We start from the raw sequence: 72,089 nt of genomic DNA, 5'->3' as shown, positions 1-72,089 counted from the left end.
GGATGCTATAAAGATGAAGAACTTTGCTTATAGAGAGGTGGCGTGATAACGAGGACGCCGCGCCGCCTCAGTGGCTGCCGCGAGACAGGAGGCGAAACACCACGCTGCACACACGTACACAGCCGACGTGGACCAGCCACGCCCGGTGCATCAGTGGGTAGTGGATAACATGCCGGGGCCAGCAGCTCCAACGTTACGACCAACTTAGGAAGCCGAGGGCAGGCTGACAGACAGACAGACATATAATTCATGCAAAACTGAGCATCACATAAGTAAATTCTCAAGGCCTGGCACAAGAATAGAAAATGCAAACCCCTGCTCAGGCACTGTGTAAGAGGTCCATGACTAAGGAATTTATTGCTAGCGCACTCAAAAAGATGTAACTTCGATGGATTGCTCGTGCGCTGCCTGCTATATGTAAGCTACAATAGGATCGCAGACCAGAGAGCAGTGTCGGGAGAAGCAGTAGTAGTAGTAGTAGTAGTAGTAGTAGTAGCTCGCGGTCGGGCGGCTGGATATGGAATTACCAAGGCTGGTAGTGGAGAACGATGGCGGTGCCTGAGCGTAGTATAAGGTAAAAGCAAAAATTATTGTTCTTCATTGCCGCGCGCATATATTAATTGCTACAATTGATTTTTGTACTATTGCTATATCAAAGTCCCATATAAATGTTTTCAAAAATCTTTCAATAATAATCTTTCTTAAAAAGATAACTTTTTACAGTCATTCATCTGAATTTAAAGTTTTTACTATTTTCTCCTACCGATAGTCATGCCGATTATCGTAAAGAAAATCAGTTGTTTTTCATACATAACAAAATCGGGTGGTCAGCAATGCACTGGGCTGTGCCAGAAAAATTTCTTATAGAAGCAGACATGTACGCGATATCCGGCGACATCATTGAGGTAAGAATTTTCAGTTTATTCAGAATGATTTTTCAGGGCCATGACGTAGCCCTGCTGACGTCCAGATTTACCGCTTTAGATTCACATTCAGTTATTATTGAAAGGTTACATTACGAGATTTCTTTCCGAAGGTCGTATATGAGTCACACTTTTATTGGGAGGTTAGTCTCTTTTTTATTGGGAGGTTACAACTAACCAAAACCTGTTAACAAAGACTGCATACGTAAAACAAAGGTTAACCTGTTAATCATTTACCAATAATAACCAAACAGAAGAGCTGATTCGATTAAACAGGCAATTTTCAACAGGACCCCCGAAAAAACAAATTCACCTGAGTAAGCTTAATAATAAGAATACATGCTTAACCGCTAATACCCAAGCGTGAGATCACGAGAGTGATAAAATATGCAATAGTGAAACAATAAATTCCTTCTTTTAAGAGAACTGCTGGATCTCACCAAGACCTTCCAAAGTGAGTAAAGAAAACGAGCCAACATCCGTCGGGCCACTGACGTTTGCTTTTCACAGCCATGCCCGATGTTATAATTCATGCACACATCGGGCGGGCAATAACTTGCCACCTTAAAGGCCAGGCTCGATATGCGTCCCCAGTGATCACTAATATATGCCGTAGAACATATTACAAATTAATTTTTGCCCGCATCTCGTGGTCGTGCGGTAGCGTTCACGCTTCCTACGCCCGGGTTCCCGGGTTCGATTCCCGGCGGGGTCAGGGATTTTCTCTGTCTCGTGATGGCTGGGTGTTGTGTGCTGTCCTTAGGTTAGTTAGGTTTAAGTAGTTCTAAGTTCTAGGGGACTTATGACCACAGCAGTTGAGTCCCATAGTGCTCAGAGCCATTTTTGAACAAATTAATTTTACACCCAAGCAATAATAACAAGATCACCGAAATGCTGAACAAATTCTAGTAAAAGGAAAACACACTTCAAATACACTAAATATATCAGGCATAAAGGGATTTCACACAGAGTGGATGAGGGTGAAATTAGTAGCTTGAGTACGGAGTGGCGGAGAATAGTGGTTAAGCCATACTAGCGGGAACAAGTCCAGCACCGGAGCATACGTGCGAAAATCCACAAACAGGAAGGGTAGGAAGGGCAGCTACCAGGGAAAATCAACGCTATCACGACGCCCACATCAGCAGACTGCTTCTCGCAAACCCAGACAATCGATGTGACGTAATAGTGCAGAGCCTAACACTCCACACCAATATGGCTCCGTACGAGAAGCCGCCCACTTGGACGAGCGACCGCCAAAACGGCCCCGTAAATGCACTGCCCAACCGTCCCTTAACAACTTGCCTCCAACTTCCTCTAACCAAACGGCCCACTGCAAGAAGACCGAAGCGGGACAGGGAAACGGATCAAAATGGTTCAAATGTTTCAAATGGCTCTGAGCACTATGGGACTTAATGTCTGAGGTCACCCGTCCCCTAGAACTTAGAACTAAGGACATCACACACATCCATGCCCAAGTCAGGATTCGAACCTGCGACCGTAGCAGTCGCGCGGTTCCGGACTGAAGTGCCTAGAACCGTTCAGCCACCGCGGCCGGCGGGGAAACGGGTCGAGCCAGTGAGAACGATATAGCAGCTCGGAAAACGATCCGACACATTTCAGAGAAATTATGGCATAATTCGACGAAAAGATAGGAAACATTGTGAGGCATCAAGGAATAGTCAGTTTGATTATGCAGGGAAGGTAGGGGGGTAAAAATTTTGAGCGAAGCCAATGCTTCTCAGAAAGCAGGTTCAGGATGTCGTAGGTAGCAATACGCATGAATGAAGAACTTCCTGTGGGTCAGACTAGCTTGGACATTTGCTTCATATCAATCACTGGACTGAAGAACGCAACAACATCTTGCATCTCATTTATTGACATTTACAGTATACTCTACTTACAGTTTCTTTCAGAGCTATTAGTTTCCTTTCTGATATGAACCACTGATTGCAACATGAAAGCATAACGTTTTCGAGCTTCTACTCCCCAGGATAGTATCCCTGGCAGACACTAAAAATTCGTCCGAGTTCTAACTTGGCAGTTTCAGGAAGCCGAATCACTTGTAATGATCACCAGTAGACTGCTAGCTGGAAGGAAATGCTGAACGACTTGCGGCACACATTGGCATTATCACCGGTCGGGGGAACGACGGAGCGCCTAAGTCTTCAAGTGATACACAATGGCATCGTGGAAGTCGAGAGACAAACATCATACTAAACAAAGCGGAGTGTTGTAAGGAAGACTAGGTACAACGCAACAATAAACATTCAGGTGCTGCCGGCCGGAGTGGCCGAGCGGTTCTAGGCACTTCAGTCTGGAGCCGCGATAGAGCTACGGTTCCAGGTTCGAATTCTGCCTCGGGCATGGATGTGTGTGATGTCCTTCGGTTAGGTTTAAGTAGTTCTAAGTCCTAGGAGGCTGATGACCTCAGATGTCAAGTTCCATAGTGCTCAGAGCCATTTGAACCATTTGATTCAGGTGTTGAGCTAGCATAAAATAGCCCCTGAAAGGTGAAGTTGCGAAAGTCTCAGTAGGAGGGCTGACAGGTAGGGAAAGCTAAGACACATGTCATTGCCACATCCACCGCCGCAGAGGGTACGGGAAGCACCAAACGCCCTTGTTAACAAATGCCTGATTGCTGAGTGCCGATTGCCGACTGCCCAGTGCTTAGTGCCAGTTGCAGCTATCCAGTGAGTGGCGAGGCTATGGAGGTCAGCCCTCGGCGTGCCTAGCTGTATACCTGTTCGTCTACGGAACCTCGAGGACGCTGCTGCAAACTGCACTGCCAACTTCAGAGACAATGCTGTTGGGGCTTGGTAGTCGCCACCGCTCTGCAGGTCTGATGGAGGTTTGACCTGAGTGAATTTGGCGCTATCCATCTTCCACCTTAGAGGGGGGAGGGGGGAGGGAGGGACTGCTGCTGCTCATCCCGTTACTGTGGCACACATCAATGCTGCCTCCTCCTGTTTCCTAAATGGTAACCGAGAGCCGACTCCTGTGAGCCAGAGCGAGTACTTCAGGTGGACCATGTTTGTAAGGTTGTAGTACCTGAAACAAATGTTCGACGTCAATGAGTGCGCTTTGGAGATCAATTCATAGAGCTGGAGGCCACTGGGGTCCTCCTGGCCGACGGCCGCCACCCGGCGCTTTGCTGTGCTGGTGGTACTGCAAGTTGAGCGCACTCCAGCATTTCACTGCTGACAAGGCAGTCCGCTGACCCGACTGTGGAGCGGTGCTCTGGAAGACTATTTTATACTACAGCCAATATTGCCTAATGAATGTGTTTTATTGTCAATGTTATTTTCTTGGCGCTCTTGAGCGTAGCTACGTTCTCACCACCACATCCCCCCCACCCCCAGCTCTCTCCTAACGACTGTAGGAGTCTGGGACTGGATACCTATATCTATGAACTTCAAGCTTGGATCAGCAACTTCTGTTAATCAGTTTCAATTTTTTTTTCATTCACTCTATGACTACTGTTGAGCAAAGACCCATTTTCAGATCATCCTAACATAGTCGAAAATGCCATTTCCGAAAGTGTCAAAAATATGCAACGAACAGTTACAGCGCATACAGATAACTGGTACCAGAAAGTGGTTGCATGTCTACACCTGGTGTAACACCACACATCTAGGACAGCAACATCCGACCATCCACCCAGCTCTGACGTCAGGTCAACCGCTACGAGCTGAGGCTCGTAACGGTGTTGTGTGGTGTAGTGAGTGACTGATATTTGTTTGCTTTCTTGTCCTGTATTTTCTTAGTGCCATCTTAGGGTATCTTCACAATACGTTTTCTAGACCGCAGGAACCTACAGACTGGTTTCAGTTCTGTGGAAATGATATAGAAACTTAGTTACAGCCACTGAGGTGTCCCCACTGTAATTTGTCTGGACATGACTTTCCATGTGTTCAGGCTGTGTCAACTGCCTGTAGTACATGTAGAAGCGTTTGTCACGAAGCATGCCAGGGCAAAGAATCCCGTTGTAGCACAGGCTACCTCAGGAAACAAAGTCGTCAGACCGAATGTTATGAATGTGGGGAACTGAGCCATAAAGCGCATGAGTGTTGAAGAAACCACGGGACAAGCAACGTCCTAATAATCATCAGACGTTGAACGGGGACGGGGCTGCCTCCTAGGTCCGACGGCGTTCCCAGTAGAGCACGAGACTACAGAAATTTACACAGGGATGGAGAGTTGTTTGTTAGTCAAAGTAAATGGAAGCGAACGTAATTTTCTGGTGCTCATATGGGCTAACATCTTAGCAGTTAGTCTGCACCTCTTATGTAGAGAGGGACTGCGGTCATCAGGGAAAACGCTGTTCAGCATGTAGAAGTATGTCACGTCTTGTTGAGTATTGTGGTATCCTGCGACTCGACTTTCTTGTAAACATCACCCATCATACAACTGAACGTGGTGCAACATTATTTCCGCTAAGGGCAACAGCTACAAGTGTTACACTATCGTTAGGTTCATGGAACATGGTTGTACCTAATAAACTACGAACAGAGACACTAACGATCAGTTCGTGGAATACGATACCGCAAAGTACAGGAAAGCTGATCTGGTTGAGCATAGATTCGGTCCTAGCTAAGGATTTATTATACGTTGTAGAGCCATTGGAAACTAACGAAAAACTGGAAAAGTCACACGGTTTTGTACGCAGAAGTATAGTACTCGTCAGTGACTTAGATGGAGACTTCATGATTCTGGTCAGTCTCGATAATTTTGGCTGGGACGAATTGAGTCTGCGAAAGGGTTTACTAATTAATAATTTGGATATTTTGGAGGAAGATGACCTGGATAGACCTAGTGAGGACTTCTGCTTCAAGCAAACCGTCATTGCACCTGCATTACGTAAGAAGTGAAACATTTACAGGGAAATGATAGAGAAGTAATGAAAGCTTTGTTACATCAGTTGTAAGTAGGCTGTTTATGTTTTCTTATTGGCAGCGCTACGTAGCGCTCTGTGTGAGAATCACTGGCTGTGCTGTGTGCAGTCTGTGGCTAGTTTGCATTGTTGTCTGCCATTGTAGTGTTGGGCAGCGGCAGCTGGATGTGAACAGCGCGTAGCGTTGCGCAGTTGGAGGTGAGCCGCCAGCAGTGGTGGATGGGGGAGAGAGATGGCGGAGTTTTGAAATTTGTCATGAACTGCTATATATATTATGACTATTGAGGTAAATACATTGGTTGTGCTCTATCAAAATCTTTCATTTGCTAACTATGCTTATCAGTAGTTAGTGCCTTCAGTAGTTTGAATCTTTTATTTAGCTGTCAGTAGTGGCGCTCGCTTTATTGCAGTAGCTCGAGTAACCAAGATTTTTGTGAGGTAAGTGATTTGTGAAACGTATAGGTTAATGTTAGTCAGGGCCATTCTTTTGTAGGGATTTTTGAAAGTCAGATTGCGTTGCGCTAAAAAATATTGTATCAGTTTAAGCACAGTCTTGTAAAATTGTTCAAAAGGGGACGTTTCATATGTCGACCCTTAGCCGAGGATACCTCACTGGAATCTTCTGATTTTTTCTTGTAGTTTGTGTAATTAGTGTAGCTTTTGTTTATTGCTAGCGCGTAATTATAGAGAGAATTTCCATTGTAGGTGTAGTTTTTCATTGTTGTGCAGTAAAACAGTTTTGGCATGCATGTAGATTTGCACCAAGTATTTCGCAGCTGCAATTAACTAGATATTATTTTCAGTGTTATGTTAAAGTCTTCTCTTATTTTTGCTCTTCAAATTGTGTTTTTCTGTGTTGTCGTGTGAAATACTGTGACAATAATGGCGTGTGAAAAACGTAATACCAGGCTCCAAAGTAAACTGAGAAATGACAGTGAAAACGAAAGCAGTGTGTTAGCGCCACCGAGTAATGAATTAACTGATGTTCAAAGTAGTAATTTGGTAATTGTGCATAGGGAAATGGAGCGGGCGGATAACAATGGCGTGGACAGTGAAACAATTAGTGAAGAGGGAAGCGTTATCGATCGATCGGTCGGCAACAGCTCGCCTCAGGAATCGGGATGACAGGACACAATTTTGCAAATATTGTAGACTCAGGTTTTGGGTTCTCACCATTTTCTCAAATGAGTCAAGACACATTTTCCACTTGTCAAAATGTGAATGTTGTCGGTGCAAATTCACTGCCGAAAAGCACTAAGGAACATGTTTCAGACACCAGTGCATTGATATTACAATTAATGCAACAAATGAGACAAAAGCTTGAAAAATTAGACACAATGGAACAAAATCAGAGACAAACACAGCAAAAGCTTCAAAAATTAGACACAATGGAACAACACCAGAGACAAACACAGCAACAGTTAGACACAATGGAACAAAATCTTCAAAAGTTAGACACAATGGAACAAAATCAGAGACAAACACAGCAAAAGCTTCAAAAGTTAGACACCACACTTGAACAAACACGTGAAGATTTAACTACTGAGTTACATAAAATCGAATCAAAATGTCAAAAAGTCTGTAATGACGTAAAAACACAAATTTGTGAGCGTTTCCTACCTATTTTTTCGCGTTATGAAAATGCATTACAGAATCATGAAGCAGTCATAAAAGAACTGCAAACTATTGTTCATGAAAATCACGACACCCTGCAAGCTAAAATTGACTCAGTTGCATCTACCGATTCGGTTATGCAACTTGCAAAAACTCAGGAAAACTTAAAAGACACAGTAGATACGATTTCAACACAAATGGACACTCTGAAACTTGGTTCAGAAAAACACACTGAGGAAATAATTTCACTATCGGATAAAGTAGCCGAACTTTCGGATCAGGTCACTAACTGATCTACTAAGGTAGATGATGATCTGAATGACACAAGACCTGTAGCCTTTACTGACACAGAAGAGTATGAAGAAATTAGAAAATTCAAACAAAATCAAAATCAAATCAATACACAGTACAAAAGAGAAATCCGGGAAGTACAAGATCAGTTGACGCAGGTAATACAAGAATTACATATTTCAGAGGACACTCGCGCTCCAGTACGGGAAGAGGGACATAGAAATACGGAACAACCACAAAATAGTAACACAGGACATTTCGGAAATTATGAAAGAAATTGGCAAGGCGCATTGGATTTTGAGATGGAACCGCCGACACGACGTAACAATGACCGATATGCTACTCGCCGACATGATGATTTTGACTATAAGCTGTTCATTACTACACGTAAATTCAAAACGTTTAAGAATTCTGCCAACGACATTCATCCACAAGCGTGTCTCCATCAATTCTCTCATTGTTGTCCTCCCAACTGGTCATTGGAGCACAGGTTAGAATTTATGTGTGGCTACTTAGAGAATGAACCAGCTGTAAGAATGTGATCGGTCATTCACGATTGCCACAGTGAAGGAGAATTTTACCATGCCTTCCTCTCAGCATATTGGTCTCAAGCCACACAAGACCGAGTAAAACATGGCATCATAATGATGAAACATTTCGAACAATCTGAATTTTCCAGTCTTGTCAAATATTTTGAAGACATGTTGCATAAGAATCAGTACCTGTCAAACCCATACAGCCCCTCAGAACTCATCCGCATTTGCTTAATCAAATTACCTGAACATTTACGACATATTATTTTAGCAGGACGTTGCAAAGACGACATTGAAGCTTTTCAGGGACTCCTACAAGAATCAGAAATTGACACAGACAGTCGCCGGTTGCGAAAACAGGAAAACAATCACTACAGGTCATATACGTCACAATTCCGTGATGACAGAAACAATAACTGGACACGACAAGGCTATTCTTACAACGCAAATCGTGACCAAAACAGACACCACCCTCATGACAACCGCTGGCAGTATAATAGTTACAGAGAAAGATCGCATTTCCGTAGTAATGAATATGACAGAGACAATCAGAGAAACAGACAATATGGGAACCAAAACAATTATTATCAAGGGAGGCAGAATATCTTCAGACGCAACAGTTCAGCGCGCAGTTACGATTCAGGAAGAAATTCTCCACCACATGACCGACAAGAAAGAAATTATGAAATCTACCGACATGACGACAGACGAGATAATCATAACGACAGACCTGAATTTCATCAGAACTGGCGGGATTAGAATAGAGCAGGGCACTTTCGACAACGTGAATTTATAGAAGCTAGGTCTCCTAATACCAATAACAACGCGCGCCTATAAAGGAACAGACAATGACTCGCACCGCACGCAGCCACCTGCGCCGGCTGGCTCAGAGAAAAATAACACAGATGTTAACCTTGAGAAAAGATTTAGCATTTCTTACCGACATATAAAACATGACAATTGCTTTTCAGTTGAAAGTCTGCGTACTAGGAAGAGTAAAGGTTTACACCACATTTCACATGTAAAACCGTTTATTGAATGATAATCTGTTGTTTAACTTAGTCTTTGCCATAAAACTTTTCACTTCACATTTCTAGTATGCTTTGTCAGACTTAGAAACTGTTAACATGCAACATTTTGGTTTACTTGAAAATACATTCTGGATTTAAAGTACTTTCTGTGAGATACCAGTCGACACAGTGGTTAGTTTATGTGACAACTACACGGTTTTATCACGACGCTACTAATGAGTGACAATTTGCAATGTTGCTTTTGCGGTGTTTCTGTTTTATATCTGCACAGTTTTTCTGTATTAATTTGGAAAATAAAACATGTTTTAATAGTATCTTTTGTGGTACAGCAACAATGAGACAGCCTTTTTCGTGACACAACGATACGTTACTGTACAGTACTTTCGTCATCACACCAATAAGCGTAATAACTAAGATATCTATACGCAAAGCATTTCACTTTTGTTTATCATGAGGTAAGTACATTGACTTCTGCAGAACTTAGCTTTCGGAGGATGATAACTACGACACTTCCACAGAGATTATGTTGCAACAAGACGCACATTTAGCGCTACAGGACACGTATTTAAGTGATTAATTTTGCACTTAAATCATTTATTTTTAAAGATATTTGAAGTACAATGATACAAAGGTTTTCCGTGATACATTTCATTCCACTGCTGTAATCTGTAACACCTGAGGGTATAATTACGTTTATCCTCAGGGGGGTACACGCTTACTTTGTGTACCATGTGTTTGGCAAGCACAAGGAGACCTAGCTAATATGGTATTTGCTTATACAATTTTACACATCGGTACCATATTTCTCTAACACACAAATTACACAGCTATCTGATCATTTAACTGAGAGATAAACTTTTTTTTTACTACATCAGTGACAGATGTTTACGTAATTACACCGTTGGATAACGTCACACTTACTAAATTGTATTTTGTCTGTACTTTGTGAACTGTTCATATTTTTTCGGAACCATTGTGATACTATGAGAGCTTTGAATGATGTATTTGGTATGGGATCATGATTTTTAAAGTACATTTGAGGTAGATGACACTTTTGACATGAGCAGAGAATTTTTTTAGGTTTTGAAATTATTGAAGGAAGCTACGACGATTTTGAGATTTGGCTGAGGTTTTATGATGTTATGATAATGATGTGTATTATGCTGTTGCGGTATGTTTATGATCAATAAGCTGATGCTATATGAGTTATTTGAGTATGCTACGTATCTGTTATTATAAAATATTGAAGAAGTGTCGACGAATAATGTAAGGAATAATGTGTAGTGGTTAGGGACTCACTCTGGTTTGTGAAAAAGGATATTGGAAACCAAGAATCATACTTTAAGAGTTATGAAATGTGTGTAAATGCATGAATGTATCACAATGCCGGCGAAAATTTTTTGGACACTGTTATATTCATAAGATTTTGTATCTACACATTTGCAACGCAAATTCTCGACCTCTGCAATTTTTTATATGAGACTGCCACTGTAGCGGAAACTGCTGTCGTAAAAATTAAGAAATTTAAGTGACCACCTGCACGTAATGCGTCGTGCGCACCCAGATGGGCGACAGTCGCCTGGAAAGAAGTCATTAGTGTGTGCCAGAGGCGCAGGTGGAGAAAAAAAAAAGGGAGGCCATTATCCTCGCTATTGACGTTCCTTTGTAGAGAGCATCGCAAAAACGACACGGTCGAACTTGAAAACATATGATTACACTGTGGAGCTCTTAATTTATGATATTTACTGAAATGAAATGATGAGAAACATTTCACATCTATTGTCTTTCTAGTTGAAAGATTGTTTACTGCACTATGAAATGCCATATGGCTAGTGAATGACGTTTCACGCCTTGCTTTGCCTATTTTGTTTAATATCTAGTTTCTAGCTGCACTGCTGCATTGGTTAAAATAAAATTTAATAATTGTACTAATGTAGTTATTTTATACCTACAGATCCAGTCAATAAGAAATTTATGATCTACTTCCAAGAAAACGAGGGCACATAAATAGACATTTCCTTTCACAGGAATTGCATAAATAATTTCTTTACGATTTGGTAACTTATCTGCTAGTGTAAGTTCTCGTGATGCATCACTCTAGTGTTAAGATGTGACATAGGTATTAGACATGGCCATTTTTAGTGTAATATTTTTTCTGCTTGAACTATGTCATGTTTAGATATATTTTTTTTATTAGCTACTGCTGTTTGCCAGGCATAGTGCTACTGAATTTTAATTTGTGTTACTCTGTTAAGCCAGTTTTACTACTGATTTATTTTTCTTGTTTGCTGCTCATTGCGTAATATTAGCTGTAATATTGCTGCTTGCTTGGCCTGTAAGTAGGCTGTTTAGGTTTTTTTATTGGTAACGCCACCTCAGTATGAAAGTCACTGGCTGTGCCGTGTGCAGTCTGTGGCTGCTTTGCATTGTTGTAATACTCGCCATTGTAGTGTTAGGCAGCTGGCTGCGAACAGCGCGTAGCGTTGCGCAGTTGGAGGTGAGCCGCCAGCAGTGGTGGATGTGGGGAGAGAGATGGCGGAGTTTTGTAATCTGTCATGAACTGCTATATATATGATGATATCAAGGTAAATACATTGTTTGTTCTCTATTAATATATTTCATTTGCTAACTATCCCTATCAGTAGTTAGTGCCTTCCATAGTTTGTATCTTTTATTTAGCTGGCAGTAGTGGCGCTCGCTGTATTGCAGTAGCTTGAGCAGCGAAGATTTTTGTGAGGTAAGTGATTTGTGAAAGGTATAGTTTAATGTTAGTCAGGGCCATTCTTTTGTAGGGAATCTTGAAAGTCAGATTGCGTTGCGCTAAAAATATTGTGCGTCAGGTTAAGCACAGTCTAGTAAAATTGATAAAAGGGGACGTTTCATATGTCGACCCTTAGTCTAGGATACCTCACTGGAATCTTCTGATTTTTTTCTTGTAGTTTGTGCAATTAGTGTAGCTTTTGTTTATTGCTAGCGCGTAATTGTAGAGAAAATCTCCTTTGTAGTTGCAGTCTTTCATTGTTGTACAGTAAAACAGTTGTGGCATGCATGTAGATTTGCACCAAGTATTTCGCAGCTGCAATTAACTACATATTTTCAGTGCTATGTTAATGTGTTCTCTTATTTTTGCTCTTCAAATTGTGCTTTTCTGTGTTATCGTGTGAAATATTGTGAAAATAATGGCGTGTGAAAAACGTAACACTAGACTCCAAAGTAAACTGAGAAATGACAGCGAAGACGAAAGCAGTGTGTTAGCGCCACCGAGTAATGAATTAACTGATGTTCAAAGTAATAATTTGGTAATTGTGCATAGGGAAATGGAGCGGGCGGCAAACAATGGCGTAGACAGTGAAACAATTAGTGAGCAGGGAAGCATTATCGATCGATCGCTTGGCAACAGCTCGCCTCAGGAATCCGAAATGAAGGGACACAATTTTGCAAATACTGTAGATTCAGGTTTTGCGTCTTCACCGTTTATTCAAATAAGTCAAGACACATTTTCTGCTTGTCAAAATGTGAATGTTACCGGTGCAAATGCACTGCCGAAAAGCGTAGAGGAACAGATTCCAGACACTAATGCATTGTTATTACAGCTAATGCAACAAATGGAACAACACCAGAGACAAACACAGCAAAAGCTTCAAAAGTTAGACATAATGGAACAAAATCTTCAAAAGTTAGACACCACACTTGAACAAACACGTGAGGATTTAACTAATGAGTTACATCACATTGAATCGAAATGTCAAAAAGTCTGTAACGACGTAAAAACACAAATTTGTGAGCATTTCCAACCTATTTTTTCGCGTCATGATAATGCACTACAGAATCACGAAGCAGCCATAAAAGAACTGCAAACTACTGTTCATGAAAATCATGAGACCTTACAAGCTAAATTTGACTCAGTTGCATCTACCGATTCGGTTACGCAACTTGCAAAAACTCAGGAAAACTTGAAGGACACAGTAGATTCGATTTCAACACAAATGGACAATCTGAAACTTGGTTCAGAAAAACACACTGAGGAAATGTGTTCACTATCGGAGAAAGTAGCCGAACTTTCGGATCAGTTCACTAACTTATCTACGAAGGTAGATGATAATCTGAACGACACAAAACCGGTAGTCTTTAATGACACAGAAGAGAGCGAACAAATTAGGAAACTGAAACAAAATCTGAATCAAATTAATACGCAACACCAAAGAGAAATCCGCGAAGTACAAGATCAGCTGACACAGGTAATACAAGAATTACGTATTTCAGAGGACACTCGCGCCCCAATACGGGAAGAGGGACATAGAAATACGGATCAACCACAAAATAATAACACAGGACACTTCGGAAATTATGAAAGAAATTGGCAAGGTGCACCGAATTTTGAGATAGAACCGCCGACACGACGTAACAATGACCGATATGCTACTCGCCGACACGATGATTTTGACTATAAGCTGTTTATTACTACACGTAAATTCAAAACGTTTAAGAATTCTGCCAACGACATTCATCCACAAGCGTGGCTCCATCAATTCTCTCATTGTTTTCCTCCCAACTGGTCATTGGAGCACAGGTTAGAATTTATGTGTGGCTACTTAGAGAAATAACCAGCTGTAAGAATGCGATCGGTCATTCACGATTGCCACAGTGAAGGAGAATTTTACCATGCCTTCCTCTCAGCATATTGGTCTCAAGCTACACAAGACCGAGTAAAACATAGCATCATAATGATGAAACATTTCGAACAATCTGAATTTTCCAGTCTTGTGAAATATTTTGAAGACATGTTACACAAGAATCAGTATCTTTCAAACCCATACAGCCCCTCAGAACTCATCCGCATTTGCTTAATCAAACTGCCTGAACATTTACGACATATTATTTTGGCAGGACGTTGCAAAGACGACATTGAAGCATTTCAAGGACTCTTGCAAGAACTGGAAATTGACACTGACAATCGCGGAACGCACGAGCACAACAATTACAGATCACATCCGTCGCAATTCCGCGATGAAAGAAATAATAACTGGACGCGACAAGGCTATTCTCACAACACAAATCGTGACCGAAACAGACACCATCCGTATGACAACCGTTGGCAGAGTAGTAATAATTACAGGGAAAGATCACCTCTCCGCGGTAATGACTATCACAGAGACAATCAGAGGAACAGACAATATGGAAACCAAAACAGTTATTACTACGGGAGACAGAATAACTTTAGACGCAACGGTCCACCGTGCAGAGATAATTCAGGGAGAAATTCTCCACCACTTAACCGAGAAGAAAGAAACTACAGGAACCACCGACATGACGACAGACGATATGATCGTAACGACAGACCTGAATTGCATTAGAACTGGCGGGATTTAAACAGGGCAGGGCCTTCTCGACAAGGTGAATTTGTAGACGTTAGGTCTCCTAATCCCAATAACGGCGCGCGCCAACAAAGAGACAGGCAATGACTCGCATAGCAGGCAGCCGCGTGCGCCCGCTGGCTCCGAGAAAAATAACACAGACGATAACCTTGAGAAAAGATTTTGCATTCCTTACCGACGCATAAAACATGACAATTGCTTTTCAGTTGAAAGTCTGAGTACTATGAAGAGTAAAGGTTTACACCATATTTCACATGTAAAACCGTTTATTGAGAGATAATCTGCTTTTTAACTTAGTCTTTGCTATAAAATTTATTACTTCACGCTACTAGTATGCTTTGTCACACTAAGAAACTGTTAACATGCAACAATGTTTGAAGTTAAATATCCAGTCAAGAAACAAGAGAAATTATTTAAACAGAAATTACGAATGCATTGTTATAGTGAACAGATGACACAGTGTTGTTATTTGTACATTTTTCCTTGTTAGTTGCACGATTACATAACGACTATAAGGCTCACATACTTAGAACATTTACCAGTACTGCTAATGAGATTTTCATGTAACATTTTGGTTTACTTGAAAAGACATTCTTTATTTGAAGTACTTTCTGTGGGATTAAAGATAACTTAGCACTTGGTTTCTTTGACAGCTACACGATTTTATCACGACGCTACTAATGAGTGACAATACATAATGTTGCTTTTGCAGTGTTTCTGTTTTATTTCTGCACAGTTTTTCTGTGTTATTCTGGAAAGTAAAACATGTTTTAGTAGTAACTTTTGTGGTATAGCTACAATGAGACAGCCTTTTCCGTAGCACAACAATACGTTACAGTACAATACTTTCTTCATCATAACAATAAGCGTAATAACGACGATATCTATACGCAAAACATTTCACTTTTGTTTATCATGAGGTAAGTACATTGACTTCTGCAGAACTTAGCTTTCGGAGGACGATAACTACGACACTTACACAGAGATTATCTTACAACAAGATGCACAGTTTAGCGCTACAGTACACGTATTTGAGTGATTAATTTTGTACTTAAAACGTTTATTTTTTTAAGATTTTTGAATTATAAAGAAAGTTTTCCGTGATACATTTCATTCCATTGCTGTAATCTGTAACACCTGAGGGTATAATTACATTAATCCTCAGGGGGGTACACGCCTACTTTGTGTACCATGTGTTTGGCACGCACAAGGAGCCCTAGCTAATATGGTATTTGCTTATACAACTTTACACATCGGTACCATATTTCTCTAACACAGAATTACACAGCTATCTGATTATTTGACAGAGAAACAAACATTCTTTTTACTACGTCAGTGACAGATGTTTACGCAATTACACAGTTGGATAACTTCACACTTATGAAACTGTATTTTGTCTGTACTTTGTAAACTGTTTATATTTTTTCAGAACCATTGTGATACTACGTGAGCTTTGAATGATGTATTTGGTATGGGATCATGATTTTTAAAGTACGTTTGAGGTCGATGACACCATTGAAATGAGCAGAGAATTTTTTTTAGGTTTTGATATTATTGCAAAAAGCTACGACGATTGAGAGATTTGACTGAGGTGTTATGATGTTATTTTTACGACGACGATGTGTATTATGCTGTTGAGATATGTTTATGATCAATAAGATGATGCTACCGTATATGAGGAATTTGATTATGCTACGGATTTCTAAGATGAAATATTGAAGACGTGTCAACGAATATGTATATGTGTAATAAAGTAAGGAATAATGAGTAGTGGTTAGGGAAAAATGATGTTGGAAACCAAGAATTGTACTTTAAGAGTTATGAAATGTGTGTAAATGTGTGAATGTATCACAATGCTGACGAATATTTTTTTTGGACACTTATATTTATAGGATTTTGTTTCTACAGATTGGTAACGCAAATTCTCAACCTGTGAATTTTTTTTTATATAAGACTGCCACTGTAGCGGAAACTGCTGTCGTAAATATTTCCGTACGAAAGTTAAGTGACCACCTGCACGTAATGCGTCTAATGCGTCACGGGCACCCACCTGGGCGACAGCGGCCCTAAAAAAAAAAAAAAAGCCATTAGCCTTCCAGCGGCACAGGTAGAAAAAAAAAGGGAGGCCATTATCCTCGCTATTGACGTTCCTTTGTAGAAAGCATCGTAAATACGAGACGCTAATAATAACGGAAACATTCTTACATCTGCACACCTGATTAGGACAAGTGTCTATCTACGAGAATTGAGAGAAATGCCATATGGCTTGCTTTATGTATTTATTTACTCATTTTGTTTAATATCTAGTTTCTAGCTGCACTGCAGCACTGGTTAAAATAAAATTTTATAGATGTACTAATATAAATGTTTTCTGTCTCCAGATCCAGTAAATAATTTTATGATCTATTCAAAAAAACGAAGGAGCATAAAAAGATATTTCCCTTCACAGGAATTGCATACGGAATTTTCTTTTCAACTACTGGGTAATTTTTTTTTGGTAGAATAACTTCTTGTGGTGCACCACTTTAATTACTTAGACATTAAGATGTGATTATACATTTCCCTTATCTGCATTGTTGTCTTTACTGTAATATTTTTCTGCTTGAGCGTTGTCATGTTTAGATATAATTTATTGCTTTTGCTTCTGCTGTTTGCCAGGCATAATGTTACTGAATTTGACTTTGTATTACGCTGTTAAGCCAGTTTTACTAATGATTTACTTTTATTGTTTGCTGCACATTGCCTTAGATTAGTTGTAATATTACAATTGCTTTGCTAATTTCTTAATGCTGCTTGCTTCGCAAATCTGCGTTTTTTTTATTGCTGTTTATATTAATTGTTTTATGTGATGCTGCATTGCCTCGTCCCTTGGTATATATATCTGAGCTCAGTAGATTTAAGTTAGCTTAAGAGGGGGTAGACTATATAAGAGAACAAGTTGTGATGAATTGGAAGAAATACATTGAAAATCTATAAGAAAATGGTTTGGCCAAAACAGTATTTTGAAAGAGGATATGAACAAAAAAGTAGATTTTAGGGACAACAGGTTTAGGTAGGATTCTCTTGGAAATAAATGATGAAGTAAGATAATGGAAAATAAATAATGAGATAAGAAATATGTGAACATATATATACAGAAAGCATGCTTGAATAGGATTTTTTTTGGTGGAAGCAAAGGTTGAAATAAGACGAAAGGTCTACAGAATGAAGTTTTGCGTTGGACTGCAGTACCAAATGATACACTGAAAACAAACCCTGTCCTTTCCTTTTGTGTTATCCCACTATGTGTTTGTGTACCCTTGTGTATTTGTTTTCTTCCTGTCTCTGTGCAGTTTCATAGAATTTTTTTCTTCTTCTAATACTAAGCTACATTCACTATGATGAGGAATGCTGTTATCCTCAAATATAATTGGCATTAATAATATGTTATTTTCTTTGTAGAGATGTTAGACATTATTTATCTGTTCTGTTTTGCTGCTCATGTGTGAAGTTGATGTTTCGAGGGTTATTCTGATCTTTTATGTATGTGCTTATGTCATTATTTATGTAACACTGATGTATACATTTTTATTCTTTTGTAAAGCCTGTATTACTGCAAGTGTTATCTGTATTGTTATGTTCTTTAATGATGTATTTTGTACCTTTGTAATTGTATTCTTATGTTATAAAATTGTAATTGACACCAGTTCATCATATTATTAACTTTTAAGTTACATTTCACTGCACACGTTTCTGTTGGTCATAGTATATGGACAATATGTGAGAAGTAGGGATTGTTAGTGTTTGTATGTGTGTTAATAATTCAGCAAGGGACTGGATAACAGCATTGCTGGTTCTAAGGTTAATTCCAAAAACTTTGTGAGTGCACAAGTGGTGGTTATGGACTTGCTATATTATCCGCAAGACTCTTCAATTGTGATTGTGCACCTGCACAGTCACAACGGATGACTGCTGGCCGTCTCTACGAGGACTACAGTGGGTCTACGTCGTTGCTGACCCACCAATACCGTAATCTCTACCAGGACTACAGTGGGTCTGCTCTGTGATGACCTACCCACCAATACTCTTCAAAACTTTGACTGACTCTGTGGTGGGTTTGCTCTGTTGTGGCCCATTACCTGTCAGCATGTCAAGAGTCAGCACTGTCTTTCCGTTGGAAGGACAACACTACTTCTTCAAGACTGCATGGAAATCCATTACGTGTGCAATTTCTTTTACTAATGAGACTTTGTGAAAAACTATTATGATGAATGATCAGGGCTATCTTTATGGACTGTGAGAAAATTTTAGCTTTTGACCAACATTGTATCAATAAGTGTGTGCATTTGATTTCTTTGTTATTGTAATTACGATTATGAAAAATTTTAACAAATATGTATTGCCCAGTGCCCAAAAAAATTTGTAAAATTTTTTGTGGGGAGCATGGGAGCTATGTAAGTAGGTTGTTTATGTTTTCTTATTGGCAGCGCTACGTAGCGCTCTGTGTGAGAATCACTGGCTGTGCTGTGTGCAGTCTGTGGCTAGTTTGCTTTGTTGTCTGCCATTGTAGTGTTGTGCAGCAGCAGCTGGATGTGAACAGTGCGTAGTGTTGCGCAGTTGGAGGTGAGCCGCCAGCAGTGGTGGATGTGGGGAGAGAGATGGCGGAGTTTTGAAATTTGTCATGAACTGCTATATATATTATGACTATTGAGGTAAATACATTGGTTGTGCTCTATCAAAATCTTTCATTTGCTAACTATGCTTATCAGTAGTTAGTGCCTTCAGTAGTTTGAATCTTTTATTTAGCTGTCAGTAGTGGCGCTCGCTTTATTGCAGTAGCTCGAGTAACCAAGATTTTTGTGAGGTAAGTGATTTGTGAAACGTATAGGTTAATGTTAGTCAGGGCCATTCTTTTGTAGGGATTTTTGAAAGTCAGATTGCGTTGCGCTAAAAAATATTGTATCAGTTTAAGCTCAGTCTCGTGTATAATTGTTAAAAAGGGGACGTTTCACAGTTCATAAATTTCTTTAACCAAAGTGGTCCGTTACCAGCAACGCCACTCGTGCAACACAAAATTACCAACAGGGAACAATGGTTAAGTGCACAAGAACCCGTATCGAGTTCCGAAGTGTAAGCATCTGATAATTTAAGAATTTATCGATCGGCCGCTAGCAGACGATATGTTTGAGCAAAGGGATAGTCCCTTGGGGTATTCGTAATTTTGGTCCACAAATAATCACCAGATGTCACCAAAAAATTAGATTTTGCTGTGACTACCGATTCATCTATGCACGAACCATCACCGCACTCCCAAAAGTGCAGGAAGATCATGCACAAGCAATACACTATGTGACCAAAACTATCCGGACACCTGACTGAAAATGACTTAAAAGTTCGTGGCGCCCTCCATCGTAATGCTGGAATTCACTATGGTGTTGGCCCACCCTTAGCCTTGATAACAGCTACCATTCTCGCAGGCATACGTTCACTCAGTTCCTGGAAGGTTTCTTGGGGGATGGCAGCCCATTCTTCATGGAGTGCTGGACTGAGGAGAGGTATCGATGTCGATCGGTGAGGCCTGACACGAAGTCGGCGTTCCCAGAGGTTTTCTGTAGGACTCAGGTCAGGACTCTGTGCAGGCCAGTCCATTACAGTGATGTTATTGTCGTGTAACCACTCCGCCACAGGCCGTGCATCATGAACAGGTGCTCGTTCGTGTTGAAAGATGCAGTCGCCATCCCCGAATTGCTCTTCAAGAGTGGGAAGCAAGAATATGCTTAAAACATCAATTTAGGCCTGTGCTGTGATAATGCCATGCAAAACAACAAAGGGTACAAGCCCCTGCATTAAAAACACGATCATCCCATAACACCACCCACCGACTCCGAATTTTACTGTTGGCACTACACACGCTGGCAGACTATGTTCACTGGGCATTCGCCATACCCACACCCTGCCATCGGATCGCCACATTGTGTACCGTGATTCGTCGCTCCACACAACGTTTTTCCCCTGTTCAGTTGTCCAGTATTTACGCTCCGAACACCAAGCGGGGCGTCGTTTGGCATTTACCGGCTTGGTGTGTGGCTTATGAGCAGCCGCTCGACCATGAAATCCAAGTTTTCTCACCTCCCGCCTAACTGTCATAGTATTTGCAGTGGATCCTGATGCGGTTAGGAATTTCCGTGTGATGGTCTGGATAGATGTCTGCCTATTACACATTACGACCCTCTCCAACTGTCGACGGTCTTTGTGTCAACAGACGAAGTCGGCGTGTACGGTTTTATGCTGTACGTGTCCCTTCACGTTTCCACTTCAGTATCACATCGGAAACAGTGGACCTAGGGATGTTTAGGAGTGTGGAAATCTCGCGTACAGACGTGTGACACAAATGACACCCGATCACCTGAATACGTTCGAAGTCCGTGAGTTACGCAGAGCGCCCCATTCTGCTCTACTACGATGTCTAATGACTGCTGAGGTCACTGATATGGAGTATCTGGCAGTAGGTGGCAGCACAATGCACCTAATATGAAAAAGTATGTTTTTGGGGTGTCCGGATACTTTCGATCACATAGTTGGAAAAAAAGACAGACAAGGTATTTAGAGACACATATCTCATTCATTGCCCTTAACAAAGCCTACGACAGCATTCCTCTCCATCAAATTGTGGACTCCAATATTAAAATGGTCCAGTGATGAGAGCGTTACGACAACGATGTTTGACAGCACTTCCATCATTCAAAATGCACTTGAACTCTGCCTAGTAACTTGCAAGACACGGTACACGTCGAAATCGCGGCCTCGCTGCGAACGATATATATTTATATACACCGAAGGCTCGACTCTCGAAAAGGAAAATATGGTTATTGCTTCCTACTTTGACAACGGAACGTCGCATGATAGTAGTATGTAGAAGACATAGGTGAATCTAGTGCAATGTCCAAGTCGGATTCTCTTACGTGGAAGCAGCTGATTCCGTATTTGAGCGATACAGAGAAATACCGATTATTCTATTGGCAATAGCCGCCTTTTGTCGTCACTCTTATGAACATCTCGGGAGTCGAACGTTCGATAAATATCGCTCGCAGACAGCCCGTGACTTCGATGTGCAATGTTGTAAGAAAATTACTTTCTGCCTGAAGATTATGAGAACGTTCCTGTCGTAATATGGGTGTGTTTATAAATAAAAAGCTATTTATTTTTTATTTTGCTGACGACAAAATCGTGTTTGCAGAGGATGAGGATAACATGAACCAAATAATTAGACAGTTGCAAAGAGAATATTGGGAAAGGAATTTTAGAGAAAACGGAATATTTTTTAACTGGAGCAGTGCATGAAGAGTCGACATCCAACGCTGCGGCTGTATGGTCTGTAGACCCTTAGAAACACAATGAGGTAAAAGAAACTGCACCACAAAAAACCTTAATGTGGCGCAATCAGATATCGGGAATAAATTATTCTAGGCAACATATTTAAATGATTCGCATTGCAAGATCACAGGTTAGAGTGAGAACGAGATAAGCCATTGCAGATGTGAAATGCTGGTACATTAATAACCGGAGTAACCGTCAGAATGTTGAATGCATGCATAACGTGCATGCAATGTGTTGTACAGGTGGCAAATATCAGTTTGTGGAATGGAGTTCAACGCCCGTTGCAGTTGGTGGGTCAATACAAGGACAGTTAAAGCTGTTGGGTGGATGACGTAGAAGATGTCATCCGATAATGTCCCGTACGTGCTCTATTGGAGACCGAGCTGCTGCTGAAGCACGCCAAAGCAACAAATCGACCCTCTATGGAGCATGTTGGGTGCGCGTTATCCGGTCGGCAGACAGCCTCTGGAATGCCGTTCATATGTGACAGTGTAACAGGTAAAAACACCAGGCTGACATACAAATTTGCAGACAGAGTGCATGTGACAACCACGAAAGTGCTCCTGCTGTCAAACAAAATCTCATCCGAGACCATAATTGCACGTGTAGGTCCAACGCATGTAGCACGCAGACAGGTTGATGGGACGCCTCCTAACCAACACACGGTGATCACTGGGTTCGAGGCAGAACCACCTTTCTTTCATCAGAGAACACAACAGATCTTCAGCCTGCCCCCCAACAAGCTCCCGTTTGCACCAGTGAAGTCGCGAATGATGATGGTCTCGGGTCAACGGAATGCACACTACAAGGAATCGGGCTCGGGGCTGCACTTGAAGCAACCGACTTGCAACAGTTCGTTGTGTCACTGTGGCGCCAACTGCTGCTAACTTTGGTGCTGCACATGCAGTACGATGCGCCAGAGCCATACGCCGAACACGATGGTCTTCCCTCTCTGTAGTGCCACGTGGCCGTCCGGAGTCCGGTCTTTTTACGACCGTACATTCTCGTGACCACCGCTGCCAGCAGTCATGTACAGTGGCTGTATTCCTGCCACGTCTTTTTGCAGTATAGCAGAAGGACCATCCAGCTTCTCGTAGCCTTATTACACGACCCCATTCAAACTGAGTAAGGTATTGATAATGACTTCTTTGTCGCCTTAAAGGCATTGTTAACACCAACTCACCACATCCAGTTACAAAGATAATTAACTGTAGCGGTACCACCAACCACCTTAAACGGCAAACGATGTTAACGTTATACAGGGTGATTCAAAAAGAATACCACAACTTTAGGAATTTAAAACTCTGCAACGACAAAAGGCAGAGCTAAGCACTATCTGTCGGCGAATTAAGGGAGCTATAAAGTTTCATTTAGTTGTACATTTGTTCGCTTGAGGCGCTGTTGACTAGGCGTCAGAGTCAGTTGATGCTAAGATGGCGACCGCTCAACAGAAAGCTTTTTGTGTTATTGAGTATGGCAGAAGTGAATCGACGACAGTTGTTCAGCGTGCATTTCGAACGAAGTATGGTGTTAAACCTCCTGATAGGTGGTGTATTAAACGTTGGTATAAACCTGAACGTCAACTACCCGAGGCGATGGATCGGCCGCCAGGCAGCCCGTGACAGAGCACTTCATCACTGGCCTCCAAGAAGCCCTGATCTTACCCCCTGCGACTTTTTCTTATGGGGGTATGTTAAGGATATGGTGTTTCGGCCACCTCTCCCAGCCACCATTGATGATTTGAAACGAGAAATAACAGCAGCTATCCAAACTGTTACGCCTGATATGCTACAGAGAGTGTGGAACGAGTTGGAGTATCGGGTTGATATTGCTCAAGTGTCTGGAGGGGGCCATATTGAACATCTCTGAACTTGTTTTCGAGTGAAAAAAAAACCTTTTTAAATACTCTTTGTAATCATGTATAACAGAAGGTTATATTATGTTTCTTTCATTAAATACACATTTTTAAAGTTGTGGTATTCTTTTCGAATCACCCTGTACTTCTGCGAGTAATTTTTGAAAGTTATGACCGTGAGATAACCTAATGGAAACAGAACAGTCAAACTGGGAATCGTTTCCGAAACACTCCAGCAGAGTATAAACAATAGTAAACGGTGTGTCTGGAGCAGACGTTTTCCCAACACAAAAGCAAGTAGTAATATTACATATTAAAAGCGGTCGCAAGCCTAATTGGGCTTTCTTGTGTCAAGCAAAATTATAAAGCAGAAGGCAGCGCTAAGACTAGCCTAACCTTCCTTGACACTCACACTATACTCTTTCCTTATCTCTGTTCATACTACAACACAGTAACCTAATCTTACAAATATATGTGCTACTAACAAAAAATGGACCTTGCGATAGTAAACAGTAACATATACCTCCCAACAACGCGTACCTTTGATGAACTAGGAGTGACAGTTCATAAAACCAGTTACCGACATACATCAAACTAGTAGCAATACTGAACAGGGAAAAGCTTGAAATGATGCTGAATTTAAATCAGGGGATCTGTTAATCAGCATAATCTATTATAACTTCATTGCTTAATATAGGATCTCTACGCCTGCGCAATAACCAACTTGCATTAGAATAGAAAACACAGTAAATAATTCTTTCTCAAACCCGGTTTGATGCAACTAAACAGAATGCAAATCTAACTACACTGGCTCTGAAGAAGCCTTTGCATTGCTTCATTAACTGACTAGCCTATTGCATGAGGACCCTTAAATTTTCATGCTTTGAAGAACCATGCTCATTAATAAAACTACACCAGTATGTATGAGAAATGGTAAGTACTTTTATCATTAATTATTAACTAAGTAAAGCAAAGTAAACTATAACTCTTTAAATAACAAATGTGCTTTCATAAGCAGTCTTTTGACCTACTCAAAAGAGTATGTGGCTGTGCAAATCACAACGCAACATTAAATTCAAGTTCATCCACTTTCTCATAATAAATCTGGAGACTCGGAATTAATTTCACTCGGATAGGATTCCTGTCCAAGTTTGTGATCTGGGATAATCAGTGGTGTAAGACAGAGTTTTTAGCGTCACCACGATTATTATTAAAATCAACCAAATTTCACAAATACCTGGTCCGTTTACAGAAAGCCAAATATAAACAATTTAGTGGAAGGCTGGTGGTACTGGTGGCGTAATTTGCGGTCAGTGGCTATTAACCTGGCGGCCATGCAATCATAGCAATACTGTTGGCCTCGTCCTGTTACATATCTTCTTGGCGTCTGAATTATATTTATAGGGCCAAAAACCATCTCATGATAATGTTATCACCAAATGCAGCATCCGAGGTCCATAAATACTTCCCTTAAGCTCTTCTGGCCTAAAACTCCAGGAATATGAGCCACAGTGATCCGCTACTGCAAGCTTGTTGTTAACCACAGCACTGCTCAGCCCAGAGTCGTTACCTGCCACAAAGAAAGAGTCGCCACTTGTGCGCCAACCACACCTTTTCCACTCCACCAGGCTACTTCCGTAGCTGCGGGGATTCCCCACATCGTTTACGTTCAACACTACGTTCCTCAACTATGGACCAAGCCATTTACAGTATATTACACAAAGATCATTTCAGTAGTTATTTAAATTCGCAAGCATAATTTAAACAACATCATTCAAAAGTTTCACATAATTTAAAAAGGTCTACATAGTCAAAGAATTTCCATGACAGATACAACATTATACATAAGCAGTACTACAAGTTGACTTAGTAACATCGATACAGATACCAAATAGGCCAAAAATAGGTGTTTCATAACGTTCACGATCGTAACAGCGGGTATTTAAAGCAAACCTGATTTGCATCCCCACAGTGTTGCCATCTTATGCGACTAGCTTGACATTCGAAAAGACATCATGTTTCAGATGTAAAAATACGCTTACCAACTTCCATTTACGTCGCACAACTCCTTCCTGGTGTTGTGATGTTCTTTCCTGCAGTGTGTATTTGAGGGTCATTATTAAGAAAGAAGCAGGATCTAGTAACTGTGAAATTACGTACAGCTCTGACAAAGGTAGACAAGGTAGAGAAACAACTGTATTACATCATAAACTAAGATATGGAGATTTAAAACTGTTTCAGAACTTACAGCAACTTACGGAATACAAACATGGGAACTATCTGAAAGAATTAAGAACTTATTGACAGAGGAGACGGGATTTTTAAGCATTGCCGTTGTTTCATACTACGGGACAAAATTGACAATGAAGTAGGAGGCTGAACCTGGAGACCACTGTAATGGATACAATGTCAACAAAATGACTGAGATTATGTGATGTTGTATGCGTTTTCGGTTCAGGACAGGTAACCTAAGAAGGTGATAGAATAAACTCTAACTAAATGATGAGGACATCTGGAAACGACTTCGAAGAGGAAATCATATGAGCTGTGGTGGAAAAGAATTTACAGGAAAGGTAGAAGACTAGGGGAAGGAAGGATGCTAGAAATAACTGCGATGTTGTATTAAATCGCAATTTAAAAAAGTAAAAAATTATAAATTTCGGAAAATAATGGGTGAGTGAAGAAGTCTATGGATGACTTACCAGAAGAATTGAGAGGTTAGTGAAATATGCTGCGGCATCAAGAAGTTGTTAATCTGACGCTAGAAGGAACAGTAGATGGGAAAAATAGTAGCGTCGAACAACGAGAATATTCAACACTGATTATAGAGGGAGCTGTGTGTATTTGAAAGGATGTTTACCGCAGGATGGAAAAACGTCGTGGACAATAACACTTCAGGGCAAAATGTTGTGATCTTTCTGAACGGCATACAACGCAGCTGAAGGTTAGTTACGTGAATGAGAAAAGATAACCAAAAATATCAGTCTTCTCGTGATGAGTGGAGCAATATCAATACCTCCTTCTCGTGGCTTTGCAACAACTGATGAGGAAGTGAGAACACACCGATATTAATAGTCTTCCGCAACTAATCCGAAAAACGGACGACAGTATGAGAAGACATTTATATTTCCTACCATCGCTCCAGACTGCTGTTTCTGGAACGTTGTTTTTTTATGACACACAGCTGTCCGCCCACCGTCTAAATTATTGCTTTATTTTACGCCTCGTATCATCTGCTGGAGGAAAACTACGCTGCCGCATTGCCCACAAGCCTGTCAGCCTTGTGTGCCTTAAAACAAGAAAAATGTCCTGCGTGGGAATACGAAAGAAATTACATCAGAACAACATAATACCATTAATAAAAGGTTTGAAAAAGAAAAAAAATGTGGGAAGCATAGTGTGAACTGTACTTCTGGACGGCAGGAATGAATTGCACTGAAAACGTTTTTGTCCTGTGGAAAGGCAAGGCCGCACGGCTTCAAAGCCTTTCCTCAGTCCATAGGCTTTACGTCTAAAGCCTCTATTACCGGAGTACTGCAACGTGTTATTAAATTTTACTTCGTGCGACGAGGCAGGGTGGTTACAGAGGTACCGTGTTGAGTCTGTGGAGACTATGGAGTAAAATTTTGTCTCTTGTTTCTTCCGACCTGCGGAAAATTTTCTCTACAAGCCTGCTTCAATATATCCTTCAGTAGTTGGTTTGATATCAACTGTCTAAGATTTGCACCATTTCGTAGAACGATAAAATATTTAGATTATTATTGTGTTTGACTCAGTGCCAAATTCCAGTCTGTTAATGCAGATTAGAGCGTACAGAATGGGTTCTGAGACATGAGTGCAGCTAAGACATTTTTAAGTAGAAGTAACCAATAAGTTGATGCAAAGGGACGGGTGATAGTACCACTCTTTTTCTCTATATATATGATAGAGTGAGCATGATACCGTCGTCTTGCTTCTTTGAAGGACTGTCTGTAAATCTAAAAGACACAATAAAATGCCATAAGAAACAAAAATCTGCTACGAACAAAATACAGGAACAGAGTAGAGACATACATGCAATGACAGTACTCAACCTCACCACCATAAAACTTTCTGAAAAAGACCAATTCTAAGCAAAGGATTACAGTATATCCCTCATATTCCTTTAAAGAAGTAAGACATTACACATACTACGCTGGAAGTAAAAGATGCATGTAGACAAATGAAACATTCTAAATACCAAGAAATGACCATATCCAAAAAAAATTGAAAACGATATCTTAATAGGCTCTTAGATAAAAAATGAGTTGCGCATTATCAATGAAATAAATTCAAAACTAAAAGAAGGAAACGCTATAGGCAATAAGAAGGATTAAGTATTACATTAATAGTTATAGATGAACATGAATACACAGAAACCGAAGTTTTTGCAGACTTATGTAAAGCCAATAAACATGGTAGCAGTGAAAAAGTTTCAGTCACATTAAAAAAACTAAATGTATATACAATTTTGATTTACTTCAGTGGAGAAGTGTTGCTTAATAAATATGAATCGTAGGACACACAGAGCAAGAGCACAAATAAACGCAAATAAGAACAAAATATGTAGCTAATTTGCAATGTGCAAGAAGCACCTAACACTGACTTCAACAGGAGATTATAAAATGTTTTAGAATACACATGCAATAAACAGCATCATTAGTTTAGCTAATTGTAGTGGACTGTTAAGGCAGCCAGTCCACAGTGAAGTAGCCGAAAGGGCACGCGTCAACTCACGTCGTCTGGCGTTAAGTCTGGAACAGGATTCGTAATGAATGTGATAAAGAAAAGAACGTAGCTACTAGAACACTTAACTTTTATATTGTCCTTTGGTATACAGCATTCTGGATGATACAAGTGAGACTCTATCTTGAGGTACATGCAACGTTACAAATGGTTAATGGCGCCTTGCTAGGTCGTAGCCATGGACTTAGCTGAAGGCTATTCTGTCTCTCGGCAAATGAGAGAAAGGCTTCGTCGGTGTAGTCGCTAGCAAAGTCGTCGTACAACTGGGGCGAGTGCTAGTACGTCTCTCGAGACCTGCCGTGTGGTGGCGCTCGGTCTGCGATCACTGCCAGTGGCGACACGCGGGTCCGACATGTACTAATGGACCGCGGCCGATTTAAGCTACCACCTAGCAAGTGTAGTGTCTGGCGGTGACACCACACTAATAAAGTAAAGGAAATCAGTATACCAGTTGATGTTACTGCGACGACTTTGTGGGTTGTAAGTCTGTATAATGAAATACCGCTTAATGAAGAAAGGACATCATACTTATTAAAGTAACACTGGATATTGTAAAGCGAAATCTCGATATCACAAAAAGCACTAGAAAACAATGAAACGTTAGATCTGCTTCAATATACGTTAAGCTTAACTTCCTTATGATCAACAACAAATTTTATAAGCAGAACGATAGTCTAGCCATTGGGCACTGTTTTACAGGGATTTCAGCTGAAATTTTATAATAGAGTTCGAAAACAAATTCTTCGTTAATTATCCGCATATTTGTCAGGATCATATACTATAAATATTGCATCGACCACATGATCATACTATTCGAAGAAAGGAAGCGAGACTAGCGATTTAACCACAATACATAAAACACTAAGAAGTAAAATGCAAAAACTTCCGAGAAGCAAAACGTGACATACAAAGAACACGAAGATATAACGTGCGGCGGGATGGGGTCGATCGTCTGTGTTGTTAACGCTATCGTTCAGTCCACCTACCTCGATAGGATTCTTGCCGACGTCCCTTCTCTCTGTGGTAGCAGATACGTGCTAGGCAGTGTAAAGCAGCATTGATGAAACCACCACCTATTTACCTACCACACAGAGGCCGCGTAACTCTAGTTGAAAATAAGTTCCTGAAAGTTCATGATTAAAAAATCGGGTTTTGGGATATTCAGCCTGCTTGCAGAAAAGCGTTTAAAATTAGATTAACTCTGCTTTTTTATTTATATTGAAACACACGAAATAGCTATCAAGTCCAATTATAATATGCTGAAACGTTATCATTTGAAAGTTCACTGTCTGTATAACAAATATTCACTCGAAAAACAGCCAGAATTGTGGCAACTCTGGCCCGACTAATTCTCACCTTCTACCAGTCACAGACCAACAACTATTCGCGACTTAATTCAGTCGTTTCAGTGGTCTTCTTCATAAGAAGAACTCGCCAAAATATTCCGTACAGAGCATGAAACACTCCACGCGGAGTTGTTACTGCGACCAGAAATTTCACACGCTCATGTCTCCCAAACTATTTAACTTAGAAACACCAAATTCCAATAAAGTGTTCGTAACTCCAGTCGCTTCAGTCACGATATGTTCGAACCGAAATTAGCTTATTATTTTCTCATCTTACAGAGCATTTTTAAGGAGCGATCTAACATCGTGTTATCCGTAGGTCGGCTAACAAGCGACTCCGCTGAGGTACTGTCCTCTCTGCCTACTCCTCTATTCGCCCAGGAACAGCTTAGTTCTGATCGGCTATTGATCTAAACTACCAATCAGAACGTTGCTTCCTGATCATACTCACGGCAAAGCTTCCTTATCTGATCACTAATTTGATAGTAATTAGTGTCAGCAAAACTTCTTGTATTATGTTTAATCAAAATAAGCAAAGTGCGAAATATTGTTTAAATTGGTAAATAAACTTATTCCGCCTCTACCTTCCATTCTGGTTGCTTTTATACAAAAACATGCTCACACAGACATACGTCGCCTGAATCGTGATTGCAACATAACTTTCCCACAGTTCGTTTGTACAAGGTTTTACGTAAAATGAAATATTAAATTTTAACGTATGTCCCACATACACTCTCTCAATCATTCTCACGCACTCACACAACAAAATATAATCAATAATTTTGACCGATTTTTGTATTACGTAATGCAAAGCGACTAAAGATTTGAAAAGAAAATTCTAATTGATTGGTTTTTATGCACTGACAACTATGTAACGGCTTCAAATGATAATGAAGGACAATCTGTTATTGTTCCCAACTTGGTTTTAAAAAACAAGCTATGTTTTAGGACCTTTAGGTAATTCTCTTTATATCCGGAACTATAATAAATAAAAATCTTAAATTTTGACAGCATAATTCTATTAATAACAAAAGGCTGTGTACTAAATTTGAAGAAAATCGGATAATAACTGATATGGATTATTTAGATTCGTAGAAGGTATGAATCTTCGTATCGACTGAATGTTACGCTATGCAGTTCTCACGGCAGGCAGCATCAGCTGTGCTGTGAGCAGAACGAAAAAACAACATAGCCATCCTGCAGCCACCGTACTAGACGGCTGCGTGCCTTTACTGCAACGAATGTCATCTCGCAATAACTTGCTGCGTTATAAACGCTGACATAAAGCGTTAACACATCATCAGAATATATCAAGATGTTTTCCAAGAACAGTTTACATGACATTTCGTACACAAGGATCGATTAAAATGAGACTACGACACGAGATAGAAGACTACATGGGAAAGTTCAGAAGGACAGGAGTATTCCATACATATTATAAATACGTAAGTTTGTGTGCATGTTCGTAACTTCCTCACGCTGAAAAGACTGAACGGATTTGTAATAAGTCTGAAATGCAATTAGTTTACACCCAGATTTAACACAGAGGGTACATTTAAAAATGTGTAGTGCAAGATACTTACTGACTTGAAGAATACAATGCGAAATGAGGAATAATAATTACTATTAGAAAAGGATGTTGTTGTTGTTGTGATCTTCAGTCCAGAGACTGGTTTGATGCAGCTCTCCATGCTACTCTATCCTGTGCAAGCTTCTTCATCTCCCAGTACCTACTGCAACCTACATCCTTCTGAATCTGCTTAGTGTATTCATCTCTTGGTCTCCCTCCACGATTTTTACCCTCCACACTGCCCTCCAATGCTAAATTTGTGATCCCTTGATGCCTCAAAACATATCCTACCAACCGATCCCTCCTTCTAGTCAAGTTGTGCCACAAACTTCTCTTCTCCCCAATCCTACTCAATACCTCCTCATTAGTTACGTGATCTACCCACCTTATCTTCAGCATTCTTCTGTAGCACCACATTTCGAAAGCTTCTATTCTCTTCTTGTCCAAACTAGTTATCGTCCATGTTTCACTTCCATACATGGCTACACTCCATACAAATACTTTCAGAAACGACTTCCTGACACTGAAATCTATACTCGATGTTAACAAATTTCTCTTCTTCAGAAACGATTTCCTTGCCATTGCCAGTCTACATTTTATATCCTCTCTACTTCGACCATCATCAGTTATTTTACTCCCTAAATAGCAAAACTCCTTTACTACTTTAAGTGTCTCATTTCCTAATCTAATTCCCTCAGCATCACCAGATTTAATTTGACTACATTCCATTATCCTCGTTTTGCTTTTGTTGATGTTCATCTTATATCCTCCTTTCAAGACACTGTCCATTCCGTTCAACTGCTCTTCCAAGAGCTCTTGGAAGAGCAGTAGAAAAGGATATTTACTATTTTTGAACCGTATCGTATTTGTGAAAATGCTTCTACTGTATCTTTTTCTTTCGGGAGGTGGCGGGGGGGGGGGGGGTCATCAGTGACTGGTTTGAGGCTGCCCGACAATAATTCCTCTCCTGTGCCAACCTCTTCATCTCAGAGGAGCACTTGCAGCCTACGTCCTCAATTATAGCTTTTCCCTCTGCAGCTCCCTCTAGTACTATCGAAGATATTCCCTGATGGCTTAAAAGATGTCTTATCATCCTGTCCCTTCTTGTTGTCTTATTCCTTACCTTATCACTCCACCTAATTTTCATCGTGCTTCTGTAGCGCCACATCTCAAAACTTCAATTGTCTTCCCATAGTCCATGTTTCCATACCATACAGTGCTGTGCCCTTAAAAATTTCTTCCTGAAACTGAGGGTTATGTTTGATTCTAGTAGACTTCTCTTGGCCAGGAATGTCCTTTTGCCAACATTAGTCTGTTTTTTATGTACTCCTTGCTCTGTCTGTTGTGGCTTCTTTTGCTGCCTAGGTAGCACAGTTCCTTAACCTCATCTATTTTGTGACCATCGATCCTGGTATTAAGCTTCTCGTTGTTCTCATTTCTGCTACTACTCATTACCTTCGTCTTTCTAATATTTACTCCCAATCCATATTTACTCATTATACTGTTCATTCCGTTCAAAAATGGTGCACTATGGGACTTAACATCTGAGGTCATCAGTTCCCTATAACTTAGAACTACTTAAACCTAACTAATCTAAGGACATCACACACATCCATGCCCGAGGCAGGATTCGATCCTGCGATCGTAGCGGTCGCATGGTTCCAGACTGAAGCGCCTACAACGGCTCGGCCACACTGGCCGGACATTCCGTTCAATGCATCCTACAATTCTTCTTCACTTTTACAGAGGATAACAATGTCATCAGCGAATCTTTTCATTGATATTCTTTCGTCTTTTATTTCTGTCATTGCTTTTTCAATGTGTAGATTGAATAGTGGGGGCCAAAGACTACATCCCTGTCTTACACCCTTCTTAACCCGAGCACTTCGTTCTTGGTCGTCCACGCTTATTATTCCCTGTTGGTTCTTGTACATATTGTATATTACCTGTCTCTCCCTATATCATACCTCCATTTTCCTTAGAGTTTCGAACATCTTACACCATTTGACATTATCAAACTCATTTTCCAGGTTGACCAATACTATTATGGTGTCTTGATTTTTCTTTAGTTTTGCTTGTATTATCAACGGCAATATAAGGACAATCTATCTGGTGCTTTTACCTTTCTTAAAGCTGAACTGATCATCGCCTAACACAGCCTCAATTTTCTTTTTTCATTCTTCTGTAGATTGTTTTTTCTTAGCAAGTTGGATCCATGAGCTCTTAAGCTGGTTCTGCGATATTTCTCTCATTTGTGAACTCTATAGTCTTCGAAACTGTATGGATGATATTTTTCCCAAAGTCAGATGGTGTATCGCGAGACTGATAAGTTCTATACACCAACGTGAATAGTCCTTTTGATGCCATTTCCTCCTAAGTTTTTAGAAATTCTAATGGGATATTATCTACCACTTTGTGTTATGTGATCTTAAGGCCTCCAAAGCTCTTCTAAATTTTGGTTCTACTAGTGGATCCTCAGTCTCTTCTAAATCCTTTCCTGTGTGTTCTTCTATCACGTCAGACAAACCTTCTCCTTCATAGAGACCTTCAATGTACTCTTTCCACTTATCCGCTCTCTTCTCTGCATTTAACAGTGGAATTCCCACTGCGCTTTTGATTTCACCAAAGGTTGTTTTGATTTTTCTATGTGATGAGTCAGCCCTTCCGACAATCGTTTCTTTTTCGATGCCTTCACATTTTTCATGCCGGCTTTTCATCTTAGTTCCCTGCACTTCCTACTGATTTCTTTCCTCGGCGGCTTGTATTTCTGTATTCCCGAACTTCCCTGAACATTTTTGTACTTCCTTCTTTCAACGATCAGCTGAGGTTTCTTCTGTTACCCATGGTGTCTGAGCAGTTTCCTTCTTTGTACCTACTTTTTCTTTCCAACTTCTTTGATTGCCATTTTAGAGTTGTCTATTCCTCTTCAACTGAACTGCCTACGTAGGTATTCTTTACTGCAGCATCTATAGCCTCAGAGAATTTCAAGCGTATCTTTTCGTACCTTAGTACTCCCGTTGCCCACTTCTTTGCGTATTGATTGTTCCTGTCTAACCACTTAAATTTTAGCCTACCTATCATCATTACTAAATTGTGATCTGATGTGACCTGAGTCTATGTCTGCTTCTAGGTACACCTTACAATCTAGTATCCGATTTCGGAATCTCTGTGTGACCGTGATGTAAGCTAACTGAAATCTTCCCTCTCCTGGCCTTTTCCAAGCATACCTCCTCCTCTTGTGATTATTGAGCAGAGTATTCACTATTGCCAGCTGAACTTTATTGCAGAACTCAATTAGTCTTTCTCCTCTCTCATTCCTTGTGCTAAGCCCATATTCTCCCGTAACCTTTTTCTTCTAATCGTTCCCCTACAAGCGCATTATAGTCCCCCATGACTATTTGACTTTTATCTTCCTTTCTTTGATTTTTATCTCCCTTTACATAATGAATTACCCATTCAGTATCATCATACATTTTCTCTACCTCTTCATCTTCAGCTTGCGATTTCGGCAGCTTGCGATTTCGGCATGTATACCTGAACTGTAGTTCTCAGTGTTAGTTCGCTGTCTATTCTGATGAGAACAGCTCCACTATTGAACTCTTCACACACTCCCTACCTTTCTATGCATAAAGAATCCTACTAATGTGTTACCATTTTCTGCTGCTGTTGAATCGCTCTATCCAGAAATCCTTGCCTTCTTTTCATTTCACTTCGCTGACCCCTACTATATCTAGGTTGAGCCTCTGCAAATCCCTTTTCTGATTTTCTAGCTTCCCTACCACACTCAAGCTTCTGACATTCCGCGACCGGACTCGTAGAACGTTGTCCCGTTATCAGAGAAATGGTAAGATGTGGTTTTAATATTTCAAATGTTGTACATATTCCCGGCCATGCCTCCACTTGAGTACAAAGCACAGATGGTTGACACAACCATGCATAACTGTCAGAAAAGTCCTTCTTCGAGACCTTGTTCACCTCGCACTTCAGACGGCCTGGATTGTCAGTTGTGTCAATAAAGCATTGACCCTTCATGTGAATGTCTGCACTTTGTCATTTTGTCGTAGGTTCGTGTAACATCAAGTCTTAACACTTGTGATGATTTTTTTTCCAGAAAATAATGTTATCTGTGTTTTGCATTTCAATCAAGTCATAGTAGGGGTACGCGTGCCATTGTTCCTGAGTCAAGGTGTGTGGGAGAAAAAAAATGGTTCAAATGGCTCTGAGCACTATGGGACTCAACTGCTGAGGTCATTAGTCCCCTAGAACTTAGAACTAGTTAAACCTAACTAACCTAAGGACATCACAAATATCCATGCCCGAGGCAGGATTTGAACCTGCGACCGTAGCGGTCTTGCGGTTCCAGACTGCAGCGCCTTTAACCGCACGGCCACTTCGGCCGGCTGTGTGGGAGAAACTTCGTACACACCTCTCTCTTCTTCACAACAGTCTGGTGAACGTCTTGAACGATTCAGTTGCAGATGTTCCTCCGTTGCGATTTGTGACACAACAAATGGTCGCAGTCGCAGGTCAAGTATTTAACAATGCTTGCTTACTATTGGCTGGTCGAATGCGCATGTGTTGTTTACAGTTAGCTCAAGTTGCCAGGGTAGTTACTGCGCTGATGTCGTTTATATGTCAGTAATCTGATGATCTCGGAGTATAAATAACTGATATTTGGATCACTGCTGTCTTTTATAGACTAGCAGAAAAACCTGTAAGGAACTTCAAGTGTCCCGAGTTCTGTGTTCTTCCCTGTCCTGTGTAGCCTTGTCCCTGCTCCCGCCGGCCTGCGGGGCTGCGCGCGCGACGTGGCGGGAATCCGGGAATCGCCTCCAGCCACCACTGTCATCAGGCGCCATTGTCGTCGTGCGGACCGTAAGGCACAGTGCCGCCGCAGTCCAGACCGGAGGGGGGCGTTCGCGGACCTCATTTGGTCGGCCGCTGACCGCCGCGCCGCGCTGCCTCAACCCACACAAAGGAGTGCCGCCAGAAAGGGGTTAGGACATTGGCTGGCGGGGGGAGAAGGAGGGAAACAGGAAGAGACAGGCGAATGTGCCTTGGGAGCAGGTGCGCCTTCCAGCTACTGCCGCACCGCTTTCGGCACACGTTCCCACTTACTTCCCCTTTCTCAGCTCGTCTCAAACCAGACTGCAAATATCGATAGCTTCGGAGAAAGAATTTGTCCACCTCTTTCGGGATTCCTTTTCTGTAGTCCCGTGGAGTGGGCTCCTTATATGGCGCACCGTTGCTGCACTGGTTTCTAAAACAGCCAGCAAACATATGTGGTTCTTGCACCCGAGATTGCTTTTTTGTCCATCAGTGAAGCCTGCAACTATATCAGGCGGCTGGCGTTATTAGAAAGTACTGACCAGTGTAAGCGACCAACAGACACTACAAGTGTCATTTTACAGACGGCACCGTTTAGCTGATATGGTACCCCTTAATCACAGTCATGAGTATCTCACGCAACTACAGTCGTGCGGTCCCGTGGACCGCGTTCAGAAGGCGGGAAAAATACGTAAAAATCACCAATCTAGCGCTACTTTTTGAATTTAGTACTACATATTTATTCTTCAATTATACATAAATGGAAACATATGCACAAAATATTGTTTCGGTGCTGTGAAAAAGACCTATTCATATTGCACTCTAAATTCTCTTTGAAATTTACAGTGATGGACAAATATCGAAATATCTAAGTGTAGTTCGTTACTTGAAACTTGGTTGTTGCAGGTTACTGTTGATCAAGTACCATCAGCGTTAAATTTAACGAGTATTCTTGACAGCGAATTAAACAGAAAAAAGCTGCACTACTGAAAGTGGCCACATTTCGCACCACCTTACACGCACTGCGGACACACTTTACAAGAGCATTCCAAACAAATTGTGACCTTTCACTTGCGACACAAATAACTTGTCTTTCTCTTCTTTTTTGGTGGACAAATGCGACATGTCGTCCTTCCATCCCAAGGTCGTTTGTCCTCCTTTTCCAGCTCTTCATGGAGATGTACTTCAGTTCCTACAACTTGACCGATAGAAAATCTCAATTCTCGTGGGAGGCGTTTATTCATTATCCTTTCGCGCAGTGAAGGTTCGATCAGTTCTTTCGCTAGGGCTTTCATGAAGTTCATCCTGGTAAGCACAGTTTTTTCCTTGAATGACTGTTGAACAATATATGCATTGACAACACTCATGTCTAGGCGGTCAGTCCGGAACGGTGCGACTGCTACGGTCGCAGGTTCGAATCCTGCCTCGGGCATGGATGTGTGTGATGTCCTTAGGTCAGTTAGGTTTAAGTAGTTCTAAGTTCTAGGGGACTGATGACCTCAGATGTTAAGTCCCATAGTACTCAGAGCAATTTGAACCAACACTCATGTCAAGAATACGGAGAAACACGGCCATGGTCCAGCGATGTGTCAGCGACTTCAACAATATTCGGCACACTTTTCGTCTACAGTATCAACACCACCCTTTATGTTGTTATATTGGGCTATTATTACAGGTTTTTTACTTTCCACGTCATCTTCTATGGAGTGATGCATTGCAAATATAAGAATTACTGCTCTTCCTTTCTTAGGCACATGCGAAATGAGCGTGATGTGTTGGGTAATTCCATACAGCGTTGTTCCAACTTCGCGTCTACGGGAAGGCAAGAAAGATGCCAGAATTTCCTTTCGGTTCTTCCGCATTGTTCCCACTGTGGTCAAACCATTTTTCCGTAGCACGTCTGTAAGTTCGATTGACACATACCAGTTATCAGCAGTAATCTTTCTGTTAGTATGTGCTATTGGCTTCCACAATCTGAGGACCTCCTGAGTGGGAACAGCGAATTTCTTCTCGTCTGTGGAAAGTCCTGCTTCATCAGTACCTTTTCCACAGTAGAGATTGGTGTTGAAGATGTAGTTAGTCCTGGAGTCGGCGAGACATTCATGCTACAGGCCGCGCCAGTTTAGATGGAATATACATTTTGAATTTACAGCGTCCTCTGAAACCGATTAGCATTTCATCAACTGTAGCATTATCCCAAGAATATAGGATCGCTGCGAATTTTCATTGAATTGATGTAGAATGTTTGTTATAGCAGCTGCTGGATCAGAAGCCTTACGTAACTCCCTGTCATCAGGGTTGTCAAATCTCAGGCAGTTGAGAATTACAGCAAACCTTGCTGATGATATAGTGATACGGAAAATATCACGGCCAGTCCCATCAGTACAAAAGAGAGAATGTATGTCTTCGTTATTCGATTTGAATACTGCAGTGTATGTAAGAAAGCCGATGAAACTCTTCATTTCAGACATTGTACAAGGTCTGACTTTTGTTCTCTCCGTATTCGAGTATTTTCCACGAATTTTTTCAAGTTTCTCATTTGTTCATCTGAGTATTTCGTTTAGCATATCATCAATGAAAATATAGCTCCAAGCAGTCAGTGAGTCGATCTGTGATTGTCCTCTGAGTTCGTGTCGAAGTGGTGGTATCTTCAATATATCATGAGCTGGAATTCTGACATGCCTGTTTGGTTCTACTGCCGACCACTTGAACCTATTTCTGCCATAGAAGTATTTCCTAGCACGTTCCTCATCCTCATCGCTATCTGATTCTCCTTCAGACCTTTCCTCGTCCCTTTCACTCTCGCCAGACACACTGGATTCCGAATCATGATCACTATGTATAAAATCACCATCCTCCACATCAGAAAAGTCAAAATCGGATATGTCGCTCCCCACTTCATCGATAATTCTTGGAAGGTTTTCTTCAAAATTTGGATCGTCTGTTCTCACAAACGAAGGACCAGGGTTACCTGACATAGTTCCAAAGTTATTGTCACCGACAGATGCAAAGAACAAAACAACCACAACGAAAAGGAAAAATCTTCAGGCAGTCAATGACTTACACTAACACAGTCGTGCGGTCCCGTGGACGTCGTTACAACGAAACAAAAGCAAACACAGCAATTGCAACAATGGCTGCCGTGGCAACAAGCAGCAGACTGAGAATAAGGAAGCTACTGGGCCGCCCAGCTCTTCAAGGTCAATAGCGTTCCTAGAAACAGGGGTGTGAAAAGTAGCGCGGTCCCAGGGACCGCACGACTGTAGTTCAGGGGTACGTATCGGAGCGGCCTACACTCTGATTAGCTATTTCATTACTATACATATTTGTTAAATAAGACGTCATATAGGAATTTCTATATGGGTGACCGTCTCTCGTCGGTGTAGTCATTAGGAAGTTTTCATAAAAATAAACTGACAGTAACATTTGAAACATAATAAAAGTTATGAACAGCGCATACACTATGTGAATTGTCGTGTTATCCAAAACGGCGCTCCAAGAGTGTGATCCGTACTGGCTCTGAGTAGACGTCTAGCCCAGCTGGCAGATGGTACAGACATGTTTTGTCCTGTGAGTTTGCGAGCAGTGCAGATCAATTACGTACTAGAAAAGTTGTGTCTACTGTTCAGTTTTGTATAAAATCTATATTAATTTCAAGGTTTGATAGTTCACGTGTGGATTTTCGGGTCGAGCACATGATTTCGTGAAGGCTTTAGTTTTGTTACTGTGACCAACGCTGTCGCGAATAAAATAAATTGCATCCCATTTCAAATTTCGACGTGCTTGAGCCTGAATAGCCAGGTAACGCATAGTGGCAAACCATTTCAGTCCACAATACCTGATCAAGATACTGTCTTCTACTGCACTGCGAGAAATCGTCGGTTTAATTCTCTTTTACTCTGCTCTTCACATCTTTTATGTCACGAGGTAGAGCACAGATTAACACACTTTGTTTCACATATCCCCACAGTAAAATATTGCATGCGGTCATGTCTAGCGATCTTGGAGGCCAAGAATGGAGGGCAGTGTCTCGGGGTCCCGTGCACCCTGTCCAGCGTTGAGACAGAGTGTCATTGATAAAACTGACGCACGTTGTTGTGCCAGTGTGGTGGAGCTCCATCCTGTTCGAAGATGAAGTGAGCAGAGTCTGCCTGAAGTTGTGGAAAAGGCCAGTTCTGCAGCGTTTGAAGGTAGCTCATTCTAGTCGCTGTGGTTTCCTCAAAAAATAGGGACCGTACACTTTTTCACGAGAAATGGAACAAAAAAAAATATGTTCGCGCTCAATAATGTCATGACGGTATTGTAATCCAAATATGGGCACGTTATGTCGGTTTACTTTACCGCTAACATGAAATGTTGCTTCATCACTGAATGATGAGCCGCGCTAAAAGTGTATCGTCTTTCATGTCCTCCAGCACAGCATTGCTTGAAGTTAGCCCGTTTCCTTTTATCACCAGCACGAAGATCTTGCACTAACACTCGCCAGACAGTTTTACGAGTATAAGGTACTGCCATTTCTCTGTTTGCGCAGCCTATAGATCTTCGTAGACTCCGCTCAAACGTTTACAGATTTATTTTCAGCAGTGCGAGATCGACCTAGACTCTTACCTGTAAAAAAGTATTTGCGTAAGCATTATGTCCCTTCAAATTAGCGACAACGATGACGAATGTTTTTGGCTGCAGGCATATCAATGCTGGAACGCCGACGAAAAGCACGCTGGACGGAAATCACTTACTCTTTGCAAACTGCAGCACGCAAAACGCGTTCTGTTGAGCGAACCCCATCTTAACTTCTGACTGACTGAACACTGAGACGGCGATTTTCTGATCCTCTAGACTACGCCCATTCAAACAACACATATTTCCTTGGCAGCACACTCCATGTTTCGTAATTATTACCGTGTAATATCAGGCATTCTTTTTGAGACACTTTGTATTTCTTACATTAGACCGGACAGTGTAGACTCTTCGGTCGTGGCTGAAAAGCTCTCACGCAGGGAAGCCGATTCCAGGGCTACTTGTGGTCACTGTCATGTAAAACACAATAGCTTTCCTCAAGGGTGGGCTGAACTTTCGGCGTGGTTCCCTGAGCCCACCTGGCATGTTCTGAAGCTGCGGTTTCCAGCAGCTAATCACTGGCGTGTGCTCGCGTTGGTGCCTTAGGCCTCACGTGCCTACTGGAGGTAAGGCAAGTGTCTATTCAGCGTCAATGACAAGAATCTTGCCTTCCTGTTCCCACGAATTGTGAGAAATTTAGCACTTCCTAGACATTATTTTCTGTCTGGCCACTCTTGTGTATTGCTTCACCTTCTAGACACTGTGTATGCGTCGTCAAGCAATAGTAAAAATCCATCGAAACTCAGTACCAACTTTAGAATTTGTTTGTGCGTATATGTATGCCACATCAAGGAAACTTCGGCAGTGTGCCCCAGGATTTGCATGCTTCAAGGCACACTTAGGTTCATCACGTTGGCTGCAAGCTTGCTGCAGCCCCTCCAAATGGGACTAGGACTGAGAAATCAGAACTCTGTATTTTTATGATTCATTTCCTGGAAGTCGTTACGTTCCTATCTTTCGTTTCCCCCCTGTCACCCCGTTTGAGAATGTAAGTGTCGCTTTTTGTAGCTTATGTCAAGAGTAATGTATTAACTTAGAGCTTATACTCCATATCGCATGTATCCGGTTGTTCGTGCATCTTGGATGCGGGGTTCGTTGGGTTATTTTTCAGTTTCTAAATTCACGTGGCTCAAATGGCTCTGAGCACTATGGGACTCAACTGCCGTGGTCATAAGTCCCCTAGAACTTAGAACTACTTAAACCTAACTAACCTAAGGACAGCACACAACACCCAGCCATCACGAGGCAGAGAAAATCCCTGACCCCGCCGGGAATCGAACCCGGGAACCCGGGCGTGGGAAGCGAGAACGCTACCGCACGACCACGAGATGCGGGCAATTCAAGTGGCACGGATGAGGTACTGTGATTTTGTTCTTCTTTCAGTCTTCCTCACGATGTCAATCGAAGTCCCAAGTAATTAACTTCAGCATTTCATATTAGTTTTCTGAGTAATTATTTTTAAAGAATCGAGTTGGAGTTAGATTTCATCTTGTTCTTTATACACTCCCGGAAATTGAAATAAGAACACCGTGAATTCATTGTCCCAGGAAGGGAAAACTTTATTGACACATTCCTGGGGTCAGATACATCACATGATCACACTGACAGAACCACAGGCACATAGACACAGGCAACAGAGCATGCACAATGTCGGCACTAGTACAGTGTATATCCACCTTTCGCAGCAATGCAGGCTGCTATTCTCCCATGGAGACGATCGTAGAGATGCTGGATGTAGTCCTGTGGAACGGCTTGCCATGCCATTTCCACCTGGCGCCTCAGTTGGACCAGCGTTCGTGCTGGACGTGCAGACCGCGTGAGACGACGCTTCATCCAGTCCCAAACATGCTCAATGGGGGACAGATCCGGAGATCTTGCTGGCCAGGGTAGTTGACTTACACCTTCTAGAGCACGTTGGGTGGCACGGGATACATGCGGACGTGCATTGTCCTGTTGGAACAGCAAGTTCCCTTGCCGGTCTAGGAATGGTAGAACGACGGGTTCGATGACGGTTTGGATGTACCGTGCACTATTCAGTGTCCCCTCGACGATCACCAGTGGTGTACGGCCAGTGTAGGAGATCGCTCCCCACACCATGATGCCGGGTGTTGACCCTGTGTGCCTCGGTCGTATGCAGTCCTGATTGTGGCGCTCACCTGCACGGCGCCAAACACGCATACGACCATCATTGGCACCAAGGCAGAAGCGACTCTCATCGCTGAAGACGACACGTCTCCATTCGTCCCTCCATTCACGCCTGTCGCGACACCACTGGAGGCGGGCTGCACGATGTTGGGGCGTGAGCGGAAGACGGCCTAACGGTGTGCGGGACCGTAGCCCAGCTTCATGGAGACGGTTGCGAATGGTCCTCGCCGATACCCCAGGAGCAACAGTGTCCCTAATTTGCTGGGAAGTGGCGGTGCGGTCCCCTACGGCACTGCGTAGGATCCTACGGTCTTGGCGTGCATCCGTGCGTCGCTGCGGTCCGGTCCCAGGTCGACGGGCACGTGCACCTTCCGCCGACCACTGGCGACAACATCGATGTACTGTGGAGACCTCACGCCCCACGTGTTGAGCAATTCGGCGGTACGTCCACCCGGCCTCCCGCATGCCCACTATACGCCCTCGCTCAAAGTCCGTCAACTGCACATACGGTTCACGTCCACGCTGTCGCGGCATGCTACCAGTGTTAAAGACTGCGATGGAGCTCCGTATGCCACGGCAAACTGGCTGACACTGACGGCGGCGGTGCACAAATGCTGCGCAGCTAGCGTCATTCGACGGCCAACACCGCGGTTCCTGGTGTGTCCGCTGTGCCGTGCGTGTGATCATTGCTTGTACAGCCCTCTCGCAGTGTCCGGAGCAAGTATGGTGGGTCTGACACACCGGTGTCAATGTGTTCTTTTTTCCATTTCCAGGAGTGTATTTAATTTGATTAAAAATTTAGTAGTTTATGAAAGCCACTTACATTTATGAACCCTACTACTTCATGGAACTTCTCCCTTGATGAAGCGATCTTTATTTAACAATAATCAGGAATGCATTAAGGTGCTGTTTCAATGTGAAAGTGTTTCCGTTATGCGGAGAGGTCAAATGAAAAGTGGAATGTTGCATATCATGCAAAGTGTTTATTATGGTGACCACGGGGTAGGGCTCACTGGTTTCAATTTCACAGCTCAAACCGTTATTAATATTGATTAGTTTCAATCGGTTTTGGCAGTGTTACTGACTGTTGGTGGCCAGATATTCTTCCGGTGTACAATATCTGCCTGTGCCTTCTGTAGATCTCATGGTTACGTATGGCAACTTTTTAAGTGTTTCTGTAGTGTGTATCTAAAGAGGAATGTGGGTGCCAGAGTGGCATTTTCTTAGCTGAATACGGGAAACTGCCTAAAAACTACACCCAGACTGGTTGTCTCACCAGTGACTGTCGCTAATCCACGAGGTTGATTCGATCCGGGGTTGACTAGCCTCACACTGTCCCGAAAGCGACTGTGGTAGCGTCCTCGGCAGTGTGGACGGGTAAAGGAGATCTGCATCATTATTTCTGAAAAATATTACGTTCTTGAGAAGTTATTACTTTTACCGTGCATATTGAGTCGTTAACAAAACTGATAAGTTTACTCAATCAGAAGAAAAATGGTTCAAATGGCTCTGAGCACTATGGGACTCAACTGCTGTGGTCATCAGTCCCCTAGAACTTAGAACTACTTAAACCTAACTAACCGAAGGACATCACACACATCCATGCCCGAGGCAAGATTCGAACCTGCGACCATAGCAGGAGCGCGGTTCCGGACTGAAGCGCCTAGAACCGCTCGGCCACAGTGGCCGGCACACAGCAACAGCTTCCTCTCATACTTGCAGGCACAATTAACATTGGCCTCTCACTCAATCACTGTGTCTAAAATCCAGTGATTAATAGAACTAATGGTCGGTGTGGAAAGCGCAAAGCTATTTAAATACCAATCGTAGAGAGAACCATACTGAATCAGTACCTCATCTATCACGTAATCATACAAGTCCTCCCCCACATACAGATCTTCAGTTTATGCTTTCCAGCTATACTCTCTCTCTTCTGCACGTAACAGTGGTATTCCCATCGCACTCTTAATGTTACAGCCCTCGCTTTTAGTTTCAGCGAATGTTTTCACTTTCCTATATGCTGAATCGTTTCCGATTTCTTCACATTCTTCATGCAGCCATTTCGCCTTAGTTTCCCTGTACTTCCTATTTACCTCGTTCCTCCTTACTTTTTCCTTACTTTTACTACAGACTTAAACTTTTTTTTGTCTAAAGACTTGGTATCTCCCTACACTCCACACAGTCCTGATTTGTCCCAAAACGATTATGATACTTTTGGAGCTCTGAAGAAAGACACTAGTGGTCGTCGATAAGCTGCGGAGGAAGGGGTGCATGCCTGGATACAGTCATAGTTCGGTAGACAATTGCAGAGATTTTTGCATGAAGGCATTGACCGTCTTGTCCTGCAGCGGCATTCGAGGGCCGTTCAATAAGTAATGGCAAATATTTTTTTCTCAAAGCAGCTACGTTTTCTTCAGGATTCCAATACACCATGTATCCCCGCATACTCTGTTGACAGACGTCGGAGCCAACGTCTTGCTGCATCAGTAACCTCCCCATCGTCCACGTACTGCTTCCCGCTGAATGCATCACCATCGGGCCAGAAAGCTGGAGATCGGAAGGTGCGCGATCCTATCTGTAGGGTGCATGAGGAAGGATAACCCAATGAAGTTTTATGAGCTCCACTCGGATGTGCAGACTCGTGTGAGGCCTTGCGTTGTCGTGGAGAAGGAAAAGTTTCTTTGCATTATTATGACGACGGACACCCAAAAGTCCTTAAAACATTGTAGGAATCACAGCTGTGTTCTGCAATAAGTATTAGTTAGTAATAAAAAATACTCTTCATCAATAAACACTTCCGGGCTAAGTTGCCGTGGTCGATCAGTAAAACTTTTACTGATCGACCACGGCAACTTAGCCCGGAAGTGTTTATTGATGAAGACGCCGGCCGTGAAAGCCTACATGGAATGATTCGACGCCTCTACGGGGAGGAAATGTCAACTAGGGTACGACGACTGGAGAACCTACGCAAGAAGAAAGGTCAACAACTTTGCTCACTCACTTTTCTGCTAAGCGGCGGCCCCAGCTCCTAGCAGCCAGTCGTTGACTCACCTCCGAAGATGTTCTCCGTAGTTGAGAACGAAACGTCAGGGAGAAGAAGTTTTACTGATCGACCACGGCAACTTAGCTCGGAAGTGTTTATTGATGAAGACGCCGGCCGTGAAAGCCTACATCGAATGAAAAAATACTCTGTTCAAGAATCACAACCGGATGAGGTATACTTGGGAAAGGCCGGGAGATACGGGAAGATTTCAATTAGATTACGTCATGGTCAGACAGAGATTCATAAATCAGACACTGGATTGTAAGGAGCACCCGGGAACAGATAGAGGTTCAGATCACAATTTAGTAGTGATAAACAGTAGGCCAATGTTTAAGAGATTAGTCAAGAAGGATCAATGAGTAAAGAAGTGCGACATGAAAGTACTAAGGAGTTAAGGGATACGTATGAAGTTCTTTAAGGCTATAGATACTGCAATTAAGAATAGCATCAGAACGCAGCTCAGTTCAAGAGGAATTGATCTCTGTAAAAAGAGCAATTACAGAGGATTTTATTCGAATTGACGCGGCTGGAGAACCGAGAACGTTTTATTCAGCAATTACATAAGTTGGAAAGGAAAACAGTTTGTCTAAAGTGATAGAAGAAGAAACAGGAGTCGACAGGGAAGAGATCAGGGATCCCGTATTAGAATCAAAATTTAAAAGAGTTTTGGAAGACTGAAGATCAAATGAAGCAGAATCGGTAGATAACATTCCAACGTAATTTCTGAAATAATTGGGGAAGCGGCAACAAAACGACTAGTCACATTAATGTGGAGAATGTGTGAGTCGGTCGACATACCATCTCATTTTCCGAAAAATATGATCCACACAATTCCGAAGACTGAAAGAGCTGACAAGTGCGAGAATTATCGCACACTCAGTGTTGTGAACTGTCAAGAGCAGCCAGTCCACAATAAGGTAGCCGATAGGGCACGCGTAACTCACGCCGTCTTGCGTTAAATCTGAAACAGGATATGTGGTAAAAGCTATAAAGAAAAGAACTGAGCTTCTCATATACTTAACTTTAATTTGTTCTTGTACATCGCTATGGTGAATACAATTGAGACTCTCTCCAGATATGGATAACTGCGCCTTGCTAGGTCGTCCGTACGACTGGGCTGAGTTCACGTCAGTCTCTCGAGACCTGCCATGTGGTGGCGCTCGGTCTGCGATAACAGTGGCGACACGCGGGTCCGACTTGTACTACAGGACCGCGGCCGATTTAAGCTACCACCTAGCAAGTGTAGTGTCTGGCTGTGACACCACATTCCTCCCCCGCAAATCGGCGAACGGTCGTGAGATAAGGCTTCCGCCCGCCGTGGGGAGGACCCCATGTTGACGTATGCGATGAGGTGGGGAGCCTAACAACAGGCGAGGCTGTGCCACCCGCACCCGGCCATTCGATCCGAGGGGAGCTAGGAAACGCCTGAAAACCTAGTCCAGGGTGCCCGTCAACATGCTGTGTATGCGCCCGTAAAGAGACAGGAGGGGCCGAAGGGTCGACCTCCATGGCGTCGGGGAATCCGACGCGCGATGACGACATCTGGTCCGGAGCGGGCAAGAGTTCCATGGCGGAGGACGGCCGGTCACGGGAAGCGAGCGGCGGCGCGTGACCCAGGGAGGCGCGTGGCGGCTGCAGCGACGCGTCCACCGCGGGCGGCGCCGGCGGGAGAACAGGCGGCGGCGGCGGCGGCGGCGGCGGCGGCGGCGGCGACGACGGCGACGGCTCGTCGCCACGAGGCAAAATTGAAGGCAGCGTCGGTAACACCTGGGGATGAGGCGAGCCAGTAGATGGGTCCCCAGGGCGCTGACCTGACGGCTCCGTCGCTGAAAGCAGACGGGGAGCGGCAGAACCCAGGCGACGACAGAGGCGCAGCTGATTGAGATGCCGATGCACCTCACCAGAGGCCCCCAAAACCAAATACATCGCGCGGCCGAGGCAGCGAAGAATGCGCCCTGCGAGCCAACGCCGTGAACCGCGATAGTTGCGATAGAAGACAACGTCGCCAGGAGCAAAAGGAGGAGTCTGCCGCTGCACTGGAACCTGATGCGGCGGATGCAGCAAAGACATCAAGGTTCGATGAGAACGACCATGGAGCAACTCAGCCGGCGAGCGACCATCGCGGGGCTGAGAGCGATACGAGGACAAAAAGAGCAATAACGCGTCCTCCCGAGAATGCGACTCTTTCAACTTCAACATCTGTGACTTGAAAGTCCGGACCAATCGTTCAGCGGCACCGTTTGACTGAGGCGAAAACGGCGCGGATGTCAGATGTCGAATACCATTGGCCTTGCAGAATGACAAATTCTGCGGACATGAATTGTGGGCCATTGTCGGAAACAATAGTCTGCGGAAGACCTTCAATGCAAAAGATAGCAGACAATGCGTGGATTGTGGCAGAAGACGTCGTGGAAGACATCCGGACAACAAAAGGAAAATTACTGAAAGCATCGACCACAACCAACCATCGAGCATTCCAGAATGGACCAGCAAAATCAATGTGCAAGCGTTGCCAAGGGGAAGTGGCTTTCGGCCATGCAAAAAATTTCCGCGGCGGTGCGGATTGCTGTGCGGCACACGCCATGCAAGAAGAGCACATAGTCGTAATCGCAGCATCGATCCCGAACCAAGTACAGTGCTGACGAGCAAGTTGTTTCGTACGCACTATACCCCAATGTCCTTGGTGAAGAAGCCGTAAGACAGAGGACTGTAACGAACGTGGGACCACGACTCTGGATTGATCATTATCCGAACGCAACAACAAAACACCACGTCGTACAAAAAGTCTCCCCTTGTGAGCAAAAAATCGGCGAACCAACGGATCCTCGATCCGCGACTTTGACAAGAGCCATTGCGTAGCAACAAAACGCAAAACAGTAGCAAGGACAGGGTCAACAGCTGTGGCCGTAGCTACACGACGAAAATCAATCGGAAACGATTCGACCACGTCATCGGTTGCCGCATCAATGAACATGCAAGCAAGTTCGGAAGAATCGAATGCTTTATCCTCGGCAACAGGCAAACGGGACAACGCATCAGCGTTTCCGTGCTTAGCAGTGGACCGATACAAGATAGTGTAGCGGTACTGCGAGAGGAAAAGAGACCAGCGAATGAATTTCTGCGCTGTACGTGGAGGTACAGGCTTGTTCGGATGAAAAAGCGATGTCAAAGGTGTGTGGTCTGTGATGATGGTAAAGGGACGACCATACAAGAAATCATGGAACTTAGTAACACCAAACACGAGAGCTAACGCTTCTTTCTCAATCTGTGAATAATTGCGTTGCGCAGACGAGAGCAATTTGGACGCAAAGGCAATAGGACGATCATGCGATCCATCTTTGTGCGCAAGCACAGCACCGATCCCGAAATCCGATGCATCGACCATCAACAAAAGGGGTTTTCGGGGATCGAATGGCGTAAGGCAAGTATTTGAAAGTAACGCCGATTTCAACTGGCGAAAGGCGCGTTCGCATTCCGGCGTCCAGACGAACGGAACACCTTTACGGCGTAAGCGATGAAGCGGAGCTGAAATGGAAGAAGCATTGCGCAGAAATTTATGATAATTGATTTTACCCAGCACACACTGTAGTTGCTTCAAGTTGTGCGGTGACGGTAAATCCTGTATGGCACGGAGGTGCTCTGGACTCGGATGTATCCCTTGGGCATTGAGTACATGGCCCAGGTAGGGTAAGTCCCGAGCAAAAAACACACATTTGTCCTTCCTCAAGCGAAGACCATTTTGTCGCAAGACCTGAAATAATGTTCGAAGATTTTGCAAATGTTCGGCTTCTGTCTTTCCGGAGATCACAATATCGTCCAGATAGTTCGCAGCAGTAGGGACCGACGCACAAACAGTTTGTAAATAGTGCTGAAACAATGCAGGTGCAGATGCACACCCGAATGGCAGTCTTTTGAAGCGATACAAACCAAGATGCGTGTTTACCACCAAGACGCGCTGGGATTCTTCGTCCACCGGTATTTGCAAGTACGCATCTGCTAGGTCCAATTTCGAAAAATATTTTCCCGGGCACAGTTTGTCAAAAAGATCTTCCGGGCGGGGCAAAGGAAAAGTCGCAGTCACAAGTTGTGGATTCACAGTTGCCTTGAAGTCCACACAAAGTCTCAATTTTCCGGAAGGTTTCGGCAAAATGACTAAGGGTGAGGCCCAGAGAGAAGCCTGCACACGTTCAATTACACCTTGCGATTCTAAATCGTGTAACGTTCTTGCGACCTCATCACGCAATGCGTGGGGAACATTGCGCGCTCTGAAAAACTTCGGTTGCGCGTTTGCTTTCAGTTCCAAATGTGCTGCATAATTCTTAGCGCAACCAAGGCCCGGTGCAAAAATGTCTGCAAATTCTTCACATAGACTAGAAACACTGGCGGAAGGCACAGTCTGATTCACGGAGAGGACCTGATTTACGATAGACAAGTTAAACAACTGAAATAAATCCAAACCAAACAAGTTCACTGCCGTAGAAGAACGAAGAACGTAAAACGATACAAGTTTTGTTTGTCCCTTGTATGTTGCAAGAAGGCTGCACTGTCCTAACACAGGTATCTGTTGTCCTAAATAACTATGGAGCGGAACATTTGCGGCACGCAACGGAGGTTTGCCCAGTTGTTTGTACGTGGCGTGATTGAGCAATGAAACTGCAGCTCCGGTATTGAGCTGGAATGGGATCACTTTGCCTTCAAAGTCTAAGTCTACAAAAAGTTTATTGTCCTGCTGACGACAAGAGCGACTGTCACGTGCAATTTGAACTGATACAGGTACAGAAGCACTTGCGATGTTACGGGATTTCCGGCGACGTCGACGCACACTTTTTGTGGGACGAACACAGTCACTGTTAGATAAAGTGGCACTGGACGGGGTGGAAGTAACTACATGAATGTCCATGGGCGAAGGTCCACGAGCCTGATTGTCCCTGGTTCGATTCCGGCGCGAAGCAAAAGGCCTGGAAGTATTGGGATTGTCTGATCTTAGCCTTTGCTGGCAAACACTTTGAACATGTCCTTTCTTGTGACAATAAAAGCAAATAGCTTGGCGTGACGGGCAATTTTCACGCGAATGTCTAGTTGCACACCGCGGGCATGATTTCACTGCATTGGCTTGCCTACGCGGCGCACGTGGTTGCGAGCTAGGCGGCCGCTGCGCAGACGGGTGCGAGGGCCGCTTAGCGTCCCGTGCAGCGGGCCCGGCGGGCCGGTTAAGGAGACACACTGCTGGCGAAGTTTCAAATGATTCCTGAGCAAAGTCAAGTGTGTCTTGCCTGTCCAATATGTCTATCACTTGTTGAAGGGAGGGATTAACTAGTTTCAAAATCTGTTCCCGTATGCGAACATCAGAAACGTTCTGTGCAATTGCATCACACACCATAGTATCTGAATAAGGGAGGCCACATTCACATTCAAACGCACAATCCCTAGTAAGTCCTTGCAATGTCGCAACCCACTCCCTATTAGTCTGACCGGCCGTACGTTTTGTACGAAAGAACGTATACCGTTTTGCAACAACATTTACTGTTTCTTTGAAATAGGCATCTAACGCCGACAAAATTTCTTCGTAGGACAGAGTTGCTACGTCGCGCCGGGGAAACAACTTCACTATCACACGGTAGGTGCACACACCGACACAAGAAAGCAAAAACGGCTGCCGCTCATTACCTTGAATTCTGTAGGCGGCTAGATGAAAGCTGAACTGGCGGGACCATTCCGGCCAGGACTCCATGGATGAGTCAAAATGACGGAAGGGCGGTGCAACGGCGTGTTGTGGCTGCGGTAGCGATGAAGCGGCGGCTGCCGCATCGTGTTGCAGCACACGTTGACCCTGGACGAGCTGTCCCAGGGCATCCAATAACGCCTGCGACTGCTGATTCTGCAAGCGAAAAAATTCGGACAGTACATCCGGAGATTGTGGCGAAGCCATGACACAAGCAATTCAGAGCAAAACAAGGGGAAAGAAAAAGAGAACAAAATCCGGTAATCCGCGTCGCCAAATGTTGTGAACTGTCAAGAGCAGCCAGTCCACAATAAGGTAGCCGATAGGGCACGCGTAACTCACGCCGTCTTGCGTTAAATCTGAAACAGGATATGTGGTAAAAGCTATAAAGAAAAGAACTGAGCTTCTCATATACTTAACTTTAATTTGTTCTTGTACATCGCTATGGTGAATACAATTGTGACTCTCTCCAGATATGGATAACTCTGCCTTGCTAGGTCGTCCGTACAACTGGGCTGAGTTCACGTCAGTCTCTCGAGACCTGCCATGTGGTGGCGCTCGGTCTGCGATAACAGTGGCGACACGCGGGTCCGACTTGTACTACAGGACCGCGGCCGATTTAAGCTACCACCTAGCAAGTGTGGTGTCTGGCTGTGACACCACACTCAGTTTAACAATACATGCAACCAAGTTGCTGACAAGAATAACACACAGAAGGATGGAAAAGGAAACTGCGGATCCATTAGATGATTATCAGTTTGGCTTTAAGATAGATAAATGCACCGGAAGGCAATTCTGCCGTTGCAAGACTAAAGACAAATCAAGACAAGCTCGACCTGGAAAAAGCATTCGTCAATGCGACAATGTAAAGTGGTGCGAGATGTTCGAAATTCTGAGAAAAATTGGAGTAAGGTATAGGGAGAGACGGATAATAACAACGTGTACAAGAGCCAAGCGCGAACAATATGAATGGAGCACCCAGAACGAAATACTCGGATTGAAAAGAGTGTAAGACAGAGAAGTAGTCTGTCGCCCCTACTTTCCACTCTATAGAAGCAATGAAGGATATTAAAAGAAAGTTTCAAGAGATGAATTAAAATTCAAGGTGAAAGGATATGAATGTTAAGATTCGATGATGACATTGCTATCCTCATTGAAAGTGAAGAAAAATTACATGGTTTTCTGAATGGAATGAATAGTCTATCGAGCACAGAATATGGATTGAGACAAAATCGAAGAAAGACGAAAGTAATGAGGAGTAGCAGATACGAGAACAGCTCGAGACTTAATATCAGTGCTGATGGTCACGAAGTAGATGAATTCTGCAACTTGGGCAGCCAAATAGCCAATCGAAATTTTGGAAATTTGTGGTAAGATCTCATCGGACCAAATTGCTCAGCTCATCGGACCCGAAGGCTACACACTACTTAATCTAACTTAAACTAACTTACGCTATGGACAACACACACACCCATGCCCAAGGGAGGACTCGAACCTCAGACGGGGGGGGGGGGGGGGGGGGAGAGTCGCACGGTCCGTGACAAGGCGCCCGAGACCTCTTGCTACCCCGCGCGGCGGTAACCAATAACGATCGGAGCAAGGAGGAAATAAAAAGCAGACCAACACTAACAAAACGGCTCTTCTGGGCGAGAGAAGTCTACTAGCATCAAACATAGGCTTTAAATTGAGGAAAAAATTTCTGAGAATGTACTTTGGTGCAAGACATTGTTTGGTAGTGAAACATGGACTATGGGAAAACCGGAAGAAAAGATAATCGAAGCATTTGAGATATGGTGCTACAGACGACTGTTGAAAATTAAGTGGACAGATAAGGTAAGGAATGAGGAGGTTCTGCACAGTATCGGAGAGAAAAGGAATATATCGGGAACACTGAAAAGAAGGATGGAAGGGTGTTAGGACATCTGTTAAGACATAAAGGAATAACTTCCGTGGTGCTGGAGGGAGTTTTAGAGGAAGACAAAGATTGGAATACACCAAGTATATAACTGAGGACGTAGGTTGCAGGTGCTACAGCTGATAGTTTCCAAATCAATGGATGTGATCACAATGAGGTGGGAAACAGAAACTTCTTTTACCAAACTTAGCTTATAAACGCGACAAAACAGCAGGTTTTAGGTATGATTTCTACATTCGATTTTCGTTCTCAAGGAATTAGAATTGTGTAAACAACTATCTGAATGATACATGATGCATGGGCGATGACGTCATGTGTTACGCAGACAAAACGGACATTGATGGGAAGTCTGCACAGTTGTGGTCGATGTGAGAATCATGACGGATCATCGCCAGATTTCTGACTTTTCATCACGACATTTCGTCCACAGATTGTTGATTCTGTTGTTTTTTCTGGAATATACACTGCTGCCTATATTCCTATTTCTTTCCAATTTATTTATGACAGATTTGACGACAGTCGTTTATAGAGCACACACAATAGCTGTTTATCATTAACCGAAAATCAATAAGATTTTACATTTTGTAGCAATTTGTGTGCGACTATGTCGCAGCTCGCGAATGGATGAACACGCGCAAAGATGAGATGCCAGAGTTTGCTAACAAGTGAAATAAATTGCATCAAGAAAGAATTATTGTTTTTTTTTTCGTGATTTCAAATTGGAACACACTGATTCTTTACAAACAGCATCCGTTTGTTAGCAGTTCTAAACAACGAGACTACCAGTCATTACAAAAAACTGCTATGGTGCTAATGCCTATTATGAGTCTATCAAGGACCGATTTCGTATCAAATTCTGAGCCTTTTACAGGATGCATTGTGTCAAATTAAACATGATTGGATCCTTTATTTTCTATGCACAGGACATAGATCATCGTACACAAAACATCGTAGGACCTCTCTCCGTTAACCAGTGTGGTTGTTACCACTTGATAAATTAACTATAAACAGGAATGGTCCGAACTTGATGCCCTGTGGAGCTACACCGCCAGAGGCAGTCTGTGTCTCGCCCGACCGCGGGGGGTATTCAGTAGACCGCACAGGAAGAGTAAGTTAGGAAGCTGTCCCGGGCGGTTATCGCGGCCGAATAAATTTCTCTGCGCCTCGGGCCTTGTGATCGCTGCTGGCTACGGCCTGAGTTATGCGGCACACACACACACACACACTACCTCCTCTTCCTGCTACTACTACTTCTACCACTACTACCACGGCTCGACTCTCCTGCTGGCAAATTGCTGGAATATGTTGCGGGCGTAACGGAAAGTTTCCCCGCTCTACGAGACTAGAGAACGTTGGCACGAGACACGCTTTATCCCAGCAGACGCTTGCAGCTGCTGATCAAAGCATCGCTAGTGCATATGTGGCGACCATCCCATTTTCGCAGGGAGAAAGTCCTCGTTATTTGCTCGTTCAGTTAATTATTTACATTCCTTCGTTCATTTAAGAGAATGCTGAGTAGCATCGCACAGCAGATTGTTTGTTATAGAAGCTGTTTCTAAACTCTAGCACTTGTGCAAGTACCTAAAGAGCCACTTCAATTTAAATTATGGAGGACCGCAGACGAGATGTAGAATCAAAAGAACATAGCGTCTCGTAGTGGCAATAAGTAATTTGTTTCAAGTGAGTTTTTCGATGCACGAACTTAAATTTGGTGTGTTGTGTTTCGTTTGCAACTAATTAATATCACATTTTTATTGCATGTTTATATACAACTGTCATTATTGAGAACGAAGTCTTTCACGACGGTGCTGTTGTGTAAAACATTCTCGGACTTCTCACCGCGTCACATCAGGCTAAGACCTCGAGCTTTGGACGATTACCTCCATTGTTTCCATCACGAGCTATGGGTGAAGACGAGGGAGGTAATCGTCTAAAGTTCCAGTTTTTACCCTGAACTGACACGGCAAGAAGTCCGAGTTTGTTGTATACAACCGTCATTATTCGGTATATTGTAAGACTTGAAGTCTTGTTGTGTTTCTTTGGTTATGTATTGGTATTAATATGTCATGAGAAGTTGGAGTTAGTGTTATTCTGGCTGCTTCACAACTGGAAAATTATTTACGTCAGTGACTCAGTTGTGGTACTTCTCGCAGTTAGTTTGTCCTACACGACGTTTTTATATTAAAAGACATCGATGTTTTCTAAATCGCCGGTGGACACCACCGGCACTGAAACCGATCATCATTAAGACTGTCCACCGTCGCGTGTCAGGGTCCGCACTGAAACCGATCATCATTAAGACTGTCCACCGTCGCGTGTCAGGGTCCGTTCATCCGCGTCGTCGTCGTCGTCCGACGATTCACCTGATCGCCTAGTAATTGAATCATCATTAAGACTGTCCACCGTCGCGTGTCAGGGTCCGCACTGAAACCGATCATCATTAAGACTGTCCACCGTCGCGTGTCAGGGTCCGTTCATCCGCGTCGTCGTCGTCGTCCGACGATTCACCTGATCGCCTAGTAATTGATCTTTCTCGTACTGAGGCGGCGAACACATCGGCTTTGTCTGACCACCACCCGGCTGTACCTGCACCTCTCCGTGGCGAGTCTTCTGGACATCCTGACCCAGTCGGAAAGTCCTCTGGCCGTCGCTCCAGACGCCCCCCCGCCCACGCGGGCTGTGGTGGCAGCGGATCGTGTTCCGATACCCCCCTGCCGGGGGACACCGCACCGGATGGTCCTGTGGATGAGGAAATGACTCATGCTCCCGACCCTCCTTCTCAAGAGATCCCGTCAAGCCCTCTGAAGAAAGAGAGGATACCCCCCATTGTGGTATATAATGTCACTAATTACACGAAACTGAACACTGAGCTCCAGCGGCTCATTGTCGGCCAATTGAGAGCTGTTTACCAAAAAGATCATGTGAAATACCTGCTTGACAGTAGGGACGACTATCTTAGCATTCTCGATTTCGTAAAATCAAAGGCGATGCCTTACTTTACCCACCAGACGTCGGGTAATCGCCGCACCAAAATCGTCATCAAGGACTTGCCACCTGAGGTTACGGCAGAGGAGGTCAAGGAGGAACTGCTTCGAATCGATTTCGAAGATCCTTTGGTCCACTAGTATTGCAAGAGGAATCCTGAGACCAGGGCATTGATCCCCTGCCCTACCCACGTCGTCTCCCTTTCCCGGAGGGAGGACATAAAGCGGATTTACCAAATCCGGTATCTTCTGTACACGAAAGTCCGGATTGAATCGTACGAGGGCCGCAACGGGCCAGCCATCTGTCGCAAATGCCAACGTTTACGACATACTGGGAATTACTGCTCCCTGCCGTTGCGGTGTGTTAAGTGTGCTGGCCCACATTTAGTGGAGAACTGCACACTCCCTGCTTTGGAGAAACCTACCTGTGCCAGATGTTTGGGAACGACGCACGATCCCCACCACATGGCATCCTGGAGGGGGTGCCCTGTTTACCAGAAGGCACTGAAGTCTTCTCGTCCACCCAAAAAGAAACCAAGAACAAATCGACCTCCCCGACCGCTACGGGACATGACCAACTACCCTGTTTTGCGGGGTCAGCCTGGTGCACTGTCCTCAGCAGCCACTCTGGTACCAGCCACTCAGGCACCATATGGTTCGGTGGCTCCTGTGCCCCTTCCTGCCCAGACTCCCTCGACATCCTTTGCTGCTGCAGCCCGGTCTCCTCCTCATTGTCTGTCTTCCGTGACGGCTCCCACTGCTCACCAACTACAGGAGCGAGCTGCAGCTCCCTCCAGTCCATCTGTGGCTCTGTCTCAGCCCTCTACCCCTACCCCCACTCTGCCTACTACTACACCTGCTCCAGCACGCCGTAGGGGCAAGCATACCACCCAGGACCCTGCCCCAGTGGTGGAGACTGATGCGTCCTTTCGGGCGGACATGCGTGAAATCCTCCAGGACATCTCCTTTTTCACGAAACCCCACATCTGGGCTGTTATTCGTGACACTGCACAAAAAATCCGTCAGTCGGAGGACGGGCTCTCCAAGGTCATCGCCCTAGTGGAGGGGCTTAGTCAAATATTGTTGTGATGGCGAATGGACCTCCACACCACCACCAGCCCCCTCGGGATCTTGTCACTTGCATTTTTAATGCCAATGGCATAAAAAGTATGAAGAGAGAATTGAACACCTTCCTCCATGACTATCGTGTGGATGTTTTACTGGTCACAGAAACACACCTCAAACCGGCAGACGATTTCCGCCTTCGCAACATGGTGTGTTACCGCTCTGACCGCCTCGACCGCCGTGGTGGAGGCACAGCTGTATTCCTCAACAAAGCTCTTGTCCATACCCAAGAGACTCTCCAGCCAATGGAACACATAGAGGCCACAGCAGTTACCATCTCCACACGCCTTGGTGCCATTACCTTTGCAGCAGCGTATTTGAGCCCAAACAAGCCACTGCTGGAAGCAGACCTCCGCACATTGTCATCCTTCGACAGGCTCATCATTGGGGCAGATCTCAATGCCAAGCACCCAGCTTGGCATTCTCGCGTGTCTAACCCCAAAGGCCGGTTCCTTCTTGACCTGGAGGATACTTTAGCACTATCAGTCTATGGCCCCCACGAACCTACCCATATCCCAGTCCGTACTAACTGCCAGCCAGACGTTCTGGATGTGGCCATCTTCAAAAACATCACCGCTCAGTTTTCGCTGGAAGTTCTCCACGAACTGGCCTCTGACCATGAGCCTGTACTCTTGCACCTCACCAATGCTGCCCTTTCATTTGATGCTCCTTCCACTGCGACCCTCACCAATTGGGACAAGTTTACCAGGGTACTTAATAACACCACTCGACACGACCTCGATTTGACAACACCGGCCAATATAGTCCGTGCTGTGGATTACCTTACCGCCAAAATACAGAAAGCAGTGAAACTCTCCACCTCCACTGCACCTCGAAATTTAACACCCCTGGATGATTTGCCCCCTCTGTTACGAGAGCTGAAGGTGCAAAAGAACCGCTACCGCCGGAGGTGGAAGCAGTTTCGTGACCCCCAGGACAAACGCCAAATGAGACGCCTCCAGCGCGAATTCAGCCACCGGCTCGCCGAATGGAGGTCTGAACAGTGGGAGGACAGGATGTCCACCTTCCTACTCCACCAAAAATCTGACTGGGCTGTCATTCGCACCCTGCGAAGCCAGCGACTGCCCATCCTATTCGCACAGCAGCGGGCTTGTCATATGATACCCTGCAAATTGTGGAAACGCTGGCAGATGCGTTCGAGGCCCAAAACCACCCTCTAGTCCAGGACCTTTCTCCGAACGAACTACAGGAAGAACATGAAGTCCTGACAGCTGTTGCTGCTTTCCGCAATCGCCCACCCCAGTCTGCTCCCCTTCTTACGTCCATGGCAGAAATTCAGCGCATCCTTCGACGGAAACGTGGCCGGTCGGCCCCTGGATTGGACGGAATTTTAAATGAACATCTTTGCCACCTTCCCCGCACACCACTCATCTTGTTCACCAAGATTGTAAACTGTTGTCTCACATCTGGCCTTTTCCCCCCTCGGTGGAAACAAGCCAAGCTGATTGCGATCCCCAAGAGGTGCAAAGACCCTACAGTCCCCACCAACAACAGGCCCATCAGCCTCCTAAACACTATGGTGAAGGTCCTTGAATCTGTGATCCTTCACCAACTTTCCCAATCTCTTGCAGCAGCTGCGACGATCCGTCCTGAACAGTTTGGATTCACTTCGTACCTCTCTGCTGAACTTCAGGTCCTACGGATCACTGAACACATCAGCAAAGGCTTCAACACTGCCAAGTCGACAGCTGACGTTTTTATGGACTTGCAAAACGCCTACGATAAGATCTGGCAAGACAACCTCGTGCACAAGATGCTGACACAGACCCCTATACCGGATATTTATGTCAAGATAGTGGATGACTTCCTCCGTGGTAGGACTTTCCTAGTGGCTCAACGGGGAATGCGTTCTGGCATTCGCCAGTTGTCGGCAGGCACTCCGCAAGGATCGGTGCTATCTCCCATCCTATTTAATATCTATGTCAATGATATGCCGGTCATCCCCGAGTGCCACCTTGCACAATACGCTGACGACACAGCGCTATACACCACTGGCCGCATTACTGACGCCGTCGTCGCCCGCCTCCAGCGACAGGTGGACGCCACTATCACCTGGTGCCGGACAAACAAAATAGCTCTCAATGCCGCCAAAACTACGGCAGTTTACTTCACGAAACGGCGCCCAGTCCTCCGCCGCAATATCTCGATTGCAGGTGTGCAGGTGCCCTGGTCCCCGACAACCACCTATCTCGGGGTCCAGATGGACCACAAGTTGCTCTTCCACTGTCATGCGGAGTATGTCACCAACAAGGGGCAAAAGCTAACCAGGGCTTTGTACCCGCTCTTCCGCAGTAGGGAACTTAACCTGCATACCAAGCTCCGCATTTACCGAACAGTTATCCTGCCTGCCCTCACGTATGGATCTGCTGCATGGGCCACGATTAGTGTCACCAGGATGCGGACATTGCAGCGCCTGCAGAACAAGGTGCTTAGGTGGAGCCTGCACGCCCCGCCACTCACGAGAATTGTCACTCTCCACGAGGAAGCGGATATCGTCCCCCTAAAGACGACCATACGCAACAACGCGCGGCGGCTCTATGAGAAAGTGGATGCCTTGCGGGACACTGTCCATGGGTTACGCCACGTTGGGACCACACTTCCACGCCGCTGGCATCGACATCCGGTTCCCCTAACCATCCTAGAGGAAACGGATTCCGACCATGGCTAACGATAGGTCTGACACGCCCACCAAGGACGCATCCTTTGGCGGGACTAGCCCCCATTCTACGTCCAATACTTTCCAATCATACCTGCCCATGTTAGGCTAAATTTTTCTGCCTGACTCATGTAGTACTGTCACCGTCAGAGGGTGGTACGGGACTACAAGTCCCACCGCCACACCTCCAAAGTGAATTGCAGTGACGCAGTCACTGCCCTGTGGATAAATTTACTGCCTCACCAACACAGTTAGACCGCAATAGACCGGTGATGCTGTATTGTAACATATCACAAAAAAAAAAAATGTTTTCTATCCGTTGTAATGTTTATGTAAATGATATGCTAATCATCCTCGAGTGCCACCTAGCACAATATGCTGTGGACGCATCACTATATACCAGTCGCCGTCGTCGCCCGTCTCCAGCGACAGGTGGACACGACCATTACCTGGTCCCGGACAAACAAAATAGCTGTCAATGCCGCCTAAACTACGGCAGTCTGTTTCAATCAACGTGCCCAGTCCTCCGCCGCAGTATTTCGACTGCAGGTGTGCAGGTGCCCTGGTACCCGACAACTACCTATCTCGGGGTCCAGATGGACCACAAGTTGCTCTTCCACTGTCATGCGGAGTATGTCGCCAACAAGGGGCAAAATCTGACCAGGACTTTGTACCCACTTTTCCGCTGCAGGGAACTTAACCTGCATACCAAGCTCCGCATCCACCGAACAGTTATCCTGCCTGCCCTCACGTATCGATCTGCTGCATAGGCCACGATTAGTGTCACCAAGATATGGACGGTGCAGCGCCTGCAGAACAAGGTGCTCAGGAGGAGCCTGCACGCCCCGCCACTCACGAGAATTGTCTCTCCACGAGGAAGCGGATATCGTCCCTCTCAAGACGACCATACGTAACCACGCGCGGCGGCTCTATGAGAAAGTGGATGCCCTGCGGGACAGTTTATATGGGTTACGCCACGTTAGGACTACACTTCCACGCCGCTGGCATCGACGTCCGGTTCTCCTAACCATCCTAGAGGAATCGGATTCCGACCATGGCTAACGATAAGCTTGGCACGCCCACCACGGATGCATCCTTTGACGGGACTAGTCCCCATTCTACGTCGAATACTTTCCCACCCTTCCTGCCCACGTTAGGCTAAATTTTTCTGCCTGACTGATGTAGTACTGAGACCGTCGGAGGGTGGTACGGGACTCCAAATCCCACCGCCACACTACCAAAGTGTATTGCAGTGACACAGTGTCACTGCCCTGTGGATACATTTACTGCCTCGCCAACAGTTAGACCGCAAAAGACCGGTGATGCTGTATTTTAACATATCACAAACAAAAAAAGCGTCAAACATATCACTAAATCAACCAACACACTGATTACCACATGTGTATAAGTGCACTGATAATAGTAGTTCACTTTCGTTAATTATTTATTTTACATTTGTGAAAATGCAATGCTAAGGAGATTCTTGTAATTCCCGTTAAGCGGGGATCAAAAGATTTACTGAAGCCACTTCACCCAATATTATTTAATATTGGAAAAACTAATTGCTCCTACGCTTTCAGAGGAAGAACTGCTAATTTATTTTTATTTGTCAAAATCAGCAACTATGAATATATTTATTACGGTTCTGGGTCGTTATCATTTAGAAGAATGGCGTTGACCTCTGCACCAATACTCCACTATAAAATCTCCATAAAGCATTTAAATCATTCACTTAACACTTATTACAGAAAAACATTAGCGACACTTTTAAGTAATATTAGATTATATTTAGGCTAAATATTACGTGAAACTCAAAGGTTTCCGTGCCTCGTCACAAAATGGCTTTTACACTACAAAGAAACAAAAGGGGAAGTGAGCCCGACTCTTTTTCAAATGGAACAGAGATTGCAATTACATTTGCAGATCATATTAATTGATTATAGAGTCTTTGTGATTTTTCTGCGATAAATTTATTTCACTACGACGTCAGTTTTGTTTTATTTGCGAAGTTCTTCAGTATAATTTTTTTCACGTTATGTGGCGCACCGCCACAGTCTGGTCCAATAATAACAGTGGAGATACACAGGTGTCCAAAACGTAAGGACAGAAGTAGATTTCGCACGATCTGTCACTGTCAAGAAATGTAGCTTGGTAAAACTTCGACCATACATAGAAACAACTGCTATAGTGCTGTAGAGTACAGGACGTAACTGAAAAAAATATGCACAAGACGAAGAGAAATGACACTTTATTCCAAGAGAATAAATACAGTGAGCCAACCATGACAGAAATCTTCCTCGAGACAGACCATATACAATCAGACTTCAAGAAGAACATAATAATACCAATCCCAAAGAAAGAAGGTCCTGACAGGTGTGAATATTACCGAGCTACATATAAAATGGAAAGGACTGGTAGAAAGCAACCTCTTGGAAGAAACCAACGTCTTGGAAGATCAGTTTGAAGTCCGGAGAAATGTCGTAACACGCGAGGCAATACTGACCCTACGACTATTCTTAGAAGGTAGGTTAAGGGCAGAGAAACCTACGTTTATAGCATCTGTGGACTTAGAGAAAGATTTTGACAATCCTAACTGGAGTATTCTTTTTCGCAATTACAAATTGTACAGAAACCAGACTGTAGTTATTAGAGTCGAGGGGCATGGAAGTAAAGCAGTGGTTGAGAAGGGAGTGAGACAGGGCTGTAGCCTATCCCCGTTGTTATTCAATTTGTACACTGAGCAAGCGTTAATGGAAACCAAAGAAAATTTTAGAGCAGGAATTAAAGTTCAGGGAGAAGAAAGATAAATTTTGAGGATTGCCGGTGACATCGTAACTCTATCAGAGACATCAAACGACTCGGAAGAGAAGTTGAGCGGAATGGACAGTGCGTTTAAAGGAAGATATAAGATGAACAGCAACAAACGCAAAACAAGTGTAATGGAATGTACACTCCTGGAAATGGAAAAAAGAACACATTGACACCGGTGTGTCAGACCCACCATACTTGCTCCAGACACCGCGAGAGGGCTGTACAAGCAATGATCACACGCACGGCACAGCGGACACACCAGGAACCGCGGTGTTGGCCGTCGAATGGCGCTAGCTGCGCAGCATTTGTGCACCGCCGCTGTCAGTGTCAGCCAGTTTGCCGTGGCATACGGAGCTCCATCGCAGTCTTTAACACTGGTAGCATGCCGCGACAGCGTGGACGTGAACCGTATGTGCAGTTGACGGACTTTGAGCGAGGGCGTATAGTGGGCATGCGGGAGGCCGGGTGGACGTACCGCCGAATTGCTCAACACGTGGGGCGTGAGGTCCCCACAGTACATCGATGTTGTCGCCAGTGGTCGGCGGAAGGTGCACGTGCCTGTCGACCTGGGACCGGACCGCAGCGACGCACGGATGCACGCCAAGACCGTAGGATCCTACGCAGTGCCGTAGGGGACCGCACCGCCACTTCCCAGCAAATTAGGGACACTGTTGCTCCTGGGGTATCGGCGAGGACCATTCGCAACCGTCTCCATGAAGCTGGGCTACGGTCCCGCACACCGTTAGGCCGTCTTCCGCTCACGCCCCAACATCGTGCAGCCCGCCTCCAGTGGTGTCGCGACAGGCGTGAATGGAGGGACGAATGGAGACGTGTCGTCTTCAGCGATGAGAGTCGCTTCTGCCTTGGTGCCAATGATGGTCGTATGCGTGTTTGGCGCCGTGCAGGTGAGCGCCACAATCAGGACTGCATACGACCAAGGCACACAGGGCCAACACCCGGCATCATGGTGTGGGGAGCGATCTCCTACACTGGCCGTACACCACTGGTGATCGTCGAGGGGACACTGAATAGTGCACGGTACATCCAAACCGTCATCGAACCCATCGTTCTACCATTCCTAGACCGGCAAGGGAACTTGCTGTTCCAACAGGACAATGCACGTCCGCATGTATCCCGTGCCACCCAACATGCTCTAGAAGGTGTAAGTCAACTACCCTGGCCAGCAAGATCTCCGGATCTGTCCCCCATTGAGCATGTTTGGGACTGGATGAAGCGTCGTCTCACGCGGTCTGCACGTCCAGCACGAACGCTGGTCCAACTGAGGCGCCAGGTGGAAATGGCATGGCAAGCCGTTCCACAGGACTACATCCAGCATCTCTACGATCGTCTCCATGGGAGAATAGCAGCCTGCATTGCTGCGAAAGGTGGATATACACTGTACTAGTGCCGACATTGTGCATGCTCTGTTGCCTGTGTCTATGTGCCTGTGGTTCTGTCAGTGTGATCATGTGATGTATCTGACCCCAGGAATGTGTCAATAAAGTTTCCCCTTCCTGGGACAATGAATTCACGGTGTTCTTATTTCAATTTCCAGGAGTGTAGTAGAATTAAATCAGGTGATAATGTGGGAATTACTGTATATAAGGAAACGCTTAAAGTAGTAGATGAGTCTTGTTATTTGGGCAGCAAAATGGCTGATGGTGTCCGAAACAGAGGGGATACAGTGTAGAGTGGCAACAGCAAGAAAAGCGTTTCTGAATAAGATAAATTTGTTAACATCGACTATGGATTTAAGTGTTAGGAAGTCTCTTCAAAGTATTCGTATGGAGGTAGCCGTGCAAGGAAGTTAAACATGGACGATAAACAGTTTAGACAAGAAGAGACTAGAAGCTTTTGAAATATGTTACTATAGAAGAATGCTGAAGATTTCGTGGATGGACCATGTAACTAATGAGGAGGTACTAAATAGAACTGGGGAGAAAATAAGTTTGTGGCGCAACCTAACTAGAAGAAGGGGTTGGTTGTTAGGACACATTATGAGACGTCAAAGGATCAATAGCACACCACTGTAGGGAAGTGTATGTGTAGAGGAGTGGAAGGGAGGGGGGGGGGAGGTAAAAATTGTAGGTGGAGACCAAGAGATGAATACAGTAAGCAGATTCAGTAGGATGTCCGTTGTCGTACCTATTCTGAGACGAATAGCTCCTCATGCAGTTTAGAATGCACTTTCACATAGACAGTCTTCGAGTAGCAATGAGGCTGACAACATACACTTACTATGAGTGAATATTTTGTATTGTTCAAAGGGAAACATTTACTAGGCAGACTCCAGGTAGGTTCTGGAGACGAACAACGTATGTGCAGTGGCCTAAATATGTGATTTAGTGAGTTAAAAGTGCTTCGGAAAACATTTATATGCGAATTCGCGAGTGTGCGATTATCGTTAAATTTCGTTAAATTGGTGTACAAATATATTCGAAACAGTGCTCAATATGTGATTTCTAGAATCCGACAAGTTCGATTCAAATATTACCTATAGACTGGTTCTAAACGCTAAAATGTCATCCCATTATTTCGAGACTTTCACTAAAATAGCGTTGAGATTTTCCCATTTTCCATACCATTCCATTATTCACAGTCTATTTTATGTTCGTGTGAAGTCACGACCGGCGGGTAAAATCGATTGGGACATCGAGACAGCAGTACAAGCACAGGGTAAGCAAACCTTTTTACGGTGAATCAGGAAACTTGCAGGTGTGCTGGACCTTCTATCTACGAGCTGGTTACCCTTCACATGCAACAATTCGCGAGAAACAACTTGCGCTGTAGCATGTCCAACACAGTAATCACTATAGGTACTTAAGTTATATGAATAAATCTATACGGCAAACCAGAACTCCACCGACAAAGTTTCAGAGCGATAGTTGGTAGTAAGACGGAGCACCCTCCATCACGCTTATGTAGTACGTAAGAGACGGTAACAGGCAGACAGCTTCATACATGAGTCAATCCTCGCATGACAGATACACTCAGATCCAGCAGCTATCGGCAAGTAGTTTCGGCTGTGACCGAAAGGTGTCAACTTCTTGCCGATTATGAAATTATCAAGTAGTTAAAACTGTATATTTGGGAACAACTGAATTTAGTGCGATTATTGCGACTTTAATTAATTATTGGTCATTTCTTTGATTATTAGTGCGAAGTAGTCAATATATGAATATCGATATGTCTATTAGCATAATATACGTTGGCATAATAACTGTGTACTGAGAGAGTGTATCCTACTCAGGGGAAATTGTAAAGTGCAAAAGTGCAACTAGCCAGTTTATGGGACAGAGGAAACAAGATATATTTCACTATAATTTTACTATTTAAAGAGGGAGTTTGAAACATCCCCTTAGAAAAATTTATGAATCACTGTGCTCGTAAACCTCTTACGTTATTTGATTTTCAAGCAGCTGAGCAAAACTTAACGTACTCAGACATTTCTCTCTTTACTTATTCTGATCAACAGTAAACTACACACATTTTTTTATTTAGCGCAACGCGATCTGACTTTCAATAATCCCTACAAAAGAATGGCCCTGACTAACAATAACCTACACCTCTCATGAATCACTTACCTCACAAAAATCTTCGTTACTCGAACTACTGCAATACAGCGAGCGCCAATACTGCCAGCTGAATAAAAGATTCTAACTACTGAAGGCACTAACTACTGATAGGCATATTTAGCAAATGTAAGATTTTGATAGAGAACAAACAATGTATTTACCTTAATAGTGTTCAAAAGTCAAAATATATATGTCACTTCATGACATCCAGTCTTACAAATTTCGTTTCTCTGACGGACACACGTCCAGATCGTCCGTTCTCAAAATTCTGCCATCTCTCTCTCCACATCCACCACTGCTGGCGGCTCACCTCCAACTGCCCAACGCTACGCGCTGTTCACATCCAACTGCTCAACACTACAATAGCAAATATTCCAACTATGCAAATCAGCCACAGACTGCACACAGCACAGTCAGTGATTTTCATTCAGAGCGCTACATGGCGTTACCAACATAAAAAGCTAAACAGCCTACTTACAAGTTATTTCGATATTTGTGAATTTTATAAATTTATTCTTTTGATAAATTATTCATAAAAGCTATTAAGTACTGATTAGACAAAAGTAAAAGACGCGGGATTGCGCGATTTAACACCAATATTGGATTGGTTACGACGTATATCAGCCAAACAGGGGACGGTATTGGTCAAACTGTGTAATATCTGAGCGAGCATTCTGTCACAGACAATCCATTTGTTAATCCTTTTGATAACGGATTTGTTTAATTACCATAAGCTGGTGTAGCCCTACCACTACTATTGTAATTTAGTATGCCTTTACCTAGATAACAGAAAACCCTGTCCCTACGTTGCCCCGTATAACTCTCATACTAAATTTAGTTAATTTCCAAATAAAGTACACTATGGGAGGATGGTCCTGTTGACAGGAAAAGCTATCAATAGAGTTACCATTTTTACAAGATTTGACTGTGTGTTGTGTCTAACGGACAAGTAAATTCGACTATTCAGTTTATTTCCTAGGATCTTACACAGAGGTTAGAAGGAAATGCAGTATGGATAGTATTGTATTGATGCTAGGACAACTCAATTCCAAGTTCATTTAGTGGTTTAATACATGTACTAACGGTCGCCAGCCTATCGAGGGAACTAAGCAGTGAAGTATTAGAAAAGCAGAAGTACGAATTTTGCCTACTTCCTTGCTACTGTTTAAGTTGCTTCTTCGAATAAATATTACTCCACATAAACAATATTGGTGCATACACTGCAGTTTCTTTTCTACTACATGCTTACACATTACGTTTTTAAAAGAGAAAACGCCCAATAGATAACTTAAAGGAAGCTAAAAAAAAATTTACCAGGGGGAACCTTCAGAAAAGCACTTGCTATAATCAACAAACTTAAATACTAAAATACTCAGATACTAAAGCACACGCGTTTTATGCTGAGCACTTCACTTCAAGAAAACCTCTTTCTTACTGGAATTTACTTTCAAAAGCTGTTATTCTTTGAACTAACTCTGTACAGTCATTTAACAGAGTCTAGTAACATGACTTTACGTAAGCAAACTTTTACTAGAATACTTTGCAACAGTTAAGAAAACTATATCATTATTTATACAAAAACAATGTAAATGGTGCTCCTTTATATTAACTTGGCGCTTCATAAGTCTGTAAAACAGGATACTCGGATCAATCAAACACCACGAAGGAACCCTATACAGGTGTATAATTAGGATGAAATAACAGGGTGAACCAGTTTCTTTAAAGTTCAAGAATGATTAGTCACGGTTTATTTATTTATTTTTTATTTATTTATTTATGCATTTATTTTACCTGGCAAGATTAGGGCCTTCAGGCCCTCTCTTACACCTAACCAGGCATACTCAGATTCAACAAATTTCAGTTTCTACAGAACATTAAGGACATATAACATGTTATACAGTATTAATGTTAAAGAAAAAATAGAGATTATAAAAGTAGTACAATGATAATTATAACAATCAAGAATAATAATAATAATAATAATAATAATGACTATGTATATGAAAGTAAACAGATTTTTCTTTTATGAATGTCAGTCCTATTGCTAGTTGGGAATTTTCTCGTTATATTCTTGCAGCTTGTGAGTTATTCTCATCAAGCAGAGACATGAGACGATGGAATGGGGTGAAAGAGATATAGAAGAGGTAGATAGGTTAGAGGAAGAGAAATAGAATGGTAAAATTCGAAGCTATGATGGAGAGGAGAAAGAAAAAGATGAGAGGGGCACAACAATGGTGGCTATACCGTCCCTAATATGTAAGTCTTGAGTTCCCTCTTGAATGCTGAGTGGTTTTGGATAAGACGCAGATCACAGGGGAGCGCGTTCCATAGTCGTATGGCTGAGATGGAGAATGACACGGAGAAAGATTTTGTGTTATGTAAAGGTACAGCCAAGATGCTAGACGTATCCGATCTGGTATTGCGGTTGTGGAATGATGAGAGGTGTTTAATGTGAGAAGATAAGTATTGGGGGCACCAGTGGCTAAGAAATCGATGAAGAAAGCACATCGTGTGGAGATCGCGTGCCTTATGAGGGCGTATCCAACCTAGCTGGGAGTATGAAGGACTGATATGATCATACAACCGTATATTGCATACGTATCTAACGCATGCATTCATCACTAGCTCGAGGCATCTCGAATTTTCACTACTTGTGCCGTGTTGAACTACATCACAGTAGTAAAGATTAGGCAAGACTAGTGTTTGGACTAACTTTTGTTTAACATGGGTTGGAAATATTTTTCTAAATTTTTGAATTGCGTGTAGGGAGGAGAGCGATTTCCGGCAAGCTGTGACTGTTTGTTCTTCCCAGTTTAGGTGTTCATCCAAGATTATTCCAAGGTCTTTTACTGTTTTTTGGTATGGAAGTTGGGTACCATTGAGGAGTATTTGAGGGACTGTTTCGCGAAAGTACCGACTGATTAACTTTGGATGAGATATAAGTATGACCTGGGATTTCTTGGGGTTTAGTTTCAGACCTAGGTTCTGTGCCCATCGAGAAACAGAGCAAAGATCTGCGTTCATACTCGCTACTGCGTCAGCAATGTTCTTGGGGCTTGCACTTATGTACAGTTGGATGTCGTCGGCATATAGATGGTAGTTGCAGGAGTGAATCACTGAAGAAATATCATTAATGTACAGTGAGAAGAGTAATGGACCAAGGACGGAGCCTTGGGGAACTCCAGAGCGCACGTTTTTCCATGATGACTTTTCCGACCCACAAATGACTTGTTGACTTCTGTTTCTGAGGTAGCTGTCGAACCAGTGTATTGCGCTGTTTGAGAAATTCAGCTGCTTCATTTTAATTAGTAATATATCGAAGTCAACTGTATCAAAAGCCTTGCTAAAGTCAAGCAGTGTTAGGATGGTAGCTTCACGTCTGTCCATAGCATGTTTAATTCGGGAGGACGACGGTTCAATCCCGTCTCCAGCCATCCTGATTTAGGTTTTCCGTGATTTCCCTAAATCGCTTCAGGCAAATGCCGGGATGGTTCCTTTGAAAGGGCACGGCCGATTTCCTTCCCAATCCTTCCCTAACCCGAGCATGAGCTCCGTCTCTAATGACCTCGTTGTCGACGGGACGTTAAACACTAACCACCACCACCATGTTTAATGTCATCAGTTACTTTGATTAATGCAGTTGCTGTACTATGGTGCTTTCGAAAGCCTGACTGATATTTGTCGTGGATGTTATGAGTTTTGAGGTAATCAGTCAGCTGTTCATGGACGATGTATTCTAGGGCTTTAGATATTGCAGGAAGTATGCTGATCGGCCTGTAGTCACCTGGCGACTTAGGGTTGTCAGTCTTGGGTATAGGTTGAATTAAACTTTGCTTCCACTCAGTAGGATATGTACTACTGACAAGAGACAGGTTGAAGATGTCTGTGATAACTGGAGTAATAGTGTTTACGACGTTCTTAATCATGCCAATGCTCACTCCATCATTTCCTACTGCCTCGGAAGAGATTCTCATAATTGCCTTGTGTACTGTGCCGGTAGTGACATGTTTTAGGAAAAACTTGTCTCTCGAGTGATTGATATCTTGGGGCTGGTAATTTGTCGCTGTGTGGCAGTTTACAGCTGTTGAGAAGAAATCGTTTAATTCTTCTGCAGACGCTTGATAAACAGCGTCAGATCTTCGCTTCCCTATACCGAAACTGCGCAGCTTTTTCCACAGTGCAGCAGGTTTTGATATGCCGCATACGACAGAGCGGGCATGTCTGATTTTGGCATTCCTCACGCTTTGCTTGGTTCTATTTCGGAGTTTCCTATAAGCTTCGTACGCCTCGGGAGTTGGGTTACGCTTGAAGGTCCTATGTGCAGCATCACGTTTATTCATTAACTGGCGTAATGCAGTGGTGAGCCACGGAGCGGGAGCTCTCTTTACCTTGACAGTGCGTTGATGAGCATGTTTATCATGCAGTGCAATAATTTTGCGACATAATTCCCGAATTTTTCCGTCTAAAGTCTCTTCATTGCTTATATCATGCCAAGGGATGTCTGAGCAATCCTTTTGAAGAGCGTCATGGTTAACATTTTTTAGGTTTCTGTAGGTTACCAGGTGAGATTTTTCTTTGGTAGTATGTACTGAGTAATTTAAGAATATCACGTCATGAGCAGAGAGTCCTGGAGCGGATGTCTGATTGGCGCGAATTATTTTATCTGGTCGCTTTGTTGCTATTATATCTATGAGTGTATGGCTGTGTGGCGTGTGATGAGTTGGGTCCAGCGGTGTTAAACTCATATCATTGGAGTGGAACAGTCTCTTTAGTTTTTCTGCAGAGGGAGATTTTAACTGTAAGTCGATGTTTGTGTCGCCCATAATGATTATGTGTTCATACAGTGTCACGAGCGAGGACAGGGCAGACTGAAAGGAGGACATAGCACCGACGTTTGGAGGTTTATAGATTACTCCAATTAGCAGTTTCTGATTTGATGTATTTATTTCGAAAAACAAGAACTCTGCTTCCCCTTCGCCCTTTGCGTCCGATGTGCATAGTATAGAAGGTCTCAGATCAGAGCGAACATAGGCACCCACACCACCCCCGCGTCGTGTTTCACGATCTGCCCTTAGGAGAGAGTAACCAGTGATTCGGAT

Source organism: Schistocerca nitens, chromosome 2 (genome assembly GCF_023898315.1).
Source record: "Schistocerca nitens isolate TAMUIC-IGC-003100 chromosome 2, iqSchNite1.1, whole genome shotgun sequence".
Classification (NCBI taxonomy): domain Eukaryota; kingdom Metazoa; phylum Arthropoda; class Insecta; order Orthoptera; family Acrididae; genus Schistocerca; species Schistocerca nitens.
This window is presented reverse-complemented; position numbering follows the sequence as displayed.